General features: G+C 40.6%; 1 protein-coding gene across 2 annotated transcripts; it reads left to right on the top strand.

Moving 5' to 3' along the window:
* The first annotated feature begins 6,363 nt into the window (after positions 1-6,363).
* LOC311125214 (uncharacterized protein) lies at positions 6,364-33,139 on the top strand. Of its 2 annotated transcripts, none has more exons than XM_084199266.1 (2): positions 6,364-6,983; positions 21,525-22,569. In XM_084199266.1, exons 1-2 carry the CDS (start codon positions 6,596-6,598, stop codon positions 22,241-22,243), a joined length of 1,107 nt encoding a protein of 368 aa, XP_084055392.1. In that variant the 5' UTR covers positions 6,364-6,595; the 3' UTR covers positions 22,244-22,569. The 2 variants fall into 2 exon arrangements, with proteins under 2 accessions (XP_084055392.1, XP_084055393.1); XM_084199267.1 differs by lacking the exon at positions 21,525-22,569 and adding an exon at positions 33,105-33,139 and having other exon boundaries at positions 6,587-6,983.
* The last annotated feature ends 27,809 nt before the right edge of the window (positions 33,140-60,948 follow it).

Below are 60,948 nucleotides of genomic sequence, written 5' to 3'. Positions count from 1 at the left end.
ATGAAACCTGTTTTGGCATGGACATTGAGGGAGAGTTAGAGGAGTCTATATGGATGAAACCTGTTTTGGCATGGACATTGGGGGAGAGTTAGAGGAGTCTATATGGATGAAACCTGTTTTGGCATGGACATTGAGGGAGAGGTAGAGGACTCTATATGGATGAAACCTGTTTTGGCATGGACATTGAGGGAGAGGTAGAGGAGTCTATATGGATGAAACCTGTTTTGGCATGGACATTGGGGGAGAGGTAGAGGACTCTATATGGATGAAACCTGTTTTGGCATGGACATTGAGGGAGAGGTAGAGGAGTCTATATGGATGAAACCTGTTTTGGCATGGACATTGAGGGAGAGTTAGACTCTATATGGATGAAACCTGTTTTGGCATGGACATTGGGGGAGAGTTCGAGGACTCTATATGGATGAAACCTGTTTTGGCATGGACATTGGGGGAGAGGTAGAGGACTCAATATGGATGAAACCTGTTTTGGCATGGACATTGAGGGAGAGGTAGAGGAGTCTATATGGATGAAACCTGTTTTGGCATGGACATTGGGGGAGAGGTAGAGGAGTCTATATGGATGAAACCTGTTTTGGCATGGACATTGGGGGAGAGTTAGAGGACTCTATATGGATGAAACCTGTTTTGGCATGGACATTGGGGGAGAGTTAGAGGAGTCTATATGGATGAAACCTGTTTTGGCATGGACATTGGGGGAGAGGTAGAGGACTCAATATGGATGAAACCTGTTTTGGCATGGACATTGAGGGAGAGGTAGAGGAGTCTATATGGATGAAACCTGTTTTGGCATGGACATTGGGGGAGAGTTAGAGGAGTCTATATGGATGAAACCTGTTTTGGCATGGACATTGGGGGAGAGGTAGAGGACTCAATATGGATGAAACCTGTTTTGGCATGGACATTGAGGGAGAGGTAGAGGAGTCTATATGGATGAAACCTGTTTTGGCATGGACATTGGGGGAGAGGTAGAGGACTCAATATGGATGAAACCTGTTTTGGCATGGACATTGGGGGAGAGGTAGAGGAGTTTATATGGATGAAACCTGTTTTGGCACGGACATTGAGGGCCTCCACCATGTCAAAGTGGTTAGTAGTCAACTGGGTGGGACTTCCTATGGGTTAAGGAAGGATCACATGATGCCATCCGGGCAGTAAATCACCAACCTTGTCGTTATACCTGTTCAGACAACACACTCCAGGTGTCAGTAAATCACCAACCTTGTCGTCATACCTGTTCAGACAACACACTCCAGGTGTCAGTAAATCACCAACCTTGTCGTTATACCTGTTCAGACAACACACTCCAGGTGTCAGTAAATCACCAACCTTGTCGTTATACCTGTTCAGACAACACACTCCAGGTGTCAGTAAATCACCAACCTTGTCTGTTCCAATAACACATTCCATGTGGCAGTGTGCACCCTTTCAGTTTGTTTACCAACTCATAGAAGTAGCAGAAGAAGAGAATTGACTACTTCAAAATGGAGGTGGCCTCAATGGTGCTGGCCATGCGCTAACAGACGCCTTTATGAGACATTTATAAAGACAATATCTCTATCATTCGATATGGAAACAGCACCTTCACACCACACCTCCCAGAACTTTCCCGCTCTACCCTCAAACTTCAGACTACAAACATACTGGCAGACAACAAGCTCCATGCTATAGTACCCACAAAACACCAGTCTCAACGTCAACAGTGAAGAGGCGACTCCGGGATGCTGACCTTCTAGGCAGAGTTGCAAAGAAAAAGCCATATCTCAGACTGCCCATCTTAATCTTTTATTTTTATTGGCCAGTCTGAGATATGGCTTTTTCTTTGCAACTCTGCCTAGAAGGTCCCCTGTAGCTCAGTTGGTAGAGCATGGCACTTTGCAACACCAGGGTTGTGGGTTCGTTTCCCACGGGGGGGCAGGATGAAAAATGTATGCACTCACTAACTGTAAGTCGCTCTGGATAAGAGCGTCTGCTAAATGACTAAAATGTAAAAATGTAGGTTTCTTCCTAGGTTTCTGCCTTTCTAGGGAGTTTTTCCTAGCCACCGTGCTTCTACTAAAATGTAAAAAAAAAAAAAAAAAAAATTTAATGTAAGGTCAGCATCCCGGAGTCGCCTCTTCACTGTTGACGTTGAGACTGGTGTTTTGCGGGTACTATTTAATGAAGCTGCCAGTTGAGGACCTGTGAGGCGTCTGTTTCTCAAACTAAACACTCTAATGTATTTGTCCTCTTGCTCAGTTGTGCACCGGGGGCCTCCCACTCCTCTTTCTAATCTAGTTAGAGCCAGTTTGCGCTGCTCTGTGAAGGGAGTAGTTTCACAGCGTTTTTGTGGTGAATGGAATAACTGTTTTGATAATGGTTGTCATACACATACCTTGTCCATAATGTAGAGGCCTATGGGATTTCCATTGAAGAGGTAAGGGAGGAGGATGGTACTTGTGATCTGCATAACATACCAATACCAATTGACATTCCTTTGTATGCCTCCTCGTCTGTATACCTGCAGACACAGACACAAAAGTGAGCAGTTCAGTCATCTGCACCCAATACAGCTATAGCCTTCAACATATTCTTAGAGCCTACATATTCTTACCTCTTTGTTGATTGATATCCATTGAGTTGTGTACATTTTCTGTTTTTAGAAAGATTTGCTCAAATATGAAAAGATAAACGATATCATCATAAAACAATATCAATTTAGATCATACAAGGGACAAAACCTTACCTTTTAAAAAATTGAGGAGATCTTTAAATGTTTCTGTTAAGTTCCCTGCACCTGCTGTCCTTTCAAATTCAAATCCAAAATGTTTCAGTTGGGGCAGTTAGTTGGTGGGGGTTCTTGCAGGAACCTAACTCTCATGGGGTTCTTGGAAGAACCTTTTTGGGGGCAATTTTCAGTGCCAAGAACCCTAAGGTTCTTTTGAAGAACTTTGAGGATCTTAGAAGAACCGTTGTTGAACCCCTAATTTTTTTGAGTGGTGTTAGCTAACAGTAAGCTGACAATATTGAAATATCCATGTTAGGTGTGCTTAGCTAGCCAGTCTAATAGAGATCAATACAATTAGTCGGGTGGTTAAATAGTGTATTGTGCATTTTGTTGTAGGTGGTACAGAATCTGATCCACCAACATGCGCTTCCAACCCCTAGCTCTGCACAAGGTGAAGGTAAGTTGGCCAAAATATTCACAAGTTGACGGCTAAGATAGCTCAATTTACAGTAAGCACGGCATAAACATGAATTGGGTAGTGTTTGAATGGGTTGTGTTATGTTGTTACAGGTGGGTAAAACATGAACTGGGTAGTGTTTGAATGGGTTGTGTTCTGGGGTTACAGGTGGGTAAAACATGAATTGGGTAGTGTTTGAATGGGTTGTGTTATGTTGTTACAGGTGGGATAAACATGAACTGGGTGGTGTTTGAATGGGTTGTGTTATGGGGTTACAGGTGGGTAGAGGTAACCAGAGGAGGACCACAGAGGACCTTCTAGTCCATGTCATACATTTAGTCTACCCCTTTTCTCTCTCTTGGCCTTTTCTTTCTGTAAAACTCAGGTTATCTGGAGTCCTTCCACAGTGCCCTGCTTAATAATACACCATAGTAGGGGGCGTTTTGGGTACAGGAGCATGAGGGAGGGGACACACCTTGCGGTTATGGAAGCACAACAAGACTGTGGGACCATCAGGACTACAACAGTAACCGACACAACCACCTCATTCTTCTCTCTGTAGATTTCTCACAACACAAAGACAAAGACATGTTCCGTTGCTAAGGGCTACTATCTAGGTTTTCACTCCAATAAGGTTCAGCTTTATCAACCAGCTAATTATTATAATCAGGTGTGGCCCGATTAGGGATGCAGGGAAAACCAGGAAGGAACCGGGTTGGAGTGAAAACCAGGAAGGAACAGGGTTGGAGTGAAAACCAGGAAGGAACTGGGTTGGAGTGAAAACCAGGAAGGAACAGGGTAGGAGTTAAAACCTAGAGGATGGTAGCTCTCCAGGAACAGGGTTGGAGTGAAAACCTACAGGATGGTAGCTCTCCAGGAACAGGGTTGGAGTGAAAACCTACAGGATGGTAGCTCTCCAGGAACAGGGTTGGAGTGTAAACCTACAGGATGGTAGCTCTCCAGGAACAGGGTTGGAGTGAAAACCTACAGGATGGTAGCTCTCCAGGAACAGGGTTGGAGTGAAAACCTACAGGATGGTAGCTCTCCAGGAACAGGGTTGGAGTGAAAACCTACAGGATGGTAGCTCTCCAGGAACAGGGTTGGAGTGAAAACCTACAGGATGGTAGCTCTCCAGGAACACAGGGTTGGAGTGAAAACCTACAGGAGGGTAGCTCTCCAGGAACAGGGTTGGAGTGAAAACCTACAGGATGGTAGCTCTCCAGGAACAGGGTTGGAGTGAAAACCTACAGGATGGTAGCTCTCCAGGAACACAGGGTTGGAGTGAAAACCTACAGGAGGGTAGCTCTCCAGGAACAGGGTTGGAGTGAAAACCTACAGGATGGTAGCTCTCCAGGAACAGGGTTGGAGTGAAAACCTACAGGACTGCAGCTCCCAACATTTCATATAATGTTATAATATTATTATTGAAATAAAAGAAAAACAATTGTTTATTATTATTAAACCTTTATTTAACCATGAAGGGCTCATTGAGATTTGAAATCTATTTTTCAAGAGCGTCATGGCCAAGATAGGCAGCATCAAGTCGTTACACAATTACAGACAGACAACATGAAAAACTACAAGTAATCTAGTAAAAACATTAGAAATCACAGGAGTATAACGAAATCATAAAACAACAAATTTAAAAACATTGACAGGTCAAGGAATCAGCCTCAAAATCCTTCATCAATGATTTAAAAAAGTTATTCCAGTTTAAATCTATTTTTGAACGGCGTTCCAAGCTGATTGCGCAGAGTACATAAAAGCCCTTTGTTATGGGTGGAAGATGGCACAATGATGCCATCTGTTGGTAAATGTTCATTACTGCAACTCCAGTGTTTTACCGGTGTACTTGAGACACCCGGATGTAACGCAATACACTGAACAAGACTGGTTACTCGCATCAATGCCTCTGCCTCGTCATTTAACATTCAAACACCCTTTTTACAAAATTCAGTTCGGACATTTGGAACAGTTAGCAGGATAAAATCCTGCAAACGAAGAGAATACCCACTAGATTTCTGAAGAATAAAAATGGCCCCAAAAAATGGTGGTAAACCCCTAAATGGCTTTGTAAATTAAAGTATACCAGTGACTGAGTTTACGAGTGGCTATAGAAGGCCAGCCAACCCTGGTGTATAAAGTGCAGTGGTGCGTAAGGGTTTAAAATAAATCTCAATGCTCCATAGTAATAATATAATAATAATAATAATTTATCCAAAGCGACTTACAGTCACATTTTTACATATGGGTGGTCCCGGGGATCGAACCCACTACCCTGGCGTTACAAGCGCCGTGCTCTACCAGCTGAGCTACAGAGGACCGCAGTGAAGGGTGTCAGTTGATCTCAAACACTGAGCGGAAGCGTTCTTAAATAAAAATATCTCCCTAGTCTAGTCTAGGCTGAGACTACCCTCCTTCTGGATTCAAAAGAAAAAACAGGCCTTATTCCTAAAATAACATCCCAACTTCAGCTTCGATTTTTTTTCTAAGTTGTTGAATATGCAATGTAAAAGAGAGGCCGTCATCAATTAAAATGTCAAGATATTTTATATGAGGTAAGAGCCTCCATCTCATTGCCCTGACAGGAAGTAAACGGTGAAAGGTTCAGAGGTCTGTTTCTTGCTTTAGAAAACACCATTAGTTTAGTTTTTGTCAGCATTGAGGATAAGCTTCAATTGACACCAAGGTACGTTGAACAGTATAAAAAGCACTTTGCAAGTTCTGGAAAAGCTGTTGTGAGAGACGAGGCACAACAATAAATAACAGTATCAGCATTTTGCACATTTTTTGTCTAAATTATTTATATAAATAGTGAAGAGGGGACCAAGTACAGAGCCCTGGGGCACACCATTACAGACAGACAATTTAACAGACAAGAGCCATCAAATTTAGTGCACTGAGTTCTATCAGACAGATAGTTAACAAACCATGCTACTGCTCCGAAAGACCTACGCTCGACAATCTCTGCCTCAGTATAGCATGATCAACTGTAGCAAAAGCCTAAGAGAGATCAATAAAAAAGTGAGACACAGTGCTGTTAAAAGTGATTCACTTTTTGCATGAAAATAAAAATAAAACGTTTCCCTCAACTTCGTTACCCACTCCAGTCAGCAGATGGCGATGTGGGACTTTAAGGCTATGCTGCTAGTGTGACGTATAATCTAGTGGACGGGACGCTTCTTTCAACAGCAGCAACAGTTAGTCAGACACCTCGGTAGCTTGCTAGACAAAATAGCCCAACCAATAAAGCTCTTTAGACGCTTTCGTGTATATTAGCCACTGTGTTTTAAACCCACTTCTGTCGTCTAGTTAGTTATCCCATTTAATTTCATATTTACGGTGTTGTTGTTATTGGTCAGCTAGCTGGCTGGTTAAGTTAGCACTAGCCTAGCTAGCTAACATCCCCGACCATGAGCTCACTAAGCTACTCTCCTCCTGCTAAAGAAGAGGAGGTCTGCTGGACGGAGAAAGAGGGTCTGTGGCTGAACGTTGTCGTGAAAGAGGAGGAGGAAGAGGAGGATGTCACAGCAATAAAACAAGTAGAGGGTGAGGCTGTTACCGTGAAAGAAGAAGAGAAAGACGTTACAGTGAAAGAAGAGGAAGATGCGTTCAGAGTGAAAGAGGAGGAGGATGTTACAGTGAAAGAAGAGGAAGACGCGTTCAGAGTGAAAGAGGAGGAGGATGTTACAGTGAAAGAAGAGGAGGATACCGTTTTTGGAGTGAAGGAGGAGGGAGAGATAACTGTCATATTGGAAGAGGAGAAGGAAGAAGACGAGACAGGAGATCTGATTAACACCAGTAAGGAATGTCTTAATAACAGGAGCACACACTATGAATGCCTCATGAGCTTAGTTCAACTGTCGTACCCCATCAGAACACAAACTAGAAGCTTGTTTTACTCTGTTTAGAAACAATGTAAATGTAAACCAACACTGTATAGCCTCAACATGGTTAAAACTATAATATTGATATCATGGATGGTCAGTCCTTGCATCCATAGGTCTGTCTATGAATTTGAGAGTGGTTACATTTAACCTCAGCTTATTACCAAAACGCTTTGTTATCGTTTTTCAGCCGCAGATTGCTATCCAGGATTTAAATCAGCTACAAAATGGCCACTCGGACACTTGTTTTGGGTCAACGGCTGAGGGATGGGGCTGGAGAAATGTAACCGCTCTCAGATTCACGGACAAACCTATTTACCTTAACCCAATGACGGAATAAAGGAGTGTGACGTTACTCCTTAGTCCAAGGACCTTCCGTGTTATGTTGAAAGGGGGGCTTGGCTCTGGAAGCCAAAACTGCCAATACTCCATCTAAATGCATATAGCTCATTAGCACAGGGTACGCCTCTGTTTTCGTAAAACAAGCTTTGTAACATGAAAATATGGCCGTGCGGGAACACTAACCCTGTAAATGTGCGGTAATTTAACCTTTAAAAAATACATATATATTGTTGCTGATATGAAAGATACGTTCCTTATGTTTCCAAAACCGTACCGCAAGCATTGCATTTTAATGTTCAGAACGAGCGTCAGGACTCGTACAACCCCCCCCCCCCAGATGATAGTATTGTCAATAGGCGCTAAATGAATGTTACCTTGAGGCCAGGCACCTCACCCTCATAAGGTTTTTTTTTTTTTTTTTTTTTTGAAAGAAAGGTACGTTAAATGCATTTTTGGTGCATAAAAAAAAAAAAAGGAAATGTAATCTAGAATAAAAATCTAAAACGTATCAACAATTCCCTCTGTAAAAGTCTGGAGAATGTCTAAGGGTAACCACCCAGACTTTGGTGAAGTCTGGAGAATGTCTAAGGGGTAACCACCCAGACTTTGGTGAAGTCTGGAGAATGTCTAAGGGTAACCACCCAGACTTTGGTGAAGTCTGGAGAATGTCTAAGGGTAAAACCACCCAGACTTTGGTAAAGTCTGGAGAATGTCTAAGGGTAACCACCCAGACTTTGGTAAAGTCTGGAGAATGTCTAAGGGTAACCACCCAGACTTTGGTGAAGTCTGGAGAATGTCTAAGGGGTAACCACCCAGACTTTGGTGAAGTCTGGAGAATGTCTAAGGGTAAAACCACCCAGACTTTGGTGAAGTCTGGAGAATGTCTAAGGGTAACCACCCAGACTTTGGTGAAGTCTGGAGAATGTCTAAGGGTAAAACCACCCAGACTTTGGTAAAGTCTGGAGAATGTCTAAGGGTAACCACACAGACTTTGGTGAAGTCTGGAGAATGTCTAAGGGTAAAACCACCCAGACTTTGGTGAAGTCTGGAGAATGTCTAAGGGTAACCACCCAGACTTTTGTGAAGTCTGGAGAATGTCTAAGGGTAACCACCCAGACTTTTGTGAAGTCTGGAGAATGTCTAAGGGTAACCACCCAGACTTTGGTGAAGTCTGGAGAATGTCTAAGGGTAAAACCACCCAGACTTTGGTGAAGTCTGGAGAATGTCTAAGGGTAACCACCCAGACTTTGGTGAAGTCTGGAGAATGTCTAAGGGTAACCACCCAGACTTTGGTGAAGTCTGGAGAATGTCTAAGGGTGACAACCCAGACTTTGGTGAAGTCTGGAGAATGTCTAAGGGTAACCACCCAGACTTTGGTGAATGCAGATGCTTCGGAAGCTGAGAAAATTGAGTTGGCGTGTGGGAAGAGTCTGACATTCAGGAAATGGCAGTTAAAGACAAGTACACTGAATTTAGCCTACCTTCACCAATATAGGGCCCAATCACCATCTCTTCAAAGTAACCTACTACATATAGTCTAGTTAGTAACATTCTTTATGAAATTAGTATTTTAAATGAGGTATGATTCAATATTTGAACGGTGTAGTGAGCTTTGAAATTATGGATGTATGTCCATTTAAAAAAATTTTGAGGATGGAAGTATGATAAAGTAAAGACAATATACATTTACATCAAGTTTTTGTAATTTTTTATGTTTACTTTGAAAGTACTCATTAAAATGCCCAACATATTAAAAAATGTCACAATTGATAAGTAGATGATGAATGTAATTTTAAACCCAACACCTAGCGACCTCGTCGAGAGGTTCGAACCTCTTAGCTTAACGGTTAAGGTGTCTGTAGTCTGTGGACCTGGGTTCCCAGGGGGCTACCCCCTGAATTGGTTACACTATGAATACAAGGACTGGCCATCCATAAGGTCAAGGTGTCTGTAGTCTGTGGACCTGGGTTCCCAGGGGGCTACCCCCTGAATTGGTTACACTATGAATACAAGGACTGGCCATCCATAAGGTTAAGGTGTCTGTAGTCTGTGGACCTGGGTTCCCAGGGGGCTACCCCCTGAATTGGTTACACTATGAATACAAGAACTGGCCATCCATAAGGTCAAGGTGTCTGTAGTCTGTGGACCTGGGTTCCCAGGGGGCTACCCCCTGAATTGGTTACACTATGAATACAAGGACTGGCCATCCATAAGGTCAAGGTGTCTGTAGTCTGTGGACCTGGGTTCCTAGGGGCTACCCCCTGAATTGGTTACACTATGAATACAAGGACTGGCCATCCATAAGGTCAAGGTGTCTGTAGTCTGTGGACCTGGGTTCCTAGGGGCTACCCCCTGAATTGGTTACACTATGAATACAATGACTGGCCATCCATAAGGTCAAGGTGTCTGTAGTCTGTGGACCTGGGTTCCCAGGGGGCTACCCCCTGAATTGGTTACACTATGAATACAAGGACTGGCCATCCATAAGGTCAAGGTGTCTGTAGTCTGTGGACCTGGGTTCCCAGGGGGCTACCCCCTGAATTGGCTACACTATGAATACAAGGACTGGCCATCCATAAGGTCAAGGTGTCTGTAGTCTGTGGACCTGGGTTCCCAGGGGGCTACCCCCTGAATTGGTTACACTATGAATACAAGGACTGGCCATCCATAAGGTCAAGGTGTCTGTAGTCTGTGGACCTGGGTTCCCAGGGGGCTACCCCCTGAATTGGTTACACTATGAATACAAGGACTGGCCATCCATAAGGTCAAGGTGTCTGTAGTCTGTGGACCTGGGTTCCTAGGGGGCTACCCCCTGAATTGGTTACACTATGAATACAAGGACTGGCCATCCATAAGGTCAAGGTGTCTGTAGTCTGTGGACCTGGGTTCCTAGGGGGCTACCCCCTGAATTGGTTACACTATGAATACAAGGACTGGCCATCCATAAGGTCAAGGTGTCTGTAGTCTGTGGACCTGGGTTCCCAGTGGGCTACCCCCTGAATTGGCTACACTATGAATAGAAGGACTGGCCATCCATAGGGTCAAAATGATAGTTTAATCCGGTTTTGAAGCTTTACAGTGTTTGTTTAAGACGGGGTAAGACAGTTGAAGTACACAGAGTATACCAATCATTAGGAGAAGTACACAGAGTATACCAATCATTAGGAGAAGTACACAGAGTATACCAATCATTAGGAGAAGTACACAGAGTATACCAATCATTAGGAGAAGTACACTGAGTATACCAATCATTAGGAACACCTTATTAATATAGAGGTGCACCCCAACCCCCCTTTTCCCTCAGAACAGTCTCAATTCGTCGGGGCGTGGACTCTACAAGGTGTTCGAAAGCGTTCCACGGGGATGCTGGCCCCATGTTGACTCCAATGCTTTCCCACGGTCGTGTCAAGTTGGCCGGATGTCCTTTGGGTGGTGGATCATTCTTGATACACACGGGAAACTGTTGAGCGTGAAAAACCAAAGCAGCGTTGCAGTTCTTTTGACACAAACCGGTGCACCTGGCACCTACTACCATACCCCCCCGTTCAAAGGCCATTAAATATTTTGTCTTGCTCATTCACCCTCTGAATGGCACACATACACAATCCATTTCTCAATTGTTTCAAGGCTTAAAAATCCTTCTTTAACCTGTCTCCTCCCCTTCATCTACACTGATTGGAGCGGATTTAACAAGTGATATCAAAAAGGGATCATAGCTTTCACCTGGATTCACCTGATCAGTCTGTCATGGAAAGAGCACGTGTTCCTAATGTTTTGTCCACTCAGTGTATGAGGCATTTATCAGTTATATTCTTCAAGAATCAATAGCTATATATGGATATTTCTATAACGTAGGGTGCCAGTGAGGATTTCCTGTGGTGGACAGGTTGTAACAGCTGTTGATAAGTCATTAATAATAATCTGCCATTTTTCTTCAATTAATTAAAAAAAAATTCAAAATTTTCTAAAGACCAATGTATCACAATAAAATAACAAATACTTAATATTTAATCAATAACATTTTAGGAATTTAGTATTTTCAATTGTAAGTAAAGGGGCTTCCCTACAACAACATTCTCAGTAAAGGGCTTCCCTACAACAACATTCTCAGTAAAGGGCTTCCCTACAACAACATTCTCAGTAAAGGGCTTCCCTACAACAACATTCTCAGTAAAGGGCTTCCCTACAACAACATTCTCAGTAAAGGGCTTCCCTACAGCAACAACATTCTCAGTAAAGGGCTTCCCTACAACAACATTCTAAGTAAAGGGCTTCCCTACAACAACATTCTCAGTAAAGGGCTTCCCTACAACAACATTCTCAGTAAAGGGCTTCCCTACAACAACATTCTAAGGGCTTCCCTACAACAACATTCTCAGTAAAGGGCTTCCCTACAACAACATTCTCAGTAAAGGGCTTCCCTACAACAACATTCTCAGTGAAGGGCTTCCCTACAACAACATTCTCAGTAAAGGGCTTCCCTACAACAACATTCTCAGTAAAGGGCTTCCCTACAACAACATTCTCAGTAAAGGGCTTCCCTACAACAACAACATTCTCAGTAAAGGGCTTCCCTACAACAACATTCTCAGTAAAGGGCTTCCCTACAACAACATTCTCAGTAAAGGGCTTCCCTACAACAACATTCTCAGTAAAGGGCTTCCCTACAACAACATTCTCAGTAAAGGGCTTCCATACAACAACATTCTCAATAAAGGGCTTCCCTACAACAACATTCTAAGTAAAGGGCTTCCGTACAACAACATTCTAAGTAAAGGGCTTCCCTACAACAACATTCTCAGTAAAGGGCTTCCCTACAACAACATTCTAAGTAAAGGGCTTCCCTACAACAACATTCTCAGTAAAGGGCTTCCCTACAACAACATTCTCAGTAAAGGGCTTCCCTACAACAACATTCTCAGTAAAGGGCTTCCCTACAACAACATTCTCAGTAAAGGGCTTCCCTACAACAACATTCTCAGTAAAGGGCTTCCCTACAACAACATTCTCAGTAAAGGGCTTCCCTACAACAACATTCTCAGTAAAGGGCTTCCCTACAACAACATTCTCAGTAAAGGGCTTCCCTACACAACATTCTCAGTAAAGGGCTTCCCTACAACAACAACATAAGTAAAGGGCTTCCCTACAACAACATTCTCAGTAAAGGGCTTCCCTACAACAACATTCTCAGTAAAGGGCTTCCCTACAACAACATTCTCAGTAAATGGCTTCCCTACAACAACATTCTCAGTAAAGGGCTTCCCTACAACAACATTCTAAGTAAAGGGCTTCCCTACAACAACATTCTCAGTAAAGGGCTTCCCTACACAACATTCTCAGTAAAGGGGCTTCCCTACAACAACAACATAAGTAAAGGGCTTCCCAACAACAACAACATAAGTAAAGGGCTTCCCTACAACAACATTCTCAGTAAAGGGCTTCCCTACAACAACATTCTCAGCAAAGGGCTTCCCTACAACAACATTCTCAGTAAAGGGCTTCCCTACAACAACATTCTCAGTAAAGGGCTTCCCTACAACAACATTCTCAGTAAATGGCTTCCCTACAACAACATTCTAAGTAAAGGGCTTCCCTACAACAACATTCTCAGTAAAGGGCTTCCCTACAACAACATTCTCAGTAAAGGGCTTCCCTACAACAACATTCTCAGTAAAGGGCTTCCCTACAACAACATTCTAAGTAAAGGGCTTCCCTACATTTACATTCTCAGTAACAGTAACAAAACAACTTGCTATGACTGAGTTTTTTTTAAATCTACCATAGTTGAATGGATAAGAGTGTCTGCTAAATGAGAAAATATTGTTACAAAACACCCACTGGGCGCATACTGGTTGAATCAACGTTGTTTCCACGTCATATCAATGAAATAGATGTTGAATTGACGTCTGTGCCCAGCGGGAACATTCTATTGTAGTTCAGGCCAATCAAATACAAATGGCCAAATACTCAAAAGTAATTTAAAAAAGGTATTTCAAATACATGTAACAGAAATACTGCCCGTCTCTGATTGCCTTTGTGTTATTGTTAGGTGAAATGATGGGTCCTACAGTAGGTCTATGTTGTTAGGTGAAGTTATGGGTCCTACAGTAGGTCTATGTTGTTGTTAGGTGAAGTTATGGGTCCTACAGTAGGTCTATGTTGTTGTTAGGTGAAGTTATGGGTCCTACAGTAGGTCTATGTTGTTAGGTAAAGTTATGGGTCCTACAGTAGGTCTATGGTATTGTTAGGTGAAGTTATGGGTCCTACAGTAGGTCTATGTTATTGTTAGGTGAAGTTATGGGTCCTACAGTAGGTCTATGTTGTTAGGTAAAGTTATGGGTCCTACAGTAGGTCTATGTTATTGTTAGGTGAAGTTATGGGTCCTACAGTAGGTCTATGTTATTGTTAGGTGAAGTTATGGGTCCTACAGTAGGTCTATGTTGTTAGGTGAAGTTATGGGTCCTACAGTAGGTCTATGTTATTGTTAGGTGAAGTTATGGGTCCTACAGTAGGTCTATGTTGTTAGGTGAAGTTATGGGTCCTACAGTAGGTCTATGTTGTTAGGTGAAGTTATGGGTCCTACAGTAGGTCTATGTTATTGTTAGGTGAAGTTATGGGTCCTACAGTAGGTCTATGTTGTTGTTAGGTGAAGTTATGGGTCCTACAGTAGGTCTATGTTATTGTTAGGTGAAGTTATGGGTCCTACAGTAGGTCTATGTTGTTAGGTAAAGTTATGGGTCCTACAGTAGGTCTATGTTGTTAGGTGAAGTTATGGGTCCTACAGTAGGTCTATGTTATTGTTAGGTGAAGTTATGGGTCCTACAGTAGGTCTATGTTGTTAGGTAAAGTTATGGGTCCTACAGTAGGTCTATGTTGTTAGGTGAAGTTATGGGTCCTACAGTAGGTCTATGTTGTTAGGTAAAGTTATGGGTCCTACAGTAGGTCTATGTTGTTAGGTGAAGTTATGGGTCCTACAGTAGGTCTATGTTGTTAGGTGAAGTTATGGGTCCTACATTAGGTCTATGTTGTTAGGTGAAGTTATGGGTCCTACAGTAGGTCTGTGTTATTGTTAGGTGAAGTTATGGGTCCTACAGTAGGTCTATGTTGTTAGGTGAAGTTATGGGTCCTACAGTAGGTATATGTTGTTGTTAGGTGAAGTTATGGGTCCTACAGTAGGTCTATGTTGTTAGGTGAAGTTATGGGTCCTACAGTAGGTCTATGTTGTTAGGTGAAGTTATGGGTCCTACAGTAGGTCTATGTTGTTAGGTGAAGTTATGGGTCCTACAGTAGGTCTATGTTGTTGTTTGTTGACGTTATGGGTCCTACAGTAGGTCTATGTTGTTGTTAGGTGAAGTTATGGGTCCTACAGTAGGTCTATGTTGTTAGGTGAAGTTATGGGTCCTACAGTAGGTCTATGTTGTTAGGTGAAGTTATGGGTCCTACAGTAGGTCTATGTTAGGTGAAGTTATGGGTCCTACAGTAGGTATATGTTGTTGTTAGGTGAAGTTATGGGTCCTACAGTAGGTCTATGTTGTTAGGTGAAGTTATGGGTCCTACAGTAGGTCTATGTTGTTAGGTGAAGTTATGGGTCCTACAGTAGGTCTATGTTGTTGTTAGGTGAAGTTATGGGTCCTACAGTAGGTCTATGTTGTTAGGTGAAGTTATTGGTCCTACAGTAGGTCTATGTTGTTAGGTGAAGTTATTGGTCCTACAGTGTGTCATAAGGTGCTGAAGGTGGGTGTGGTGTAGGAATCAGGCGCAGGACGCAGAGGCTCAGTTCAAAGGCTTTAGTGCTAAAATCACACAAACAAAAGCACAATAAGCCTGAAGGCGAAATACCAGGCGCACACAGGCGACAAAATAAACTGCGCACAAAACATGTGCAAAGAAACACTCCAAACACTGGAGGGAAAATGTAGCTCCAACACGTAACAGAGTAGCAGGAACGAGCTGGACCAGGCTGACGACTCGCATCCCTGGTTTGGTGCGAGTGGCAGGAACGGGTTGGACCAGGCTGGCGACTCGCACCCCTGGTTTGGTGCGAGTGGCAGGAACAGGCCGGGTCGGGCTGGCGACGCACACCGTAGGCTTTGTGCATGGAGCAGGGACAGGCCGGGCTGGGCTGGCGACGCACACCGTAGGCTTTGTGCGTGGAGCAGGAACAGGCCGGGCTGGGCTGTCGACGCACACCACTGACTTGGTGGGAATGGCAGGAACCGGCCGGGCTGGGCTGACGACGTGCACCACTCACTTGGTGGGAATGGCAGGAACAGGCCGGGCTGGGCTGACGACGCGCACCACTGACTTGGTGGGAATGGCAGGAACAGACCGGGCCGGGCTGTCGACGCACACCACAGACTTGGTGGGAATGGCAGGAACAGGCCGGGCTGGGCTGACGACGCGCACCACTGCCTTAGTGGGAATGGCAGGAACAGGCCGGACCGTACTGGGGACACACACCACTGGCCCCACGCAGGGATCAGGAACGGGCCGGACCGGACTGGTAACACACCCCAGTACCTCTCGCCGTGCCTCCACACTTTCCCTCTCCTCTGTGCCCAGTGGCCCCCTTAACCTGGCGGCCTTCTCTGCCAACGCCTTGCACCGCTCTAACCCGTACACCTGCTGCCCCGACGTCGTGAGCCCCCCCCTAAAAATTTCCTGGGGGTCTCTCCTCCCCGTGGCCCAGGCCTCTCTCCCTCTTGCCAGACTCTCAATCATCTCCTCCCACGTCCATCCTCTCTCCTCGTCACGCTGCTTGATCTGGTTAAGGTGGGTTTTTCTGTCACGTTCGTTGGTTAGAGAGGACCAAGGCGCAGCGTGTTGAGCGAACATACTTTAATAGTAAAGTGCACACACGAATACAAAACAATAAACGATACGTAACGTAACTCCTCAGACAATGACTGACAAGGAACAAAAACCCCCAAACACAAGGTGAAAACAGACAGTATAAATATGGCTCCCAATCAGAGACAACGAGCCAAACAGCTGACACTCGTTACCTCTGATTGGGAGTCACTCATCCAAACAAAGAAATACAACCACATAGAACAACCCAACCAAACAGAACACAACGAAACGAACACACCCTGGCTCAACATACAAAGTCCCGGAGCCAGAGCATGACACAGTGGGTCTATGTTATTGTTAGGTGAAGATATGGGTCCTACAGTAGGTCTATGTTATTGTTAGGTGAAGATATGGGTCCTACAGTAGGTCTGTGTTATTGTTAGGTGAAGTTATGGGTTCTACAGTAGGTCTATTTTATTGTTAGGTGTTAAGTTATGGACCAATTTGGCATTTTATTGTGTTTTATTCTTGTAAGTACACATGTGGAATTGCATACAATTAGTTTTTTACTATTTTGTTTCAAATCATTTTTAAATGTTGATCCTAATGTCACAGATTGTCCCCTTTTATTAATGGAATGACACATATATATAATTAATTAAGTCCAAAAATGGATGTACCCTTCCTGGATCGCCCCTTTAAATGGGCATTCTACAGATTTGAATTATCAAAGTTCAGAAGGAATGGAGAGTTTATAACACATAGGTCTGGCTGCACAACCGTTTGGCAAACGTATTGCAAATTCAGAAATCATGTGACTAAACTGAATAAAAAGAAGAAGAAACTACACTATGAAACAAAGATAAATGACATAAAGTATGATAGTAAAAAGCTTTGGAGCAGCTTCAAATGAAATTTTGGGAAAAAAGGCAAACTCAGCTCAATCATTCATTGAATCAGATGGCTCATTCATCACAAAACCAATTGATATTGCCAACTACTTTCATGATTTTATCATTGGCAAGGTTAGCAAATTTAGTCTGTTGCTGGAAAAACTTGTGTTATGGCTTTACACCCCCTGCTATATTGTGGATAAAGAGTTACCTGTCTAACAGAACACAGAGGGTGTTCTTTAATGGAAGCCTCTCCAACATAATCCAGATACAATCAGGAATTCCCCAGGGCAGCTGTCTAGGGCCCTTACTTTCTAAACAATTGGAAAATAGCGACACAGAGCTTAATGTTAGTTTTCTTGAGTAGCACTCCGATCTTCCTCTGATAATGTGTGGTAATATTCAGAATACATTGTGAAGAACTAAAATCTAAGCTCACCATTTTTGCTCCACACAGATATACTACATCCATAACTAGCGGTTTCCGCATTAGCATGGAGGAGTTCAGATATACTACATCCATAACTAGCGGTTTCGGCATTAGCATGGAGGAGTTCAGATATACTACATCCATAACTAGAGGTTATTAGCATGGAGGAGTTCAGATATACTACATCCATAACTAGAGGTTATTAGCATGGAGGAGTTCAGATATACTACATCCATAACTAGAGGTTATTAGCATGGAGGAGTTCAGATATACTACATCCATAACTAGAGGTTATTAGCATGGAGGAGTTCAGATATACTACATCCATAACTAGAGGTTATTAGCAGGGAGGAGTTCAGATATACTACATCCATAACTAGAGGTTATTAGCATGGAGGAGTTCAGATATACTTCATCCATAACTAGAGGTTATTAGCATGGAGGAGTTCAGATATACTACATCCATAACTAGAGGTTATTAGCAGGGAGGAGTTCAGATATACTACATCCATAACTAGAGGTTATTAGCATGGAGGAGTTCAGATATACTTCATCCATAACTAGAGGTTATTAGCATGGAGGAGTTCAGATATACTACATCCATAACAAGAGGTTATTAGCATGGAGGAGTTCAGATATACTACATCCATAACAAGAGGTTATTAGCATGGAGGAGTTCAGATATACTACATCCATAACTAGAGGTTATTAGCATGGAGGAGTTCAGATATACTACATCCATAACTAGAGGTTATTAGCATGGAGGAGTTCAGATATACTACATCCATAACTAGAGGTTATTAGCAGGGAGGAGTTCAGATATACTACATCCATAACTAGAGGTTATTAGCATGGAGGAGTTCAGATATACTACATCCATAACAAGAGGTTATTAGCATGGAGGAGTTCAGATATACTACATCCATAACTAGAGGTTATTAGCATGGAGGAGTTCAGATATACTACATCCATAACTAGAGGTTATTAGCATGGAGGAGTTCAGATATACTACATCCATAACTAGAGGTTATTAGCATGGAGGAGTTCAGATATACTACATCCATAACTAGAGGTTATTAGCAGGGAGGAGTTCAGATATACTACATCCATAACTAGAGGTTATTAGCATGGAGGAGTTCAGATATACTTCATCCATAACTAGAGGTTATTAGCATGGAGGAGTTCAGATATACTACATCCATAACTAGAGGTTATTAGCATGGAGGAGTTCAGATATACTATATCCATAACTAGCGGTTATTAGCAGGGAGGAGTTCAGATATACTACATCCATAACTAGAGGTTATTAGCATGGAGGAGTTCAGATATACTTCATCCATAACTAGAGGTTATTAGCATGGAGGAGTTCAGATATACTACATCCATAACTAGAGGTTATTAGCATGGAGGAGTTCAGATATACTACATCCATAACTAGAGGTTATTAGCATGGAGGAGTTCAGATATACTACATCCATAACTAGAGGTTATTAGCAGGGAGGAGTTCAGATATACTACATCCATAACTAGAGGTTATTAGCATGGAGGAGTTCAGATATACTTCATCCATAACTAGAGGTTATTAGCATGGAGGAGTTCAGATATACTACATCCATAACAAGAGGTTATTAGCATGGAGGAGTTCAGATATACTACATCCATAACTAGAGGTTATTAGCATGGAGGAGTTCAGATATACTACATCCATAACTAGAGGTTATTAGCATGGAGGAGTTCAGATATACTACATCCATAACTAGAGGTTATTAGCATGGAGGAGTTCAGATATACTACATCCATAACTAGAGGTTATTAGCAGGGAGGAGTTCAGATATACTACATCCATAACTAGAGGTTATTAGCATGGAGGAGTTCAGATATACTTCATCCATAACTAGAGGTTATTAGCATGGAGGAGTTCAGATATACTACATCCATAACTAGAGGTTATTAGCATGGAGGAGTTCAGATATACTATATCCATAACTAGCGGTTATTAGCAGGGAGGAGTTCAGATATACTACATCCATAACTAGAGGTTATTAGCATGGAGGAGTTCAGATATACTTCATCCATAACTAGAGGTTATTAGCATGGAGGAGTTCAGATATACTACATCCATAACTAGAGGTTATTAGCATGGAGGAGTTCAGATATACTACATCCATAACTAGAGGTTATTAGCATGGAGGAGTTCAGATATACTACATCCATAACTAGAGGTTATTAGCATGGAGGAGTTCAGATATACTACATCCATAACTAGAGGTTATTAGCATGGAGGAGTTCAGATATACTACATCCATAACTAGAGGTTATTAGCAGGGAGGAGTTCAGATATACTACATCCATAACTAGAGGTTATTAGCATGGAGGAGTTCAGATATACTTCATCCATAACTAGAGGTTATTAGCATGGAGGAGTTCAGATATACTACATCCATAACTAGAGGTTATTAGCAGGGAGGAGTTCAGATATACTACATCCATAACTAGAGGTTATTAGCATGGAGGAGTTCAGATATACTTCATCCATAACTAGAGGTTATTAGCATGGAGGAGTTCAGATATACTACATCCATAACAAGAGGTTATTAGCATGGAGGAGTTCAGATATACTACATCCATAACAAGAGGTTATTAGCATGGAGGAGTTCAGATATACTACATCCATAACTAGAGGTTATTAGCATGGAGGAGTTCAGATATACTACATCCATAACTAGAGGTTATTAGCATGGAGGAGTTCAGATATACTACATCCATAACTAGAGGTTATTAGCAGGGAGGAGTTCAGATATACTACATCCATAACTAGAGGTTATTAGCATGGAGGAGTTCAGATATACTTCATCCATAACTAGAGGTTATTAGCATGGAGGAGTTCAGATATACTACATCCATAACAAGAGGTTATTAGCATGGAGGAGTTCAGATATACTACATCCATAACTAGAGGTTATTAGCATGGAGGAGTTCAGATATACTACATCCATAACTAGAGGTTATTAGCATGGAGGAGTTCAGATATACTACATCCATAACTAGAGGTTATTAGCATGGAGGAGTTCAGATATACTACATCCATAACTAGAGGTTATTAGCAGGGAGGAGTTCAGATATACTACATCCATAACTAGAGGTTATTAGCATGGAGGAGTTCAGATATACTTCATCCATAACTAGAGGTTATTAGCATGGAGGAGTTCAGATATACTACATCCATAACTAGAGGTTATTAGCATGGAGGAGTTCAGATATACTATATCCATAACTAGCGGTTATTAGCATGGAGGAGTTCAGATATACTACATCCATAACTAGAGGTTATTAGCATGGAGGAGTTCAGATATACTACATCCATAACTAGAGGTTATTAGCATGGAGGAGTTCAGATATACTACATCCATAACTAGAGGTTATTAGCATGGAGGAGTTCAGATATACTACATCCATAACTAGAGGTTATTAGCATGGAGGAGTTCAGATATACTACATCCATAACAAGAGGTTATTAGCATGGAGGAGTTCAGATATACTACATCCATAACTAGAGGTTATTAGCATGGAGGAGTTCAGATATACTACATCCATAACTAGAGGTTATTAGCAGGGAGGAGTTTCTGCAGCCAAATAGCGTGTGCATCACCCTTGTGCATCAATTTTAGTAAACACGGAAAGGGGCCTATATTGGTCACCAAATGTCGTCTGGCACACTGTTTAGGAATTCAGCAACTAATAACTTATTTCTAGCCTAGAATCATCAACTTTACTACTAATGTGAATTTTATTTTACAAAATATGGCAATTGTTGCTCACTTGACCGTCAAGACAATTGTCAAAAAAAGTTTGTAAAAGCATTTAAACATTAATTACAGACGTCAATTGTTGTACAACATCATGGGTAAGCTAAAGGCATCAACTTTACCTCAAATAAACAGTGGATTTCTGCTGTTGTGGGCCTTTAACCATCTGTCTGACTTTGTCGTCCACACAGGAGAGAGACGTGACTATCGTGGATCCTCTGGGGAACCTCAACAACAACATGATGCTGACGAGGCAGAGAAAAGTCTCTCCAGATCAGAGTACCTCAAGAAACACCAGCGGAAACCCAAAGGGAAGAAACTTCACTGCTCTGACTGTGGGAAGAGTTACTCAAGATCAGATTCACTAAAAGTACACCAGAGAATTCACACTGGAGAGAAACCTCACCATTGCTCTGACTGTGGGAAGAGATTTACCTCTTCAGCAGACCTTAAAAGACATGAGAGAATCCATACAGGAGAGAAACCTTATAGCTGTGATCAATGTGGGAAGAGTTTTACAACATCTAGCCAGCTGACTATACACCAGAGAACACACACAGGAGAGAAACCTTACCACTGCTCTGACTGTGGAAAGAGTTTTGTTAAGTCAGGACATTTAAAATCACACCAGAGAACACACACAGTAGAGAAACCCTATAGCTGTAATCAATGTGGGAAGAGTTTTACTCACTCAAGCTGCCTTATAGTGCACCAGAGAACACACACAGGAGAGAAACCTTATAGCTGTGATCAATGTGGGAAGAGTTTTGTTACATCTAGCCGTCTGACTATACACCAGAGAACACACACAGGAGAGAAACCTTATAGCTGTGATCGATGTGGGAAGAGTTTTACTACATCTAGCCAGCTGACTATGCACCAGCGCACACACAGGAGAGAAACCTTATAGCTGTGCTCAATGTGGGAAGAGAGAGGAAATACATACATGAGGGGGGGAGGGAGGGGTGTTCTACTAAGCTATATAGAATTGTTTTAAGAAGGTCATACCAAGGATCATTTAGCTATTTGATTTAGAATTTTAAGACCCCTTGAAGTATCCAAAAATATGTACAAAAATTATTTCATGAAACATTATTTGGGGACTTAACTGCTATTGGCCCATACAAACGCATTGAATGACGGATTCAATACATGGAACACAACAAATATCTAAAAGAAGTGTCTGTCCTATATCTGAGAGATCAAATAAAGATCAGGAAACATATTTTTAACCCCATATTTTTGTCATTAAACAGTCTCCATATATACTTCCCATTCATTATATTTCCCTGACATCACACTTATACATTGTAATTTTCGATGTACCGAATATAGTCGGATGTCTGCAGATGCGTTGTCTTCTAGCCAAGATGTGAAATGCAATCATAACATTGACTGTAGCGCATATAATGCACACACAACAATTACCGGTGGTTCCATGATGACTGAAAACTCAACCGTGGGAAGAACGAGTGACACATTTCCGTGCAAGAGCGGTCCATTTAAAAATTAATTCATTCTTCCCTCGCCCTGCAAGTGTCATCTCGTCAGACGTCATGAAACGTCATCAGAAGTGTCCACTTAATTTGATGGCTGAGGTGAGAGGGTGTCTTTGGAAGAAGAAGAAGATGAATAAGTAGTAGTGGTAGTAGTAGTGGTAGTAGTAGTAGTAGTAGCAGTAGTAGTAGTAGTAGTAGCAGTAGTAGTAGTAGTAGAAGTAGTAGTAGTAGTAGTAGTAGTAGTAGTATTTTGGTTTGTTGTGGGAGAACTGTTCGGGAGAGACGGTTAGCTAGCTAGCTAAACTCTAGAACGACAGCTGGAAGAGGAGAATGAATTCGGATGGAGAGAGACGGAAGACAGAGTGGACTACCTGTGGTTGGATCAGAAGAAACGTGTGTTGCGTCTCACCCGATTTGATAAGTTTGAAGTGTCGTGTGTGTCTCTTAGGAACAGGGCACCCCTCAAGGGGGTTATATCTGGAGTCTCGTGGGAAGTAGATGTTGAAGAGATGAAACATATTCCTGGAGTGATTGATACACGTCGGTGTGGTGAATGAAGAAAAAGTGAAGAGTTTATCAGTTATTTTGGTTTTTGATATGGAGTCTCTCCCTACTCAAGTGCAGTTGAGATATATTAACTACAGAGTCAGAGCATTTATCCCAAGACCAATGTGATCATTGTAAAGCTTTTGGGCATGTTTCAAGTGTTTGCAGAAGAGAGAATCCGAGATGTTCAAGTTGTGGAAAAGACAATATTATGTGTTATAAAAGTGATGAAAATGTGACATGTTGCAATTGTGGTGGGAACCATGAAGCCACGTCTTTCGAACGCCCCACAATGGTGAAAGAGAATGAGGTGGCCAAAGTCAGGGCTGTCCAGAGCATTTCATATGCAGCAGCTGTTAAAAGGGTTGAGGGTTTGAATGGTGCTCCTGAAGAGTCCATGGTGGTGGATAGGCCTTCACTGCAGGCTGCAGGGGTTGCCTTTCACCAGCAGGATCCTGACATTTTAAAGGTTAAGAAGGTAGACTTTGTGGCCTTTATAGCTATGGTGATAAATGGCACTGCCAAGGTGGAGAGAAGGTCCAGGAAGATATAAATCATTGTGGATGCGGCGGAGCGGTTCCTGGGGCTGAAAGATTTCTCGGTGAAGGAGTTACATGTAATATTGTCCCAAGCCGTACCACCGTCTCAGGTCAGAGGGAGATATGGAGATTTGAAAGAAGGAAGAGGTGGGAGTTTTTGTTTTGTCAATGTACTATTTTTTGGGGGGTGAATTAAGTTAGTTTCCCTATTAAATATGGATTTTATTTTTTACCTTGTTTTGGTTTCAACCCGTCCAGTTGGTGGCGGCAATACACCTTTTTGGGGTTGTAGTCGCCATAAAACCCACAGTTTGGAATGCAGCTAGAAGTGCGAGTCATCTACCCGGCCTTGAACAGACCGTGCTGGGCTTTGTCCCGTGTTCTTGGACATAGGTATTAATTAGCTACGCTTTATTAGTGTTTGTTAACAGAGCTCGCTGACAGTGTAATGCGTTCCCCTTTTCTACGTAATTAATCAAGCTAAAACCTACGGTGATCAACCTGAATCCGAGTATAGCTTAGTTGTTGTTTCTGTCCAGTTAGTCGCCGGTGCACCGTGGATAGTATCCACTGCCGGTCTGCAAAACAACACATAACACAAGGTTTTTAAAGGAAATGACAGCCAAACCCCCAGCTACCTACCCAGTCTGAGTACCAGTCTCTTCAGCTAACATTCCCCTCCTTTCGGCAATCTCAACATGTGCTGGATTTACGGCGGAGTTGCTCTTTGGTTGTTGGAAATAACGTTCATATTTTCCACGACAACGTGTGGAGCCTCTAAAATGTAAATTCTAATTTATAACAAAACAAGTCAAACAACAAATAATTTAGCTGTTAGCTTGTCATGTTGTATCGTGAGGCTTAAAATCAAGACTAGGAAGTTTTTGTGGTTGGAATTGCAGTGTTCAGTTTGAGAATTTAGACATGAGCTAGCAACTTTTGACAGACTGGTTTTAGTCTGGACGAACGAAACACGGTTGCTAAGCAACCGGATTCCAACCGGAAACCAAACGCGTTTCTGTGGAGATTCATCACAACAACCAACAGCTCTGTGAATTATAGCCCCTCTTTACAACAACAATAATAATAATAATAATAATAATAATAATAATAATAATAATATGCCATTTAGCAGACGCTTTTATCCAAAGCGACTTACAGTCATGTTACCGAATCAGTGGTCCTCTGTAGCTCAGCTGGTAGAGCACGGCGCTTGTAACGCCAAGGTAGTGGGTTCGAACCCCGGGACCACCCATACACAAAAAAATGTATGCACGCATGACTGTAAGTCGCTTTGGATAAAAGCGTCTGCTAAATGGCATATTATTATTATTTATTATATATTACCTTCTTCGAACATTCTAGAAAACTGTTACATTTGCTCAAAGCAAAGTCAAGCAGTGCATGACTTGGACTGAAATAGGTTCCGGTACTCATTTTGGGTGCTGGTACTATTTTATATATTAGCGCAGGAGCTCCACAATACTTTTGAGCTGATATTTTATAAGAGGAACAGGAGCTCAAGCAGTAGAACATTTGATGTGCTGGTACTCAGCTCCGGTGAGCTCCTGCCCATGTCAAGCACTGGGGTAAAGGGGGAGTTATCTGGAGTTGAACTAATTCCTTTATGACAGAAAATAGCATTTTTGGGGGTTCCCCTCACCATTTGCAATGAGATTGGTATCGTATAACTTGTGTGCAGTGTTCAGTGCCTCTTTGTATGCAGTCTGGTGATATGCCAGGACCTGGGCATGAGCAGTTAGCTTTGTTTTTCCTCTATATTCTCACTCATTACAAATCTGCACCAATCAGTCAACATATGCTTTCCTTTGTACGTCTCAATACAATAATATGATTTAATTAAAGAAATTAAATTTAACTTTTTCTATGGAAATAAAACGCTTTTCTCTCAACTGCGTTTCCCACTCCAGTCGGCAGATGGCGATATGCGTCTTTCAGGCGATGCTACTAGTGTGACGTATAATCTAGTGGACGGGACGTTTCTTCGACAACAACAGCTAGTCAGACACCTCCGTAGCTTGCTAGCCAACATAGCCGAAATATTGGAGCTCTTTAGACGCTTTCGTGTATATTAGCCACTGTGTTTTAAACACACTTCTGTCGTCTAGTTAGTTATCCCATTGAATTTCATATTTACGGTGTTAGTCATCAAGCTAGCTGGTTAAGTTAGCAGTAACACTAAGCTAGTTGCTAATGCTAGTTAGGTAGCTAGCTAACACCCCTGACAGGAGCTCACTAAACTATTCCCCCCCTGCTAAAGAAAGAGGTCTACTGGATGGAGGAAAAAAACTCGAGAAAAGAAGAGAAGGCTGTCACAGTAAAAAAAACAAAAAAAAGTTGAGGGTGAGGCTGTTAGTGAAAGAAGAAGAGAAAGACGTTACAGTGAAAGAAGAGGAAGACGCGTTCAGAGTGAAAGAGGAGGAGGATGTTACAGTGGAAGAAGAGGAAGATGCAGTTTTTGGAATGAAGGAGGAGGAGATGACCGTCACAGTGAAAGAAGAGGAAGACGTTTTTGAAGTTAAGGAGGAAGGGGAGATTACTGTCACATTGGAGGAGGAAGAAGAAGAACAGAAGACTGGAGATCTGATTAACACCAGTAAATACAGTAAGTACTGTCTTAAAAACAGGGGAACAAACTCTGCAGTTGTTAAACTAATGTGTGGTTTTAAAATGGCATTCTACACCTGAATATGTTTCTGTACTGAAGGAATTGATAAAGCGTGCAGGCGTCAACAAAATATTGATGGATCAAATGCTTCATTTTATTTTTCACAACGTTTTTAAACATCTGAATATCTCTTTCTGTAGTGCTTTGCGCAGTCTCTATACTCGACATCCCATAATGCAAAATCATTATTTTTTTAAAAACATGATTTAAGATGATTAAATATCAATGATGTTAGGTCCATAGTTTTTCAGTTATAAGTTTGGCAGACTGATCTGATTTGAAATCTCTATGATACCATATCATATATTACAGCCAACTCATGTCTGATTTCAAATGATAAAGAGGACAGAACCAAGACAAGGAAGGATTATTTTGATTTGGATTAAATGTTCTAAAAATCCAATTGATATTGATGGTAAAACAGGTTCCTATTGATGGTAAAACAGGTTCCAATTGATATTGATGGTAAAACAGGTTCCTATTGATGGTAAAACAGGTTCCAATTGATATTGATGGTAAAACAGGTTCCTATTGATGGTAAAACAGGTTCTAATTGATATTGATGGTAGAACAGGTTCCAATTGATATTGATGGTAAAACAGGTTCCAATTGATATTGATGGTGAAACAGGTTCCAATTGATATTGATGGTAAAATAGGTTCCAATTGATATTGATGGTAAAACAGGTTCCTATTGATGGTAAAACAGGTTCCAATTGATATTGATGGTAAAACAGGTTCCTATTGATGTTAAAACAGGTTCCAATTGATATTGATAGTAAAACAGGTTCCAATTGATATTGATGGTAAAACAGGTTCTAATTGATATTGATGGTAAAACAGGTTCCAATTGATATTGATGGTAAAACAGGTTCTAATTGATATTGATGGTGAAACAGGTTCCTATTGATGGTAAAACAGGTTCTAATTGATATTGATGGTAGAACAGGTTCCAATTGATATTGATGGTAAAACAGGTTCCAGTTGATATTGATGGTGAAACAGGTTCCAGTTGATATTGATGGTAAAACAGGTTCCAATTGATATTGATGGTAAAACAGGTTCCTATTGATGGTAAAACAGGTTCTAATTGATATTGATGGTAGAACAGGTTCCAATTGATATTGATGGTAAAACAGGTTCCAATTGATATTGATGATAAAACAGGTTCCAATTGATATTGATGGTGAAACAGGTTCTAATTGATATTGATGGTAAAACAGGTTCCAATTGATATTGATGGTAAAACATGTTCCAATTGATATTGATGGTAAAACAGGTTCCAATTGATATTGATGGTAAAACAGGTTCCAATTGATATTGATGGTAAAACAGGTTCCAATTGATATTGATGGTAAAACATGTTCCAATTGATATTGATGGTAAAACAGGTTCCAATTGATATTGATGGTAAAACAGGTTCTAATTGATATTGATGGTAAAACAGGTTCCTATTGATGGTAAAACAGGTTCTAATTGATATTGATGGTAGAACAGGTTCCAATTGATATTGATGGTAAAACAGGTTCCAGTTGATATTGATGGTGAAACAGGTTCCAGTTGATATTGATGGTAAAACAGGTTCCAATTGATATTGATGGTAAAACAGGTTCCTATTGATGGTAAAACAGGTTCTAATTGATATTGATGGTAGAACAGGTTCCAATTGATATTGATGGTAAAACAGGTTCCAGTTGATATTGATGGTGAAACAGGTTCCAATTGATATTGATGGTAAAACAGGTTCCTATTGATGGTAAAACAGGTTCTAATTGATATTGATGGTAGAACAGGTTCCAATTGATATTGATGGTAAAACAGGTTCCAGTTGATATTGATGGTAGAACAGGTTCCAATTGATATTGATGGTAGAACAGGTTCCAATTGATATTGATGGTAAAACAGGTTCCAATTGATATTGATGATAAAACAGGTTCTAATTGATATTGATGGTAAAACAGGTTCCAATTGATATTGATGGTAAAACAGGTTCCAATTGATATTGATGATAAAACAGGTTCTAATTGATATTGATGGTAAAACAGGTTCCAATTGATATTGATGGTAAAACAGGTTCCTATTGATGTTAAAACAGGTTCTAATTGATATTGATGGTAGAACAGGTTCCAGTTGATATTGATGGTAAAACAGGTTCCTATTGATATTGATGGTAAAACAGGTTCCAGTTGATATTGATGGTGAAACAGGTTCCAATTGATATTGATGGTAAAACAGGTTCCAGTTGATATTGATGGTAAAACAGGTTCCAATTGATATTGATGGTAAAACAGGTTCCAATTGATATTGATGGTGAAACAGGTTCCAGTTGATATTGATGGTAAAACAGGTTCCTATTGATGGTAAAACAGGTTCTAATTGATATTGATGGTAAAACAGGTTCCAATTGATATTGATGGTGAAACAGGTTCCAATTGATATTGATGGTAAAACAGGTTCCAATATATATTGATGGTGAAACAGATTCCAATTGATATTGATGGTAAAACAGGTTCCAATTGATATTGATGGTAAAACAGGTTCCTATTGATATTGATGGTAAAACAGGTTCCAGTTGATATTGATGGTAAAACAGGTTCCTATTGATGGTAAAACAGGTTCCAATTGATATTGATGGTGAAACAAGTTCCAATTGATATTGATGGTAAAACAGGTTCCAATTGATATTGATGGTAAAACAGGTTCCAATTGATATTGATGGTAAAACAGGTTCCAGTTGATATTGATGGTAAAACAGGTTCCAATTGATATTGATGGTAAAACAGGTTCCAGTTGATATTGATGGTGAAACAGGTTCCAATTGATATTGATGGTAAAACAGGTTCCAGTTGATATTGATGGTAAAACAGGTTCCAATTGATATTGATGGTAAAACAGGTTCCAATTGATATTGATGGTGAAACAGGTTCCAGTTGATATTGATGGTAAAACAGGTTCCTATTGATGGTAAAACAGGTTCTAATTGATATTGATGGTAAAACAGGTTCCAATTGATATTGATGGTGAAACAGGTTCCAATTGATATTGATGGTAAAACAGGTTCCAATTGATGGTAAAACAGGTTCCAATTTATATTGATGGTGAAACAGGTTCCAATTTATATTGATGGTGAAACAGGTTCCAATTGATATTGATGGTAAAACAGGTTCCAATTGATATTGATGGTGAAACAGGTTCTAATTGATATTGATGGTGAAACAGGTTCCAATATATATTGATGGTGAAACAGGTTCCAATTGATATTGATGGTGAAACAGGTTCCAATATATATTGATGGTGAAACAGGTTCCAATTGATATTGATGGTAAAACAGGTTCCTATTGATATTGATGGTGAAACAGGTTCCAGTTGATATTGATGGTTAAACATGTTCCAATTGATATTGATGGTAAAACATGTTCCAATTGATATTGATGGTAAAATAGGTTCCGTTTGATATTGATGGTAAAACAGGTTCCGTTTGATATTGATGGTAAAACAGGTTCCAATTGATATGGATGGTAAAACAGGTTCTAATTGATATTGATGATAAAACAGGTTCCAATTGATATTGATGGTAAAACAGGTTCCAATTGATATTGATGGTAAAACAGGTTCCAATTGATATTGATGGTAAAACAGGTTCCAATTGATGGTAAAACAGGTTCCAATTTATATTGATGGTGAAACAGGTTCCAATTTATATTGATGGTGAAACAGGTTCCAATTGATATTGATGGTAAAACAGGTTCCAATTGATATTGATGGTGAAACAGGTTCTAATTGATATTGATGGTGAAACAGGTTCCAATATATATTGATGGTGAAACAGGTTCCAATTGATATTGATGGTGAAACAGGTTCCAATATATATTGATGGTGAAACAGGTTCCAATTGATATTGATGATAAAACAGGTTCCTATTGATATTGATGGTGAAACAGGTTCCAGTTGATATTGATGGTTAAACATGTTCCAATTGATATTGATGTTAAAACATGTTCCTATTGATGGTAAAATAGGTTCCAATTGATATTGATGGTAAAATAGGTTCCGTTTGATATTGATGGTAAAACAGGTTCCAATTGATATTGATGGTGAAACAGGTTCCAATTGATATTGATGGTAAAACAGGTTCCAATTGATATTGATGGTAAAACAGGTTCCAATTGATATTGATGGTAAAACAGGTTCCAATTGATGGTAAAACAGGTTCCAATTTATATAATAAATTATATAATTTATAAGATATATACGGACTCCTCTTTGAATCTGCGTATTCCTCCAGGGCTTAGCTGTCCTGGATCTGCACAGCTCTGCGAGGGCCTGGGATCGGGAGAGACACTTAAGTGTTTTAGTACTATATCTCTTGACACAATGATGAAAATAATCATGGCCTCTAAACCTTCAAGCTGCATACTGGATCCTATTCCTACTAAACTGCTGAAGGAGCTGCTTCCTGTGCTTGGCCCTCCTATGTTGAACATAATAAACAGCTCTCTATCCACCGGATGTGTACCAAACTCACTAAAAGTGGCAGTGATAAAGCCTCTCTTGAAAAAGCCAAACCTTGACCCGGAAAATATAAAAAACTATCGGCCTATATCGAATCTTCCATTCCTCTCAAAAATTTTAGAAAAAGCTGTTGCGCAGCAACTCACTGCCTTTCTGAAGACAAACAATGTATACGAAATGCTTCAGTCTGGTTTTAGACCCCATCATAGCACTGAGACTGCACTTGTGAAGGTGGTAAATGACCTTTTAATGGCGTCAGACCGAGGCTCTGCATCTGTCCTCGTGCTACTAGACCTTAGTGCTGCCTTTGACACCATCGATCACCACATTCTTTTGGAGAGACTGGAAACCCAAATTGGTCTACACGGACAAGTTCTGGCCTGGTTTAGATCCTACCTGTCGGAAAGATATCAGTTTGTCTCTGTGAATGGTCTGTCCTCCGACAAATCAACTGTACATTTCGGTGTTCCTCAAGGTTCCGTTTTAGGACCACTATTGTTTTCACTATATATTTTACCTCTTGGGGATGTTATTCGAAAACATAATGTTAACTTTCACTGCTATGCGGATGACACACGGCTGTACATTTCAATGAAGCATGGTGAAGCCCCAAAATTGCCCTCGCTAGAAGCCTGTGTTTCAGACATAAGGAAGTGGATGGCTGAAAACTTTTTACTTTTAAACTCGGACAAAACAGAGATGCTTGTTCTAGGTCCCAAGAAACAAAGAGATCTTCTGTTAAATCTGACAATTCATCTTGATGGTTGTAAAGTCGTCTCAAATAAAACTGTGAAGGACCTAGGCGTTACTCTTGACCCTGATCTCTCTTTTGACGAACATATCAAGACTGTTTCAAGGACAGCTTTTTTCCATCTACGTAACATTGCAAAAATCAGAAATTTTCTGTCCAAAAATGATGCAGAAAAATTTATCCATGCATTTGTTACTTCTAGGTTAGACTACTGCAATGCTCTATTTTCCGGCTACCCGGATAAAGCACTAAATAAACTTCAGTTAGTGCTAAATACGGCTGCTAGAATCCTGACTAGAACCAAGAAATTTGATCATATTACTCCAGTGCTAGCTTCCCTACACTGGCTTCCTGTTAAGGCAAGGGCTGATTTCAAGGTTTTACTGTTAACCTATAAAGCGTTACATGGGCTTGCTCCTACCTATCTTTCCGAGTTGGTCCTGCCGTACATACCAATACGTACGCTACGGTCACAAGACGCAGGCCTCCTAATTGTCCCTAGAATTTCTAAGCAAACAGCGGGAGGCAGGGCTTTCTCCTATAGATCTCCATTTTTATGGAACAGTCTGCCTACCCATGTGAGAGACGCAGACTCGGTCTCAACCTTTAAGTCTTTACTGAAGACTTATCTCTTCAGTAGGTCATATGATTGAGTGTAGTCTGGCCCAGGAGTGTGAAGGTGAACGGAAAGGCTGGAGCAACGAACAGCCCTTGCTGTCTCTGCCAGGCCGGTTCCCCTCTCCACTGGGGTTCTCTGCCTCTAACCCTGTTGCAGGGGCTGAGTCACTGGCTTGCTGGTGCTCTTTCATGCCGTCCCTGGGAGGGGTGCGTCACTTGAGTGGGTTGAGTTACTGACGTGATCTTCCTGTCTGGGTTGGCGCCCCCCCCTTGGTGTGTGCTGTGGTGGAGACCTCTGTGGGCTATACTCGGCCTTGTCTCAGGATTGTAAGTTGGTGGTTGGGGATATCCCTCTAGTGGTGCGGGGGCTGTGCTTTGGCGGAGTGGGTGGGGTTATATCCTTCCTGTTTGGCCCTGTCCGGGGGTTTCTTCGGATGGGGCCACAGTGTCTCCGGACCGCTCCTGTCTCAGCCTCCAGTATTTATGCTGCAGTAGTTTATGTGTCGGGGGGCTGGGGTTAGTTGGTTATACCTGGAGTACTTCTCCTGTCTTATCCAGTGTCCTGTGTGAATTTAAGTATTCTCTCTCTAATTCTCTCGTTCTCTCTTTCTCTCTGAGAACCTGAGCCCTAGGACCATACGTCAGGACTACCGGGCATGATGACACCTTGCTGTCCCCAGTCCGCCTGGCCTTGCTGCTATTCCAGTTTCAACTGTTCTGCCTGCGGCTACGAAACCCCTACCTGTCCCAGACCTGCTGTTTTCAACTCTTAATGATCGGCTATGAAAAGCCAACTGAGAGACCTGAGCCCTAAGACCATACGTCGGGACTACCGGCCGTGGTGACTCCTTGCTGTCCCCAGTCCGCCTGGCCTTGCTGCTATTCCAGTTTAAACTGTTCTGCCTGCGGTTATGGAACCCCTACCTGTCCCAGACCTGCTGTTTTAAACTCTTAATGATCGGCTATGAAAAGCCAACTGAGATTTATTCCTGATTATTATTTGACCATGCTTGTCACTTATGAACATTTTTGAACATCTTGGCATGGTTCTGTTATAATCTCCACCCGGCACAGCCAGAAGAGGACTGGCCACCCCTCATAGCCTGGTTCCTCTCTAGGTTTCTTCCTAGGTTTTGCCTTTCTAGGGAGTTTTTCCTAGCCACCGTGCTTCTACACCTGCATTACTAGCTGTTTGGGGTTTTAGGCTGGGTTTCTGTACAGCACTTCGAGATATTAGCTGATGTAAGAAGGGCTATATAAAATAAAATTGATTGATATTGATGGTAAAACAGGTTCCAATTGATATTGATGGTGAAACAGGTTCCAATTGATATTGATGGTAAAACAGGTTCCAATTGATATTGATGGTAAAACAGGTTCCAATTGATATTGATGGTGAAACAGGTTCCAATTGATATTGATGGTGAAACAGGTTCCAATTGATATTGATGGTAAAACAACTCCAAAAAGGCACTAAAATGATGAGGGTAAAAAAGGTGAAATAAACAGTAATAATATGTTTTTTAATGAACGTCTATCCAATATTAAATCACCTAAATAAGTTCTACACAAATTTTATTTTTCATACAAAATGTTTCTAACACTTGCAGAGGCAGATAGGTTTATATAAATCCCCTCTGTTACAAACCAACTGACTAGACTAGAAACATGGGTTCAATTGATATTGATGGTAAAACAGGTTCCAATTGATATTTGTATAGTACAGAAATTTTAGACTAGAAACAGAACTTAGAACTAGACTAGAAACATGGGGTAATAATGTCTAGATTATTATTTTCCAGTGGAGATTCGTTTATGAGTTGCCCGGCTTGGCTGTGGGACAGTGGATGTGGAGTAATTCAAATAATACTGTTAACGTCCATTACCCGGGATTACATTTTTAGTCATTTAGCAGATGCTCTTATCCAGAGAGATTTTACAGTCAGTGCGTTCATCTGAAGATGGCTAGGTGAGACAACTACATATCACAGTTATAGAAAGTGCATCTGAAGATAGCTAGGTGGGACAACTACATATCACAGCCATAGAAAGTGCATCTGAAGATAGCTAGGTGGGACAACTACATATCACAGCCATAGAAAGTGCATCTCAAGATAGCTAGGTGGGACCAACTACATATCACAGCCATAGAAAGTGCATCTGAAGATAGCTAGGTGGGACCAACTACATATCACAGCCATAGAAAGTGCATCTGAAGATAGCTAGGTGGGACCAACTACATATCACAGCCATAGAAAGTGCATCTGAAGATAGCTAGGTGGGACCAACTACATATCACAGCCATAGAAAGTGCATCTGAAGATAGCTAGGTGGGACAACTACATATCACAGCCATAGAAAGTGCATCTGAAGATAGCTAGGTGGGACCAACTACATATCACAGCCATAGAAAGTGCATCTGAAGATAGCCAGGTGGGACCAACTACATATCACAGCCATAGAAAGTGCATCTGAAGATAGCTAGGTGGGACCAACTACATATCACAGCCATAGAAAGTGCATCTGAAGATAGCTAGGTGGGACAACTACATATCACAGCCATAGAAAGTGCATCTGAAGATAGCTAGGTGGGACCAACTACATATCACAGCCATAGAAAGTGCATCTGAAGATAGCTAGGTGGGACCAACTACATATCACAGCCATAGAAAGTGCATCTGAAGATAGCTAGGTGGGACAACTACATATCACAGCCATAGAAAGTGCATCTGAAGATAGCTAGGTGGGACCAACTACATATCACAGTTATAGAAAGTGCATCTGAAGATAGCTAGGTGGGACCAACTACATATCACAGCCATAGAAAGTGCATCTGAAGATAGCTAGGTGGGACAGCTACATATCACAGCCATAGAAAGTGCATCTGAAGATAGCTAGGTGGGACAACTACATATCACAGTTATAGAAAGTGCATCTGAAGATAGCTAGGTGGGACAGCTACATATCACAGCCATAGAAAGTGCATCTGAAGATAGCTAGGTGGGACAACTACATATCACAGTTATAGAAAGTGCATCTGAAGATAGCTAGGTGGGACAACTACATATCACAGCCATAGAAAGTGCTTGTTTCCTCTATAAAGTAGAGTCAGTACTAGAAGCGTAAGTGCTTTGTTTTTGTTTTTGGTCGAGGTGAGGAGGAGAATTATTTAAGATACTGTTTTAAAGAGGTAGCGTTTCAGATGTTTTCAGAAGATGGGGCTGGGGGACCCTGCTGTCCTGGCTTCAGGGGGAAGCTGGTCCCACCATTGGGGTGCCAGGACAGAGAAAGAGCTTGGACTGGGCTGAGCAGGGGAGCTGCCCTCACTTAGGGGGTGGGAGGGCCAAGAGACCTGAGGTGGCAGAACGGAGTGCTCAGGTTGGGGTGTAGGGTTGGAGCATAGCCTGAAGGTAGGGAGGGGCAGTTCCTCTTGCTGCTCCGTAGGTAAGCACCAGGGTCTTGTAGTGGATGTGAGCTTCGACTGGAAGCCAGTGGAGTGTGTGGAGGAACGTGGTGACATGAGAGAACTTGGGAAGGTTGAAAACCAGGCAGGCTGCAGTGTTCTGGATAAGTTGCAGGGGTTTCATGGCACAAGCAGGGAGTCCAGCCAAGCAAGTTGCAGTAGTCCAGATGGGAGAGGACAAGTGCCTGGATTACGACCTGCGCCGCTTCCTGTGTGAGGCAGGGTCGTACTCTACGGATGTTGTAGAGCATGAACCACCTGCAGGAGCAAGTCACTGCTTTGATGTTTGTAGAGAATGACAGGGTGTTGTCCAGGGTCATACCAACGTGCTTTACACCCTGGGAGGGCGACACTGTGGAGTTGTCAACCGTGATGGAGAGGTCTTTGAGCGGGCAGGCCTTCCCCGGGAGGAAGAGCAGCTCCGTTTTGTTGAGCTTGAGGTGGTGGGCCGACATCCAAGTTCAGAAATCTGCCAGGCACGCAGAGATGTGTGTCGCCATCTGGTTATCAGAAGGGGGGAAGGAGAAAAGTAGTTGAGTGTCATCCGCATAGCAATAATGGGAGAGACCATGTGAGGATATGACGGAGCTGAGTGACTTGGTGTATAGAGAGAAGAGGAGAGGGCCTAGAATCAAGCCCTGGGGGACACCAGGGCTACGCGGTGCAGACACAGATCCTCTCCACGTCACCAGGTAGGAGCGGCCTGCCAGGTTTTATGCAATTCAAGAGTGTGCAGAGCCTGAGACGCTCAGCCCTGAGAGGGTGGAGAGGAGGATCTGATGGTTCACGGTGTCGAAGGCAGCGGATAAATCTAGGAGGATGAGAACAAATGAGAGAGAGTCAGCTTTGGCAGTGCAGAGAGCCTCCGTCACACAGGGAAGAGCAGTCTGAAGCCTGACAGGTTAGGGTCAAGAAGATAGTTCTGAGAAAGATAACGAGAAAGTTGATCAGAGACAGCACGCTCAAGTGTTTTGGAAAGAAAAATAAAGAAGGGATACAGGTCTGTAGTTTTTGACGTCAGATGAATCGAGTGTTGGTTTCTTGAGTAGGGGAGCAACTTGGGGATTTTTTAAGTCAGAGGGGACGCGGTCAGGGATGAGTTGATGAGGGAGGTGAGGAATGAGAGAAGGTCTCCAGAGATGGTCTGTAGAAGGGAGGAGGGCATGGGGGCGAGCGGGCAGGTTGTCGGGGCGGCCAGACCTCTCTAGTCTCAGGATTTAATCTGGAGGGAGAGCGGAGAAAGAGGTCAAAGTGTAGGGTAGTTCAGTGAAAGCCAGACCTCTCTAGTCTCAGGATGTAATCTGGAGGGAGAGCGGAGAAAGAGGTCAAAGTGTAGGGTAGTTCAGTGAAAGCCAGACCTCTCTAGTCTCAGGATTTAATCTGGAGGGAGAGCGGAGGAAGAGGTCAAAGTGTAGGGTAGTTCAGTGAAAGCCAGACCTCTCTAGTCTCAGGATGTAATCTGGAGGGAGAGCGGAGAAAGAGGTCAAAGTGTAAGGTAGTTCAGTGAAAGCCAGACCTCTCTAGTCTCAGGATGTAATCTGGAGGGAGAGCGGAGAAAGAGGTCAAAGTGTAAGGTAGTTCAGTGAAAGCCAGACCTCTCTAGTCTCAGGATGTAATCTGGAGGGAGAGCGGAGAAAGAGGTCAAAGTGTAGGGTAGTTCAGTGAAAGGGGCGAGCGGGCAGGTGGAGGGAGAGCGGAGGAAGAGGTCAAAGTGGAGGGTAGTTCAGTGAAAGGGGCGAGCGGGCAGGTGGAGGGAGAGCGGAGGAAGAGGTCAAAGTGCAGGGTAGTTCAGAGGGGAGGAAGAGGTCAAAGTGTAGGGTAGTTCAGAGGGGAGAAAGAGGTCAAAGTGTAGGGTAGTTCAGTGAAAGGGGCGAGCGGGCAGGTGGAGGGAGAGCGGAGGAAGAGGTCAAAGTGTAGGGTAGTTCAGTGAAAGGGGCGAGCGGGCAGGTGGAGGGAGAGCGGAGAAAGAGGTCAAAGTGCAGGGTAGTTCAGAGGGGAGGAAGAGGTCAAAGTGTAGGGTAGTTCAGAGCGGAGGAAGAGGTCAAAGTGCAGGGTAGTTCAGAGGGGAGGAAGAGGTCAAAGTGCAGGGTAGTTCAATGGGGGGAGGAAGAGGTCAAAGTGTAGGGTAGTTCAGTGAAAGGGGCGAGCGGGCAGGTGGAGGGAGAGCGGAGGAAGAGGTCAAAGTGTAGGGTAGTTCAGTGGGGAGGAAGAGGTCAAAGTGTAGGGTAGTTCAGAGGGGAGGAAGAGGTCAAAGTGTAGGGTAGTTCAGTGAAAGGGGCGAGCGGGCAGGTGGAGGGAGAGCGGAGGAAGAGGTCAAAGTGCAGGGTAGTTCAGAGGGGAGGAAGAGGTCAAAGTGCAGGGTAGTTCAGTGGGGAGGAAGAGGTCAAAGTGTAGGGTAGTTCAGAGGGGAGGAAGAGGTCAAAGTGGAGGGTAGTTCAGTGAAAGGGGCGAGCGGGCAGGTGGAGGGAGAGCGGAGGAAGAGGTCAAAGTGTAGGGTAGTTCAGTGAAAGGGGCGAGCGGGCAGGTGGAGGGAGAGCGGAGGAAGAGGTCAAAGTGGAGGGTAGTTCAGTGGGGAGGAAGAGGTCAAAGTGTAGGGTAGTTCAGTGAAAGGGGCGAGCGGGCAGGTGGAGGGAGAGCGGAGGAAGAGGTCAAAGTGGAGGGTAGTTCAGTGAAAGGGGCGAGCGGGCAGGTGGAGGGAGAGCGGAGGAAGAGGTCAAAGTGTAGGGTAGTTCAGTGAAAGGGGCGAGCGGGCAGGTGGAGGGAGAGCGGAGAAAGAGGTCAAAGTGTAGGGTAGTTCAGTGAAAGGGGCGAGCGGGCAGGTGGAGGGAGAGCGGAGGAAGAGGTCAAAGTGTAGGGTAGTTCAGGGAAAGGATGATAGGACCTCCGGAAATGTAGTTTTCCTCCATTTTTGTTCAGCTTCCTGTTCTGTAAGGAGGGGAGGGGCGAGCCGGCTTCCTGTTCTGTAAGGAGGGGAGGGCCGAGCCGGCTTCTTGTTCTGTAAGGAGGGGAGGGGCGAGCCGGCTTCCTGTACTGTAAGGAGGGGAGGGCCGAGCCGGCTTCCTGTTCTGTAAGGAGGGGAGGGGCGAGCCGGCTTCCTGTTCTGTAAGGAGGGGAGGGCCGAGCCGGCTTCCTGTTCTGTAAGGAGGGGAGGGCCGAGCCGGCTTCCTGTTCTGTAAGGAGGGGAGGGCCGAGCCGGCTTCCTGTTCTGTAAGGAGGGGAGGGCCGAGCCGGCTTCCTGTTCTGTAAGGAGGGGAGGGCCGAGCCGGCTTCCTGTTCTGTAAGGAGGGGAGGGCCGAGCCGGCTTCCTGTTCTGTAAGGAGGGGAGGGCCGAGCCGGCTTCCTGTTCTGTAAGGAGGGGAGGGCCGAGCCGGCTTCCTGTTCTGTAAGGAGGGGAGGGCCGAGCCGGCTTCCTGTTCTGTAAGGAGGGGAGGGCCGAGCCGGCTTCCTGTTCTGTAAGGAGGGGAGGGCCGAGCCGGCTTCCTGTTCTGTAAGGAGGGGAGGGGCGAGCCGGCTTCCTGTTCTGTAAGGAGGGGAGGGGCGAGCCGGCTTCCTGTTCTGTAAGGAGGGGAGGGCCGAGCCGGCTTCCTGTTCTGTAAGGAGGGGAGGGCCGAGCCGGCTTCCTGTTCTGTAAGGAGGGGAGGGCCGAGCCGGCTTCCTGTTCTGTAAGGAGGGGAGGGCCGAGCCAGCTTCCTGTTCTGTAAGGAGGGGAGGGCCGAGCCGGCTTCCTGTTCTGTAAGGAGGGGAGGGCCGAGCCGGCTTCCTGTTCTGTAAGCTCGCAATGAGTCACTCAGCCATGGAGCAGGAGGGGAGGGCCGAGCCGGCTGGGAGGAAAGGGGACAGTGTGAGTCATAGGAGGCGGAAATGGAGGAGACATAATCAGGAGACAGGAGGGAGAAGGATTTAGCAGAAGGGAGAGATGATAGGATAGAAGAGGAGAGAGTAGTGGGAGAGAGAGAGAGAAGATTGCGATGGCGCATTACCATCTGGGTAGGGGCTGAGTGGATAGGGTTGGAGGAAAGGGAGACAGAAAAGGAAACAAAGTAGTGATCAGAGACCTGGAGGGGGGTTGCAGTGAGATTAGTAGGAGAACAGCCTCTAGTAAAGATGAGGTTAAGCGTATTGCCTGCCTTGTGACTGGGAGGGGATTGGGAAAGGGTGAGGTCAAAAGAGGGAAGGAGGGAAAAGAGAGAGTTGGAAAGAAATTAATTGAAGGCAGACGTTGGGAGGTTGAAGTCGCCAAGTACGAAGAGGTGTGAGCCATCGTAAGGGAAACTCCACTTAGGAGAAATGAGTAGACCCGTGCAACCACCGCGACGACCAGATGCTCTTGGACTCTGAGAGAAAACGTAGTCAGATTAAGAAAGAGCAGCTGGAGTAGCAGTGTCCTCTGGGGTCATCCATGTCTCCATCAGGGCCAAAAAGTCAAGGGACTGAAGGGCAGCATAGGCTGAGATGAACTCTGCGTTCTTGACCAAAGATCCGCAGTTCCAAACGCTGCCAGAGATCCGGAATTCCAGGCAGGGTCCACTAAATTAGAAGGGTTGCAGCCAAGGGGGTGGGGAGCGTCTGTAAAGCCTACAGGGGGAGGAGCCAACAGGTATAGAAAACACACACATAGTTGACAAAGCTACAAAAGAGCAAAATGAGATCATCTGTAGATAACGAGGTAAGATACTCCAGTGAGAGAGTGGTGTGGAGCCTTCCTCTCTTTCCTTCCTTAGGACAACTTGGCAGAATCGTCTTTGTTTTCGCCGACGGTCTTAGTTATAATAGTAGTAGTAGTAGTAGTAGTAGTAGTAGTAGTAGTAATAGTAGTAGTTATAGTAGTAGTAGTAGTAGTAGTAGTAGTAGTAGTTACAATAGTAGTAGTAGTAGTAGTACTTAGTTTTGCGACAAAACCGCCACTTACTAACGGCTATTAACAAATCAGAATGCAAATGTACAGTTTTATAATCTAGTCCGGATTAAACCTGGTAGGAAGACAGTTTTATCATGTGGAGGTTTCATTCAGGTCTCTGTTTAACTAAATACTCTGTTTGTCTTTGGCAGGAGAGAGACCAGACTCTCACTCTGACAGCGGGAAGAGTCCTTCAGAGGAACCAGACCCTGAGACGCCCAAACCAGCGAGACAACACCACTGCTCCCAGTGTAATAAGAGTTTTAAGTGGTTATGGAAACTGAAAATCCATGATATAAAACACACAGGAGAAAAGCCTTACCACTGCTCTCTGTGTGGAAAGGGTTTTACCAAGCTAGGGAACCTAAAAAAACATACAAAATTACACACAGGAGAGAAACCTTTCCAATGCTCCCAGTGTGGAAAGGGTTTTACACGGTTAGGGAATCTGAAGGACCATAACAGAATACACACTGGAGAGAAGCCTTTCCAATGCTCCCAGTGTGGAAACGGTTTTACCCAGTTAGGGAACTTGAAAAGACATGAGAGAATGCACACAGGAGAGAAGTCTTTCCAATGTTCCCAGTGTGGAAAGAGTTTTACACGGTTAGGGAGCCTGAAAGAACACAAAATAGTACACACAGGAGAGAAGCCTTTCCAATGCTCCCTTTGTGGAAAGGGTTTTATTCTGTTAGGGAACTTGAAAAAGCATGAGAGAACACACACAGGAGAGAAGCCTTTCCAATGCTCCCAGTGTGGAAACAGTTTTACACGGTTAGGGAGCCTGAAGGTGCATGAAAGGACACACACAGGGGAGACATCTTACCATTGCTCTCTGTGTGGAAAGGATTTTACCAAGCTAGGGAACCTAAAAAAACATGAAAAATTACACACAGGAGAGAAGCCTTTCCAATGCTCCCAGTGTGGAAAGAATTTTACACGGTTAGGGAATCTGAAGGACCATAAAAGAATACACACTGGAGAGAAGCCTTTCCAATGTTCCCAGTGTGGAAAGAGTTTTACACGGTTAGGGAATCTGAAGGACCATAAAATAATGCACACAGGAGAGAAGCCTTTTCAATGTTCCCAGTGTGGGAAGGGTTTTACCCAGTTAGGGAACCTGAAAAGGCATGAGAGAACACACACAGGAGAGAAGTCTTTCCAATGTTCCCAGTGTGGAAAGAGTTTTTCCCAGTTAGGGAGCCTGAAAGAACATACAATAGCACACACAGGAGAGAAGCTTTTCCAGTGCTCCCAGTGTGGAAAGGGTTTTACACTGTTAGGGAACCTGAAAAAGCATGAGAGAATACACACAGGAGAAAAGCCTTTCCAATGCTCCCAGTGTGGAAAGAGTTTTACACGGTTCGGGAGCCTGAAGGAGCATGAAAGAACACACACAGGGGAGACATCTTACCATTGCTCTCTGTGTGGAAAGGATTTTACCAAGTTAGGGAACCTAAAGAAACATAAGAAATTACACACAGGAGAGAAGCCTTTCCAATGCTCCCAATGTGGAAAGGGTTTTACACGGTTAGGGAATCTGAAGGACCATAACAGAACACACACAGGTGAGAAGCCTTTCCAATGTTCCCAGTGTGGAAAGGGTTTTACCCAGTTAGGGAACCTGAACAGGCATGAGAGAATACACACAGGAGAGAAGTCACAATGTCTTAACAATGACCCCAGGAGTTGGAACCAGTTCAGTGAACAGAACAGAAAACTGCAGAAGAAAGAAATTATTGAGGAACAGAAACAGAACCGGTAAAGAAAGTGTTCTCTAACTCAAAATTAGGAAAGTGTTCTTAATGTTTTGTCCACTCTGCGTGCATCTACACTATGTATTGTAACACCATGTAGGAGCAGTATAGACCTAGTCTGTTCATTATATATTGTTTAATACTACAGTTGAAGTCGGAAGTTTATCTACACTTAGGTTGGAGTCATTAAGGTTGTGGTCCTCTGTAGCTCAGCTGGTAGAGCACGGCGCTTGTAACGCCAAGGTAGTGGGTTCGATCCCCGGGACCACCCATACACAAAAAAATAAAATAATGTATGCACGCATGACTGTAAGTCGCTTTGGATAAAAGCGTCTGCTAAATGGCATATTATATTAAAACTCGTTTTTCAACCACTCCACACATTTCTTGTTAACAAACTATAGTTTTGGCAAGTTGGTTAGGACATCTACTTTGTGCATGACACAAGTAATTTTTCCAACAATTGATTACAGACAGATTATTTAACTTATAATTCACTGTATCACAATTCCAGTGGGTCAGAAGTTTACATACATTAAGTTGACTGTGCCTTTTAAACAGCTTGGAAAATTCCAGAAAATGATGTCATGGCTTTAGAAGCTTCTGATAGGCTAATTGACATCATTTGAGTCAATTGGAGGTGTACCTGTGGATGTATTTCAAGGCCTACCTTCAAACTCAGTGCCTCTTTGCTTGGCATCATGGGAAAATCAAAATAAATCAGCCAAGACCTCAGAAAACAAATTGTAGACCTCCACAAGTCTGGTTCATCCTTGAGAGCAATTTCCAAACGCCTGAAGGTACCACGTTCATCTGTACAAACAATAGTACGCAAGTATAAAACACCATGGGACCATGCAGCCGTCATACCGCTCAGGAAGGAGACGCGTTCTGTCTCCCAGAGATGAACAAACTTTGGTACGAAAAGTGCAAATCAATCCCAGAACAACAGCAAACGACCTTGTGAAGATGCTGGAGGAAACTGGGACAAAAGTATCTATATCCACACTAAAACAAGTCCTATATCGACATAACCTGAAAGGCCGCTCAGCAAGGAAGAAGCCACTGCTCCAAAACCGCCATAAAAAAGCCAGACTACGGTTTGCAACTGCACATGGGGACAAAGATCGTACTTTTTGGAGAAATGTCCTCTGGTCTGATGAAACAAAAATAGAACTGTTTGGCCATAATGACCATTGTTATGTTTGGAGGAAAAAGGGGGAACTTGCAAGCCGAAGAACACCATCCCAAACGTGAAGCACGGGGGTGGCAGCATCTTGTGTGGGGGTACTTTGCTGCAGGAGGGACCGGTGCACTTCACAAAATAGATGGCATCATGAGGAAGGAAAATTATGTGGATATATTGAACTTCAGTCAGGAAGTTAAAGCTTGGTCACAAATGGGTCTTCCAAATGGACAATGACCCCAAGCACACTTCCAAAGTTGTGGCAAAATGGCTTAAAGACAACAAAGTCAAGGTATTGGAGTGGCCATCACAAAGTCCTGACCTCAATCCTATAGAACATTTGTGGGCAGAACTGAAAAAGCGTGTGCGAGCAAGGAGGCCTACAAACCTGACTCAGTTACACCAGCTCTGTCAGGAGGAATGGGCCAAAATTCACCCAACTTATTGTAGGAAGCTTGTGGAAGGCTACCCGAAACGTTTGACCCAAGTTAAACAATTTAACGGCAATGCTACCAAATACTAATTGAGTGTATGTAAACTTCTGACCCACTGGGAATGTAATGAAAGAAATAAAAGCTGAAATAAATAATTCTCTCTACTATTATTTTGACATTTCACATTCTTAAAATAAAGTGGTGATCCTAATTGACCTAAGACAGGGATTTTTTACTAGGATTAAATGTCAGGAATTGTGAAAAACAGAGTTTAAATGTATTTGGCTAAGGTGTAAACTTCCGACTTCAACTGTATCTGTTTGTTTGACTGACGGAATCAATAAGAAATTGCCTTAAATGCAGATGTGTAGTAGATACGTTTGTTTTAAATTCTCACTCATTAAAAATATGCACTAATCAATCAACACTTGCTTCTCTTTGTATGCCTCAATATAATATTGCTAGCTAATTAATTAAATAAATGAAAAATAAGCTTTGTCCGGAAACATACACTTTTCTGTCAACTTCCGGGTCAGTAGCATCATTCAAACCTCCCTCACACACACCAACTGACACAAGTGGCTGATTGACTCTATTAGCTATATAATATATATATAACGAGGACTCTCTATATATAATATATACAGTGGGGGAAAAAAATATTTAGTCAGCCACCAATTGTGCAAGTTCTCCCACTTAAAAAGATGAGAGGCCTGTCATTTTCATCATAGGTACACGTCAACTATGACAGAGAAATTGAGAAAAAAAAATCCAGAAAATCACATTGTAGGATTTTTTATGAATTTATTTGCAAATTATGGTGGAAAATAAGTATTTGGTCACCTACAAACAAGCAAGATTTCTGGCTCTCACAGACCTGTAACTTCTTCTTTAAGAGGCTCCTCTGTCCTCCACTCGTTACCTGTATTAATGGCACCTGTTTGAACTTGTTATCAGTATAAAAGACACCTGTCCACAACCTCAAACAGTCACACTCCAAACTCCACTATGGCCAAGACCAAAGAGCTGTCAAAGGACACCAGAAACAAAATTGTAGACCTGCACCAGGCTGGGAAGACTGAATCTGCAATAGGTAAGCAGCTTGGTTTGAAGAAATCAACTGTGGGAGCAATTATTAGGAAATGGAAGACGTACAAGACCACTGATAATCTCCCTCGATCTGGGGCTCCACGCAAGATCTCACCCAGTGGGGTCAAAATTATCACAAGAAAGGTGAGCAAAAATCCCATCACCACACGGGGGGACCTAGTGAATGACCTGCAGAGAGCTGGGACCAAAGTAACAAAGCCTACCATCAGTAATACGCTACGCCGCCAGGGACTCAAATCCTGCAGTGCCAGACGTGTCCCCCGCTTAAGCCAGTACATGTCCAGGCCCGTCTGAAGTTTGCTAGAGTGCATTTGGATGATCCAGAAGAGGATTGGTCAGATGAAACCAAAATAGAACTTTTTGGTAAAAACTCAACTCGTTGTGTTTGGAGGACAAAGAATGCTGAGTTGCATCCAAAGAACACCATACCTACTGTGAAGCATGGGGGTGGAAACATCATGCTTTGGGGCTGTTTTTCTGCAAAGGGACCAGGACAACTGATCCGTGTACAGGAAAGAATGAATGGGGCCATGTATCATGAGATTTTGAGTGAAAACCTCCTTCCATCAGCAAGGGCATTGAAGATGAAACGTGGCTGGGTCTTTCAGCATGACAATGATCCCAAACACACCGCCCGGGCAACGAAGGAGTGGCTTCGTAAGAAGCATTTCAAGGTCCTGGAGTGGCCAAGCCAGTCTCCAGATCTCAACCCCATAGAAAATCTTTGGAGGGAGTTGAAAGTCCGTGTTGGCCAGCGACAGCCCCAAAACGTCACTGCTCTAGAGGAGATCTGCATGGAGGAATGGGCCAAAATACCAGCAACAGTGTGTGAAAACCTTGTGAAGACTTACAGAACGTTTGACCTGTGTCATTGCCAACAAAGGGTATATAACAAAGTATTGAGAAACTTTTGTTATTGACCAAATACTTATTTTCCACCACAATTTGCAAATAAATTCATTAAAAATCCTAAAAAAAATGTTTCTCATTTTGTCTGTCATAGTTGCCGTGTACCTATGATGAAAATTACAGGCCTCTCTCATCTTTTTAAGTGGGAGAACTTGCACAATTGGTGGCGGACTAAATACTTTTCCCCCCCACTGTATATATATTATATATAGAGTCCTAGTTATATATACATTATATAGCTAATAGAAAACAAGTTATATAATATATATATATCTAGGACTATATTAGCTATATAATATATATATATATAACTAGGACTATTAGCTATATAATATATAACTAGGACTCTATATATATATATATAATATATAACTAGGACTAATAGAGTCCTAGTTATATATATATATATATAAAGAGAGAGTCCTAGTTATATATATATTATATAGCTAATAGAATCCTAGTTATATATATATATTATGTATAGAGAGTCCTAGTTATATATATATATATATATTATATATATAGTCCTAGTTATATATATATATATATTATGTATAGAGAGTCCTAGTTATATATATATATTTTATATAGAGAGTCCTAGTTATATATATATTATATATAGTGTCCTAGTTATATATATATTATATATAGAGTCCTAGTTATATATATATATATATATATATAGAGAGATATATATTATATAGCTAATAGAGTCCTAGTTATATATATATATATATATATATATATATATATATATATATATATATTATATAGCTAATAGAGTCCTAGTTATATATATATATACAGTGGGGGGAAAAAAGTATTTAGTCAGCCACCAATTGTGCAAGTTCTCCCACTTAAAAAGATGAGAGAGGCCTGTAATTTTCATCATAGGTACACGTCAACTATGACAGACAAATCGAGAAAAAAAAAATCCAGAAAATCACATTGTAGGATTTTTAATGAATTTATTTGCAAATTATGGTGGAAAATAAGTATTTGGTCACCTACAAACAAGCAAGATTTCTGGCTCTCACAGACCTGTAACTTCTTCTTTAAGAGGCTCCTCTGTCCTCCACTCGTTACCTGTATTAATGGCACCTGTTTGAACTTGTTATCAGTATAAAAGACACCTGTCCACAACCTCAAACAGTCACACTCCAAACTCCACTATGGACAAGACCAAAGAGCTGTCAAAGGACACCAGAAACAAAATTGTAGACCTGCACCAGGCTGGGAAGACTGAATCTGCAATAGGTAAGCAGCTTGGTTTGAAGAAATCAACTGTGGGAGCAATTATTAGGAAATGGAAGACATACAAGACCACTGATAATCTCCCTCGATCTGGGGCTCCACGCAAGATCTCACCCCGTGGGGTCAAAATGATCACAAGAACGGTGAGCAAAAATCCCAGAACCACACGAGGGGACCTAGTGAATGACCTGCAGAGAGCTGGGACCAAAGTAACAAAGCCTACCATCAGTAACACACTACGCCGCCAGGGACTCAAATCCTGCAGTGCCAGACGTGTCCCCCTGCTTAAGCCAGTACATGTCCAGGCCCGTCTGAAGTTTGCTAGAGTGCATTTGGATGATCCAGAAGAGGATTGGGAGAATGTCATATGGTCAGATGAAACCAAAATATAACTTTTTGGTAAAAACTCAACTCGTCGTGTTTGGAAGACAAAGAATGCTGAGTTGCATCCAAAGAACACCATACCTACTGTGAAGCATGGGGGTGGAAACATCATGCTTTGGGGCTGTTTTTCTGCAAAGGGACCAGGACGACTGATCCGTTGAAAGGAAAGAATGAATGGGGCCATGTATCGTGAGATTTTGAGTGAAAACCTCCTTCCATCAGCAAGGGCATTGAAGATGAAACGTGGCTGGGTCTTTCAGCATGACAATGATCCCAAACACACCGCCCGGGCAACGAAGGAGTGGCTTCGTAAGAATCATTTCAAGGTCCTGGAGTGGCCTAGCCAGTCTCCAGATCTCAACCCCATAGAAAATCTTTGGAGGGAGTTGAAAGTCCGTGTTGCCCAGCGACAGCCCCAAAACATCACTGCTCTAGAGGAGATCTGCATGGAGGAATGGGCCAAAATACCAGCAACAGTGTGTGAAAACCTTGTGAAGATTTACGTTTGACCTGTGTCATTGCCAACAAAGGGTATATAACAAAGTATTGAGAAACTTTTGTTATTGACCAAATACTTATTTTCCACCATAATTTGCAAATAAATTCATTAAAAATCCTACAATGTGATTTTCTGGATTTCTTTGTCTCATTTTGTCTGTCATAGTTGACGTGTACCTATGATGAAAATTACAGGCCTCTCTCATCTTTTTAACATTTTACATTTACATTTGAGTCATTTAGCAGACGCTCTTATCCAGAGCGACTTACAGGAGCAATTAGGGTTAAGTGCCTTGCTCAAGGGCACATTTACGTCATTTAGCAGACGCTCTTATCCAGAGCGACTCACCAATTGGTGCGTTCACTTTATAGCCAGTGGGATAACCACTTTACAATTTTGGGGGGGGGGGGGGTAGAAGGATTACTTTATCCTATCCCAGGTATTCCTTAAAGAGGTGGGGTTTCAAATGCCTCCGGAAGGTGGTGAGTGACTCCGCTGTCCTGGCGTCGTGAGGGAGCTTGTTCCACCATTGGGGTGCCAGAGCAGCGAACAGTTTTGACTGGGAGAAGCCAGTTTTAAGTGGCAGAACTTGCACAATTGGTGGCTGACTAAATACTTTTTTTCCCCACTGTATATATATATATTATATAGCTAATAGAGTCCTAGTTATATATATATATATTATATATAGAGAGTCCTAGTTATATATATATATATATATATTAAATAGCTAATAGAGTCCTAGTTATATATATTATATAGCTAATAGAGTCCTAGTTATATATATATTATATAGCTAATAGAGTCCTAGTTATATATATATATATTATATATAGAGAGTCCTAGTTATATATATATATATATTATATATATAGTCCTAGTTATATATATAATATATAGCTAATAGAGTCCTATTTATATATATATATTATGTATAGAGAGTCCTAGTTATATATATATTATATATAGAGAGTCATAGTTATATATATATAATATAGCTAATAGAGTCCTAGTTATGTATATATTATATATAGAGAGTCCTAGTTATATATATATTATATATAGAGTCCTAGTTATATATATATATTATATAGCTAATAGAGTCCTAGTTATATATATATTATATAGCTAATAGAGTCCTAGTTATATATATATATATATATATATATATATATATATATATATATATATATATAGCTAATAGAGTCCTAGTTATATATATATATATATATTATATAGCTAATAGAGTCCTAGTTATATATATATTATATAGCTAATAGAGTCCTAGTTATATATATATATATATATATATTATATATAGAGAGTCCTAGTTATATATACATTATATAGCTAATAGAAAACAAGTTATATAATATATATATATACATATATCTAGGACTATATTAGCTATATAATATATATATATATATATAACTAGGACTATTAGCTATATAATATATAACTAGGACTCTATATATATATAATATATAACTAGGACTAATAGAGTCCTAGTTATATATATATATATATATATATATATATATATATATATATATATATATATATAGAGAGAGTCCTAGTTATATATATATTATATAGCTAATAGAGTCCTAGTTATATATGTATATGTTATGTATAGAGAGTCCTAGTTATATATATATATATATATATATATATATATATATATATATATATATATATAGTCCTAGTTATATATATAATATATAGCTAATAGAGTCCTAGTTATATATATATATTATGTATAGAGAGTCCTAGTTATATATATATTATATATAGAGAGTCATAGTTATATATATATAATATAGCTAATAGAGTCCTAGTTATATATATATTATATATAGTGTCCTAGTTATATATTATATATAGAGTCCTAGTTATATATATATATTGTATAGCTAATAGAGTCCTAGTTATGTATATATTATATATAGAGAGTCCTAGTTATATATATATTATATATAGTGTTCTAGTTATATATATGTTATATATAGAGTCCTAGTTATATATATATATATATATATATATATATATATATACATATATATATATATATATATATATATATACATATATATATTATATAGCTAATAGAGTCCTAGTTATATATATATTATATAGCTAATAGAGTCCTAGTTATATATATATATATATATATATATATATATATTATATAGCTAATAGAGTCCTAGTTATATATATATATTATATAGCTAATAGAGTCCTAGTTATATATATATATATTATATAGCTAATAGAGTCCTAGTTATATATATATATATATATATATATATATATATATATATATAATATAGCTAATAGAGTCCTAGTTATATATATATATTATATAGCTAATAGAGTCCTAGTTATATATATATATAATATATATAGAGAGTCCTAGTTATATATATATATATATATTAAATAGCTAATAGAGTCCTAGTTATATATATTATATAGCTAATAGAGTCCTAGTTATATATATATTATATAGCTAATAGAGTCCTAGTTATATATATATAATATAGCTAATAGAGTCCTAGTTATATATATATATTATATAGCTAATAGAGTCCTAGTTATATATATATATAATATATATAGAGAGTCCTAGTTATATATATATATATATATATTAAATAGCTAATAGAGTCCTAGTTATATATATTATATAGCTAATAGAGTCCTAGTTATATGTATATTATATAGCTAATAGAGTCCTAGTTATATATATATATTATATAGCTAATAGAGTCCTAGTTATATATATATATATTATATATAGAGAGTCCTAGTTTTATATATATATATATATATTAAATAGCTAATAGAGTCCTAGTTATATATATTATATAGCTAATAGAGTCCTAGTTATATATATATATATATATATTATATAGCTAATAGAGTCCTAGTTATATATATATTATATAGCTAATAGAGTCCTAGTTATATATATATTATATACAGTGGGGGAAAAAAGTATTTAGTCAGCCACCAATTGTGCAAGTTCTCCCACTTAAAAAGATGAGAGAGGCCTGTAATTTTCATCATAGGTACAAGTCAACTAGGACAGACAAAATGAGGGAAAAAAATCCAGCAAATCACATTGTAGGATTTTTTATGAATTTATTTGCAAATTATGGTGGAAAATAAGTATTTGGTCAATAACAAAAGTTTCTCAATACTTTGTTATATACCCTTTGTTGGCAATGACACAGGTCAAACGTTTTCTGTAAGTCTTCACAAGGTTGTCACACACTGTTGCTGGTATTTTGGCCCATTCCTCCATGCAGATCTCCTCTAGAGCAGTGATGTTTGGGGCTGTCGCTGGGCAACACAGACTTTCAACTCCCTCCAAAGATGTTCTATGGGGTTGAGATCTGGAGACTGGCTAGGCCACTCCAGGACCTTGAAATGCTTCGTACGAAGCCACTCCTTCGTTGCCCGGGTGGTGTGTTTGGGATCATTGTCATGCTGAAAGAACCAGCCACGTTTCATCTTCAATGCCCTTGCTGACGGAAGGAGGTTTTCATTCAAAATCTCACGATACATGGCCCCATTCATTCTTTCCTTTACACGGATCAGTCGTCCTGGTCCCTTTGCAGAAAAACAGCCCCAAAGCATGATGTTTCCACCCCCATGCTTCACAGTAGGTATGGTGTTCTTTGGATGCAACTCAGCATTCTTTGTCCTCCAAACACGACGAGTTGAGTTTTTACCAAAAAGTTATATTTTGGTTTCATATGACATTCTCCCAATCCTCTTCTGGATCATCCAAATGCACTCTAGCAAACTTCAGACGGGCCTGGACATGTACTGGCTTAAGCAGGGGGACACGTCTTGCACTGCAGGATTTGAGTCCCTGGCGGCGTAGTGTGTTACTGATGGTAGGCTTTGTTACTTTGGTCCCAGCTCTCTGCAGGTCATTCACTAGGTCCCCCCGTGTGGTTCTGGGATTTTTGCTCACCGTTCTTGTGATCATTTTGACCCCACGGGGTGAGATCTTGCGTGGAGCCCCAGATCGAGGGAGATTATCAGTGGTCTTGTATGTCTTCCATTTCCTAATAATTGCTCCCACAGTTGATTTCTTCAAACCAAGCTGCTTACCTATTGCAGATTCAGTCTTCCCAGCCTGGTGCAGGTCTACAATTTTGTTTCTGGTGTCCTTTGACAGCTCTTTGGTCTTGGCCATAGTGGAGTTTGGAGTGTGACTGTTTGAGGTTGTGAACAGGTGTCTTTTATACCGATAACAAGTTCAAACAGGTGCCATTAATACAGGTAACAAGTGGAGGACAGAGGAGCCTCTTAAAGAAGAAGTTACAGGTCTGTGAGAGCCAGAAATCTTGCTTGTTTGTAGGTGACCAAATACTTATTTTCCACCATAATTTGCAAATAAATTCATAAAAAATCCTACAATGTGATTTTCTGGATTTTTTTTTCTCAATTTGTCTGTCATAGTTGACGTGTACCTATGATGAAAATTACAGGCCTCTCTCATCTTTTTAAGTGGGAGAACTTGCACAATTGGTGGCTGACTAAATACTTTTTTTCCCCACTGTAGCTAATAGATTCCTAGTTATATATATATATATATTATATAGCTAATAGAGTCCTAGTTATATATATATATATATTATATAGCTAATAGATTCCTAGTTATATATATATATATATATATTATATAGCTAATAGAGTCCTAGTTATATATATATATATATTATATATAGAGAGTCCTAGTTATATATATATATATATATATATATATATATATATATATATATATTAAATAGCTAATAGAGTCCTAGTTATATATATATTATATAGCTAATAGAGTCCTAGTTATATATATATTATATAGCTAATAGAGTCCTAGTTATATATATATATATATTATATAGCTAATAGAGTCCTAGTTATATATATATTATATAGCTAATAGAGTCCTAGTTATATATATATATATATATATACAGTGAGCTCCATAATTCACTGGACAGTGACCATTCTTTTGTTATTTTGGTTCTGTACTCTAGCACTTTGAGTTTGAAAGGATACAATGACAATGAGGGTGAAGTGCAGACTGTCAGCTTTCATTTGGGGGTATTTTCATACATATCGGATGAACCGTTTACGAATTATAGAAGCTTTTGTACATGGTCCCCCCCATTTTCGGGCATCAAAAAACATTGGACAGTTTAACATAATGTAGAATACAGTAATCATTGTTAATATTTGGTCGCATATCCTTTGCATGCAATGACTGCTTGAAGTCTGCGATGCATCGCCATCACCAGATGCTGGGTATCTTCCCTGGTGATGCTCTGCCAGGCCTGTACTGCAGCCATCTTCAGTTCCTGCTTGTTTCGGGGACTTATTGCCTTAAGTCTCCTCTTCAGCATGTAAAATGCATGTTCAATTGGATTCAGTCAAGGATTTTCCACTTTTTGGCCATCAAAAACCCCTTTTTGCTCTAGCAGTATGTTTAGGGTCATTGTCTTGTTGCATGATTAAGTGCCGTCCAATGAGTTTGGAGGCATTTGGTTTTATCTGAGCAGATAAAATATTTCTGTAGACTTCAGAATTCATTGTTCTACTTCTGTCTGCAGTCACATCATCGATGAAGACAAGTGAGCCTGTTCCACTGGCAGCCATACAGGCCCAAGCCATAACACCCCCTCCACCATGTTTCATGGATGAGGTGGTATGCTTTGGATCATGGGCATTTCTTTTTTTTCTCCACACTTTTGTCTTTCCATCACTCTGGTACATGTTAATCTTTGTCTCATCTGTCCACAATACTTTTTTCCAGAACTCTTGGGGCTCTTTTAGGTGCTTTTTAGCAAACTGTAATCTCGCCTTTCTGTTCTTCAGCCTTATCAGTGGTTTGCATCTTGTAGTGTACCCTCTGTAGTCCTGCTGGTGTAGTCTTCTGCGTATGGTAGACTTTGACACATCTACACCTGCATCCAGGAGAGTGTTTTTGATCTGTTGGGCTGTTATCAGGGGGGTTTTCTTCACCATAGAGAGTATTCTCCGGTCATCCACTACAGTGGTCTTCCTTGGTCTACCGGGTCTTTTGACATAATTGAGTTCACCGGTTGTTTGTTTCTTGTTAATGATGAACAAAACTGTTGACTTGGGCATGGCCAGGGTTTTTACAATGTTCCTGAATGATTGATTTTCATTTCTGAGCCTTATGACGGCCAACTTCATTTGCATCGACACTGCTGTCTTCCTCATGTTGTCACACCCCAATAACAACCTCCAAAGGCAATAGCAACGTCTAGAATCATTACTATTCATCAACAGCTCTCCTGCATTCACTAACGACACAAATGAATACACCTGCCTAATGACACACATCTGTGAAGCCAATTTAACAAATACTTGTAGTACCTTAAAATGGGGGGACCATGTACAAAAGGTGCTGTCATTTCTAAACGGTTCATCCGATATGTATGAAAATACCCTCAAATTAAAGCTGACAGTCTGCACTTCACGCTCATTGTCATTGTATCCTTTCAAACTCAAAGTGCTAGAGTACAGAACCAAAATAACAAAACAATGGTCACTGTCCAATGAATTATGGAGCTCACTGTATATATATTATATATAGAGAGTCCTAGTTATACAGTGGGGGAAAAAAGTATTTAGTCAGCCACCAATTGTGCAAGTTCTCCCACTTAAAAAGATGAGAGAGGCCTGTAATTTTCATCATAGGTACACGTCAACTATGACAGACAAATTGAGAAAAAAAATTCCAGAAAATCACATTGTAGGATTTTTTATGAATTTATTTGCAAATTATGGTGGAAAATAAGTATTTGGTCACCTACAAACAAGCAAGATTTCTGGCTCTCACAGACCTGTAACTTCTTCTTTAAGAGGCTCCTCTGTCCTCCACTCGTTACCTGGATTAATGGCACCTGTTTGAACTTGTTATCAGTATAAAAGACACCTGTCCACAACCTCAAACAGCCACACTCCAAACTCCACTATGGCCAAGACCAAAGAGCTGTCAAAGGACACCAGAAACAAAATTGTAGACCTGCACCAGGCTGGGAAGACTGAATCTGCAATAGGTAAGCAGCTTGGTTTGAAGAAATCAACTGTGGGAGCAATTATTAGGAAATGGAAGACGTACAAGACCACTGATAATCTCCCTCGATCTGGGGCTCCACGCAAGATCTCACCCCGTGGGGTCAAAATTATCACAAGAAAGGTGAGCAAAAATCCCAGCACCACACGGGGGGACCTAGTGAATGACCTGCAGAGAGCTGGGACCAAAGTAACAAAGCCTACCATCAGTAACACACTACGCCGCCAGGGACTCAAATCCTGCAGTGCCAGACGTGTCCCCCTGCTTAAGCCAGTACATGTCCAGGCCCGTCTGAAGTTTGCTAGAGTGCATTTGGATGATCCAGAAGAGGATTGGTCAGATGAAACCAAAATAGAACTTTTTGGTAAAAACTCAACTCGTTGTGTTTGGAGGACAAAGAATGCTGAGTTGCATCCAAAGAACACCATACCTACTGTGAAGCATGGGGGTGGAAACATCATGCTTTGGGGCTGTTTTTCTGCAAAGGGACCAGGACAACTGATCCGTGTACAGGAAAGAATGAATGGGGCGATGTATCCTGAGATTTTGAGTGAAAACCTCCTTCCATCAGCAAGGGCATTGAAGATGAAACGTGGCTGAGTCTTTCAGCATGACAATGATCCCAAACACACCGCCCAGGCAACGAAGGAGTGGCTTCGTAAGAAGCATTTCAAGGTCCTGGAGTGGCCAAGCCAGTCTCCAGATCTCAACCCCATAGAAAATCTTTGGAGGGAGTTGAAAGTCCGTGTTGGCCAGCGACAGCCCCAAAACGTCACTGCTCTAGAGGAGATCTGCAGGGAGGAATGGGCCAAAATACCAGCAACAGTGTGTGAAAACCTTGTGAAGACTTACAGAACGTTTGACCTGTGTCATTGCCAACAAAGGGTATATAACAAAGTATTGAGAAACTTTTGTTATTGACCAAATACTTATTTTCCACCACAATTTGCAAATAAATTCATTAAAAATCCTTTAAAAAATGTTTCTCATTTTGTCTGTCATAGTTGCCGTGTACCTATGATGAAAATTACAGGCCTCTCTCATCTTTTTAAGTGGGAGAACTTGCACAATTGGTGGCGGACTAAATACTTTTTCCCCCCACTGTATATATATATTATATATAGAGTCCTAGTTATATATAAATTATATAGCTAATAGAAAACAAGTTATATAATATATATATATATATCTAGGACTATATTAGCTATATAATATATATATATATATATATATATATATATATATATATATATATATATATATATATATATATATATATATATATATATATATAACTAGGACTATTAGCTATATAATATATAAGTAGGACTCTATACATATATAATATATAACTAGGACTAATAGAGTCCTAGTTATATATATATATATATATATATATATATATATATATATATATATATATATATATATATATATATATATATATATAGAGAGAGAGAGAGAGAGAGAGAGAGAGAGAGTCCTAGTTATATATATATTATATAGCTAATAGAGTCCTAGTTATATATATATTATATAGCTAATAGAGTCCTAGTTATATATATATATATATTATATAGCTAATAGAGTCCTAGTTATATATATATATTATATAGCTAATAGAGTCCTAGTTATATAAATATATATATATATATATATATATATATATATATTATATAGCTAATAGAGTCCTAGTTATATATATATATATATGATATAGCTAATAGAGTCCTAGTTATATATATATATTATATAGCTAATAGAGTCCTAGTTATATATATATATATATATATATATATTATATATAGAGAGTCCTAGTTATACAGTGGGGGAAAAAAGTATTTAGTCAGCCACCAATTGTGCCAGTTCTCCCACTTAAAAAGATGAGAGAGGCCTGTAATTTTCATCATAGGTACACGTCAACTATGACACACAAATTGAGTTTTTTTTTTTTTGAAAATCACATTGTAGGATTTTTTATGAATTTATTTGCAAATTATGGTGGAAAATAAGTATTTGGTCACCTACAAACAAGCAAGATTTCTGGCTCTCACAGACCTGTAACTTCTTCTTTAAGAGGCTCCTCTGTCCTCCACTCGTTACCTGTATTAATGGCACCTGTTTGAACTTGTTATCAGTATAAAAAGCACCTGTCCACAACCTCAAACAGTCACACTCCAAACTCCACTATGGCCAAGACCAAAGAGCTGTCAAAGGACACCAGAAACAAAATTGTAGACCTGCACGAGGCTGGGAAGACTGAATCTGCAATAGGTAAACAGCTTGGTTTGAAGAAATCAACTGTGGGAGCAATTATTAGGAAATGGAAGACATACAAGACCACTGATAATCTCCCTCGATCTGGGGCTCCACGCAAGATCTCACCCCGTGGGTTCAAAATGATCACAAGAACGATGAGCAAAAATCCCAGAACCACACGGGGGGACCTAGCGAATGACCTGCAGTAGAATGACCTAATAGAGTCCTATAACTAGGACTCTATTAGCTATATAATATATATATATATAACTAGGACTCTCTCTCTCTCTCTCTCTATATATATATATATATATATATATATATATAACTAGGACTCCATATATAAAATATATATATAACTAGGACTCTATTAGTTATATAATATATATACCTAGGACTCTATTAGTTATATATATATTATATACAGAGTCCTAGTTATATATATATTATATATATAGAGAGTCCTAGTTGTATATAATATAGCTAATAGAGTCCTAGTTATATATATATTATATATAGAGAGTCCTAGTTATATATATATTATATAGGTAATAGAGTCCTAGTTATATATATATATTATATAGCTAATAGAGTCCTAGTTATATATATATTATATATAGAGAGTCCTAGTTATATATATATATATATATTATAGCTAATAGAGTCCTAGTTATATATATATTATATATAGAGAGTCCTAGTTATATATATATTATATAGCTAATAGAGTCCTAGTTATATATATATATATTATATAGCTAATATAGTCCTAGATATATATACCACACGGGGGGACCTAGTGAATGACCTGCAGAGAGCTGGGACCAAAGTAACAAAGCCTACCATCAGTAACACACTACGCCGCCAGGGACTCAAATACTGCAGTGCCAGACGTGTCCCCCTGCTTAAGCCAGTACATGTCCAGGCCCGTCTGAAGTTTGCTAGAGTGCATTTGGATGATCCAGAAGAGGATTGGGAGAATGTCATATGGTCAGATGAAACCAAAATAGAACTTTTTGGTAAAAACTCAACTCGTCGTGTTTGGAGGACAAAGAATGCTGAGTTGCATCCAAAGAACACCATACCTACTGTGAAGCATGGGGGTGGAAACATCATGCTTTGGGGCTGTTTTGAGTGAAAACCTCCTTCCATCAGCAAGGGCATTGAAGATGAAACGTGGCTGGGTCTTTCAGCATGACAATGATCCCAAACACACCGCCCGGGCAATGAAGGAGTGGCTTCGTAAGAAGCATTTCAAGGTCCTGGAGTGGCCTAGCCAGTATTGAGAAACTTTTGTTATTGACCAAATACTTATTTTCCACCATAATTTGCAAATAAATTCATTAAAGATCCTACAATGTGATTTTTTTTTTCATTTTGTCTGTCATAGGTGACGTGTACCTATGATGAAAATTACAGGCCTCTCTCATATTTTTCAGTGGGAGACTTGCACAATTGGTGACTGACTAAATACTTTTTTTCCCCACTGTATATATATATTATATAGCTAATAGAGTCCTAGTTATATATATATTATATAGCTAATAGAGTCCTAGTTATATATATATTATATATAGAGAGTCCTAGTTATATATATATATTATATAGCTAATAGAGTCCTAGTTATATATATATATATATATTTTATATAGCTAATAGAGTCCTAGTTATATATATATATATTATATAGCTAATAGAATCCTAGTTATATATATATATGTAATATAGCTAATAGAGTCCTAGTTATATATATATTATATATAGTGTCCTAGTTATATATATATTATATATAGAGTCCTAGTTATATATATATTCTACAAAGGGGACAGGACGACTGCACCGTATTGAGGGGAGGATGGATGGGGCCATGTATCGTGAGATCTTGGCCAACAACCTCCTTCCCTCAGTAAGAGCATTGAAGATGGGTCGTGGCTGGGTCTTCCAGCATGACAACGACCCGAAACACACAGCCAGGGCAACTAAGGAGTGGCTCCGTAAGAATCATCTCAAGGTCCTGGAGTGGCCTAGCCAGTCTCCAGACCTGAACCCAATAGAAAATCTTTGGAGGGAGCTGAAAGTCCGTATTGCTCAGCGACAGCCCCAAAACCTGAAGGATCTGGAGAAGGTCTGTATGGAGGAGTGGGCCAAAATCCCTGCTGTAGTGTGTGCAAACCTGGTCAAGACCTACAGGAAACATATGATCTCTGTAATTGCAAACAAAGGTTTCTGTACCAAATATTAAGTTCTGCTTTTCTGATGTATCAAATACTTATGTCATGCAATAAAATGCAAATTAATTACTTAAAAATCATACAATGTGATTTTCTAGATTTTTGTTTTAGATTCCGTCTCTCACAGTTGAAGTGTACCTATGATAAAAATTACAGACCTCTACATGCTTTGTAAGTAGGAAAACCTGCAAAATCGGCAGAGTATCAAATACTTGTTCTCCCCACTGTATATTATATAGCTAATAGAGTCCTAGTATGTATATATTATATATAAAGATTCCTAGTTATATATATATTATATATAGTGTCCTAGTTATATATATATTATATATAGAGTCCTAGTTATATATATATTATATAGCTAATAGAGTCCTAGTTATATATATATATATATATATTATATAGCTAATAGAGGCCTAGTTATATATATATATATATTATTTAGCTAATAGAGGCTTAGTTATATATATATATATATATATATATATATATATATATAGCTAATAGAGTCCTAGTTATTTATATATATATATATATATATATATATATATATATATATTATATAGCTAATAGAGTTCTAGTTATATATATATTATATATATAGAATCCTAGTTATATATATATATATATATATATATATATATTATATAGCTAATAGAGTCCTAGTTATATATATATACATATATATATAATATAGCTAATAGAGTCCTAGTTATATATATATTATATATATATAGAGTCCTAGTTATACAGTGGGGAAAAAAAGTATTTAGTCAGCCACCAATTGTGCAAGTTCTCCCACTTAAAAAGATGAGAGAGGCTTGTAATTTTCATCATAGGTACACGTCAACTATGACAGACAAAATTAGAAAAACAAATCCAGAAAATCACATTGTAGGATTTTTAATTAATTTATTTGCAAATTATGGTGGAAAATAAGTATTTGGTCAACAATAAAA

Source organism: Coregonus lavaretus (genome assembly GCF_964263955.1).
Source record: "Coregonus lavaretus genome assembly, contig: HAP1_SCAFFOLD_230, whole genome shotgun sequence".
Lineage (NCBI taxonomy): Eukaryota > Metazoa > Chordata > Actinopteri > Salmoniformes > Salmonidae > Coregonus > Coregonus lavaretus.
Note: the sequence above shows the minus strand (reverse complement) of the source record. Positions and strands in the feature narration are given on the sequence as shown.

Coding starts and splice junctions, on each gene's coding strand:
- LOC311125214 (XM_084199266.1), top strand. CDS start 6,596: ATGAGCTCACTAAGCTACTCTCCTCCTGCTAAAGAAGAGGAGGTCTGC. Junction 6,984..21,524: donor AGGAGATCTGATTAACACCA/GTAAGGAATGTC, acceptor TCGTCCACACAG/GAGAGAGACGTGACTATCGT.